The sequence below is a fragment of the Staurois parvus genome, unplaced genomic scaffold (genome assembly GCF_062004578.1).
Source record: "Staurois parvus isolate SC_StPar_1 unplaced genomic scaffold, SC_StPar_1.0 ptg002109l, whole genome shotgun sequence".
Classification (NCBI taxonomy): domain Eukaryota; kingdom Metazoa; phylum Chordata; class Amphibia; order Anura; family Ranidae; genus Staurois; species Staurois parvus.
This window is the reverse complement of record NW_028319905.1, coordinates 1-61,889: the sequence shown is the minus strand read 5'-3', so window position 1 is coordinate 61,889 and position 61,889 is coordinate 1. Positions and strand designations below refer to the sequence as shown.

At 56.6% G+C, this 61,889-nt stretch overlaps 1 protein-coding gene across 1 annotated transcript; it reads right to left on the bottom strand.

Moving 5' to 3' along the window:
- Positions 1-11,892: 11,892 nt before the first annotated feature.
- Positions 11,893-49,481, bottom strand: LOC149432790 (ephrin type-B receptor 2-like; the record flags this gene model as incomplete). Its single annotated transcript, XM_089664938.1, is given in 6 exon segments — positions 11,893-11,968; positions 11,970-12,038; positions 12,040-12,230; positions 13,338-13,493; positions 43,509-44,193; positions 49,421-49,481. Coding segments are annotated over 6 exon segments (1,234 nt in total), but the record flags the coding sequence as incomplete, so codon positions are not given.
- Between the last annotated feature and the right edge of the window lie 12,408 nt (positions 49,482-61,889).

Sequence of the window (61,889 nt, the reverse complement as noted above, 5' to 3'; positions counted from 1 at the left end):
GAGACCAGAACTAGAAGGAGGTTAGAGAGAAGAACTAGAAGGAGGTCAGAGACCAGAACTAGAAGGAGGTCAGAGACCAGAACTAGGAGGAGGAGGTCAGAGACCAGAACTAGGAGGAGGAGGTCAGAGACCAGAACTAGGAGGAGAAGGTCAGAGACCAGAACTAGGAGGAGAAGGTCAGAGACCAGAACTAGGAGGAGAAGGTCAGAGACCAGAACTAGGAGGAGGTCAGAGACCAGAACTAGGTGGAGGTCAGAGACCAGAACTAGGAGGAGAGAAGGGACTAGAACTAGAAGGAGAAGGTCAGAGATCAGAACTAGAAGGAGAAGGTCAGAGACCAGAACTAGAAGGAGAAGGTCAGAGACCAGAACTAGAAGGAGAAGGTCAGAGACCAGAACTAGAAGGAGGTCAGAGACCAGAACTAGGAGGAGAAGGTCAGAGACCAGAACTAGGAGGAGAAGGTCAGAGACCAGAACTAGAAGGAGAAGGTCAGAGACCAGAACTAGGAGGAGAAGGTCAGAGACCAGAACTAGGAGGAGAAGGTCAGAGACCAGAACTAGAAGGAGAAGGTCAGAGACCAGAACTAGAAGGAGAAGGTTAGAGACCAGAACTAGGAGAAGGGCAGAGACCAGAACTAGAAGGAGAAGACCAGAGACCAGAACTAGGAGAAGGGCAGAGACCAGAACTAGAAGGAGAAGACCAGAGACCAGAACTAGGAGAAGGGCAGAGACCAGAACTAGAAGGGCAGAGACCAGAACTAGAAGGGCAGAGACCAGAACTAGAAGGGCAGAGACCAGAACTAGAAGGGCAGAGACCCAGAACTAGAAGGAGAAGATCAGAGACCAGAACTAGAAGGAGAAGACCAGAGACCCAGAACTAGAAGGAGAAGGTCAGAGACCCAGAACTAGAAGGAGAAGGTCAGAGACCAGAACTAGAAGGAGAAGGTCAGAGACCAGAAAAGGAGAAGGTCAGAGACCAGAACTAGAAGGAGAAGGTCAGAGACCAGAACTAGAAGGAGAAGGTCAGAGACCAGAACTAGGAGGAGGAGGTCAGAGACCAGAACTAGAAGGAGAAGGTTAGAGACCAGAACTAGAAGGAGAAGGTCAGAGACCAGAACTAGAAGGAGAAGGTTAGAGACCAGAAATAGGAGGAGGGCAGAGACCAGAAATAGGAGGAGGGCAGAGACCAGAACTAGAAGGAGAAGGTTAGAGACCAGAAATAGGAGGAGGGCAGAGACCAGAAATAGGAGGAGGGCAGAGACCAGAAATAGGAGAAGACCAGAGACCAGAACTAGGAGAAGGGCAGAGACCAGAACTAGAAGGAGAAGACCAGAGACCAGAACTAGGAGAAGGGCAGAGACCAGAACTAGAAGGGCAGAGACCAGAACTAGAAGGGCAGAGACCAGAACTAGAAGGGCAGAGACCAGAACTAGAAGGGCAGAGACCAGAACTAGAAGGGCAGAGACCAGAACTAGAAGGGCAGAGACCCAGAACTAGAAGGAGAAGATCAGAGACCAGAACTAGAAGGAGAAGACCAGAGACCCAGAACTAGGAGAAGGGCAGAGACCAGAACTAGAAGGGCAGAGACCCAGAACTAGAAGGAGAAGACCAGAACTAGAAGGAGAAGGTCAGAGACCCAGAACTAGAAGGAGAAGACCAGAACTAGAAGGAGAAGGTCAGAGACCCAGAACTAGAAGGAGAAGGTCAGAGACCCAGAACTAGAAGGAGAAGGTCAGAGACCCAGAACTAGAAGGAGAAGGTCAGAGACCAGAACTAGAAGGAGAAGGTCAGAGACCAGAACTAGAAGGAGAAGGTCAGAGACCAGAACAAGAAGGAGAAGGTCAGAGACCAGAACTAGAAGGAGAAGGTCAGAGACCAGAACTAGAAGGAGAAGGTCAGAGACCAGAACTAGAAGGAGAAGGTTAGAGACCAGAACTAGAAGGAGAAGGTTAGAGACCACAACTAGAAGGAGAAGGGCAGAGACCAGAAATAGGAGGAGGGCAGAGACCAGAAATAGGAGGAGGGCAGAGACCAGAAATAGGAGAAGACCAGAGACCAGAACTAGGAGAAGGGCAGAGACCAGAACTAGAAGGAGAAGACCAGAGACCAGAACTAGGAGAAGGGCAGAGACCAGAACTAGAAGGGCAGAGACCAGAACTAGAAGGGCAGAGACCAGAACTAGAAGGGCAGAGACCAGAACTAGAAGGGCAGAGACCAGAACTAGAAGGGCAGAGACCAGAACTAGAAGGGCAGAGACCCAGAACTAGAAGGAGAAGATCAGAGACCAGAACTAGAAGGAGAAGACCAGAGACCCAGAACTAGGAGAAGGGCAGAGACCAGAACTAGAAGGGCAGAGACCCAGAACTAGAAGGAGAAGACCAGAACTAGAAGGAGAAGGTCAGAGACCCAGAACTAGAAGGAGAAGACCAGAACTAGAAGGAGAAGGTCAGAGACCCAGAACTAGAAGGAGAAGGTCAGAGACCCAGAACTAGAAGGAGAAGGTCAGAGACCCAGAACTAGAAGGAGAAGGTCAGAGACCAGAACTAGAAGGAGAAGGTCAGAGACCAGAACTAGAAGGAGAAGGTCAGAGACCAGAACAAGAAGGAGAAGGTCAGAGACCAGAACTAGAAGGAGAAGGTCAGAGACCAGAACTAGAAGGAGAAGGTCAGAGACCAGAACTAGAAGGAGAAGGTTAGAGACCAGAACTAGAAGGAGAAGGTTAGAGACCACAACTAGAAGGAGAAGGGCAGAGACCAGAAATAGGAGGAGGGCAGAGACCAGAAATAGGAGGAGGGCAGAGACCAGAACTAGGAGAAGACCAGAGAGCAGAACTAGGAGAAGACCAGAGACCAGAACTAGAAGGGCAGAGACCCAGAACTAGAAGGAGAAGACCAGAGACCCAGAACTAGAAGGAGAAGACCAGAGACCCAGAACTAGGTGAAGGGCAGAGACCAGAACTAGGAGAAGGGCAGAGACCAGAACTAGAAGGGCAGAGACCCAGAACTAGAAGGAGAAGGTCAGAGACCCAGAACTAGGAGAAGGTCAGAGACCAGAACTAGAAGGAGAAGACCAGGGACCAGAATTAGAAGGAGAAGGTCAGAGACCCAGAACTAGAAGGAGAAGACCAGAACTAGAAGGAGAAGGTCAGAGACCCAGAACTAGAAGGAGAAGGTCAGAGACCCAGAACTAGAAGGAGAAGGTCAGAGACCCAGAACAAGAACCCAGAGGAGAAAAAGTACACAACCAGAACCAGGTAGAGAACCAAGAGTAGGAGCAGAGGACATGGGACCAGGAGCAGAGGACATGGGACCAGGAGCAGGGAAGCGACAGCGCTGCCAGGGGGCGTTGCAGGGAAGGGAAAGAAAGTGACAGCGCTGTCAGGGGGCGGTGCAGGGAAGGACAGTGATAGCGTTGTCAGGGGGCGGTGCAGGGAAGGACAGTGACAGCGTTGTCAGGGGGCGGTGCAGGGAAGGACAGTGACAGCGCTGCTAGGGGGCGGTGCAGGTAAGGACAGTGACAGCGTTGTCAGGGGGCGGTGCAGGGAAGGAAAGTGACAGTGCTGTCGGGGGCGGTGCAGGGAAGGCAAGTGACAGCGCTGTCAGGGGATGATCCTGTAGAGTGGAGGGGGAGGGGCATCCTTGGCTTCATCATTGGTCAGGTGGAAATTTCTTGGTTGAATTTCTGTTTTTCATGGTAAATGTACAAATCAAGTGCAGTGCAGAGACGCTGATTCCCCGATCCGCTGATCTCCCGATACGCTGATTCCCCGATCCCCCGATCCCCCGATCCGCTGATCTCCCGATACGCTGATTCCCCGATCCGCTGATCTCCCGATACGCCAATTCCCCGATCCGCTGATCTCCCGATACGCTGATTCCCCGATCCGCTGATCTCCCGATACGCTGATTCCCCGATCTGCCATCACTGTCATCTGATGAGCACAGCCTGAAGAGCGACTCCAGAGAGAAGTGCAGCTCCCTTGGGGGGGGAGGGGCCCGGCTGTCTGTACATTACAGGACATTTACTTCGCCTCAACAGTCACCCGGCCCCCTCCCCTCCCCCTCCCTAATGTCCTTTATGTTCTCCCATTTCCCGGGACGGCGGACTGATGGCTATCCAGATACAACCATGGGGGGGGCGCCGGCACACACTCCATGTATATATATATACAGTGCTCCAGATACAACCATGGGGGGGCGCCGGCACACACTCCATGTATATATATATACAGTGCTCCAGATACAATCATGGGGGGGCGCCGGCACACACTCCATGTATATATATATATATATATAGTGCTCCAGATACAACCATGGGGGGGCGCCGGCACACACTCCATATATATATATATACAGTGCTCCAGATACAACCATGGGGGGGCGCCGGCACACACTCCATGTATATATATATACAGTGCTCCAGATACAACCATGGGGGGGCGCCGGCACACACTCCATGTATATATATATACAGTGCTCCAGATACAATCATGGGGGGGCGCCGGCACACACTCCATGTATATATATATACAGTGCTCCAGATACAACCATGGGGGGGCGCCGGCACACACTCCATGTATATATATATATATATACAGTGCTCCAGATACAACCATGGGGGGGGCGCCGGCACACACTCCATGTATATATATATACAGTGCTCCAGATACAACCATGGGGGGGCGCCGGCACACACTCCATGTATATATATATACAGTGCTCCAGATACAACCATGGGGGGGCGCCGGCACACACTCCATGTATATATATATATATATATACAGTGCTCCAGATACAACCATGGGGGGGCGCCGGCACACACTCCATGTATATATATATAGTGCTCCAGATACAACCATGGGGGGGCGCCGGCACACACTCCATGTATATATATATAGTGCTCCAGATACAACCATGGGGGGGGCGCCGGCACACACTCCATGTATATATATATATATATACAGTGCTCCAGATACAACCATGGGGGGGCGCCGGCACACACTCCATGTATATATATATAGTGCTCCAGATACAACCATGGGGGGGCGCCGGCACACACTCCATGTATATATATATAGTGCTCCAGATACAACCATGGGGGGGCGCCGGCACACACTCCATGTATATATATATAGTGCTCCAGATACAACCATGGGGGGGGGCGCCGGCACACACTCCATGTATATATATATATATATACAGTGCTCCAGATACAACCATGGGGGGGCGCCGGCACACACTCCATGTATATATATATATACAGTGCTCCAGATACAACCATGGGGGGGCGCCATGTATATGGAGACCTCTCAGGGCCTGGATGCTGGATGGAGAGCGATGCTCAGCTTGTCTCCTCAGATCCCCCCATAGGTGTTGGGTCCAGATCAGGAGACAGACTTGGCCCCGGAATCCCTTCCCCCGGTTCTTCTTCAGAAATACAACAGTGGCCTTAGATGTGTGTTTTGGATCGTTGTCATTCTGGACGATCGAGGACACGGAGCGATGGGAGCATCTTCTCTTCAATATAGAGCCGTACATCTGTGAATTCATGACACCATCAATGAAATGCAGCTCCCTGACACCAGCAGCACTCATGCAGCCCCACGGAAGGGCGCTGCCACCACCATGTTTCACAGTATGCACCGTGCATTTGTCTTTGTACTCCTCACCTTTGTGACACCATACAGTTATGAAGCCGTCAGTTCCAGAAACCTTTGTCTTGGTCCCATCACTCCAAAGTACAGAGACCCGGTAGTCGTCTTCTTTTTCAGGGGTCCTGTCAAATCCTAGGCGGGCTTTAGGAGAGGCTTCCTTCGAGGACAACACCCATGCATGCCATTCCTCTGCAGTGTGCGCCATACGGTGTCACGGGAAACAATCGCCCCGGTTTGGCTTTCTACTTCTTTAGCTAACTGCAGTGACCTTACATGGCGATCTTCTTCATCCCTTCTTATCAGAAGACGCTCCTGTCGAGGTGATAACTTCCGTGGACGGCCTGGACGTCTCTGTGAGATGGTTGCAGTTCCATCTTTGTATCACTTTTGCTCCAATATTCTCACTGATAAAGCTTTGCTGATCTCCTTGTAGCCTTCACCTTTCTAGTGTAAAGAAATGATTTCCATTCTCAGGCCTGGTGACATTTCTCTTCCATGTGGTGGCATTGCTGACAGCATGAAATGGGCGGGGTTTTCTTTGTTAGGTCACGCCCTTTTATAATCACCTGTCTGCTGGACACCTGTGTAATGAAGAATTAGACTCACCTGGAGATGAGTTCTTGTTATTTAGGATTTTGTCGTCTAAAATTAAGCTTTGCCCCTAAGAATTTCATTGGGGTGTGTTTATTTTTGCAACATGGTCTGGGATAGATTTGTTAGGAAAAATACTTTTCTGTGTGTGCAACTCAACAAATTTTGTCTGCAACCATTGGCCGGTATTTGTGGGAGGAGCTTGTGGTATCGTGTCCCATAGAAAACGTGGATTCTGAGAGGAAAGGATTTCTGACAGATCTGTTGGGGCGGACTCATGTATGCTGAGCAGTGTATATATACCCCCCCTACAGTGTGTGTATATACATATATACCCCCCCCTCTACAATGTATATATATACCCCCCGTCTACAATGTATATATATACCCCCCCTCTACAATGTATATATATATACCCCCCCTCTACAATGTATATATATACCCCCCCTCTACAATGTATATATATACCCCCCTCTACAATGTATATATATATATATACCCCCCCTCTACAATGTATATATATATACCCCCCCTCTACAATGTATATATATATACCCCCCCTCTACAATGTATATATATACCCCCCCCTCTACAATGTATATATATACCCCCCCTCTACAATGTATATATATACCCCCCGTCTACAATGTATATATATACCCCCCTCTACAATGTATATATATATACCCCCCCTCTACAATGTATATATATATACCCCCCCCTCTACAATGTATATATATATACCCCCCCTCTACAATGTATATATATACCCCCCCCTCTACAATGTATATATATACCCCCCCCTCTACAATGTATATATATATACCCCCCGTCTACAATGTATATATATATACCCCCCGTCTACAATGTATATATATACCCCCCTCTACAATGTATACATATATACCCCCCCCTCTACAATGTATATATATATATACCCCCCCCTCTACAATGTATATATATACCCCCCCTCTACAATGTATATATATACCCCCCCTCTACAATGTATATATATATACCCCCCCTCTACAATGTATATATATATACCCCCCCCTCTACAATGTATATATATACCCCCCCTCTACAATGTATATATATACCCCCCCTCTACAATGTATATATATACCCCCCCTCTACAATGTATATATATACCCCCCTCTACAATGTATATATATACCCCCCTCTACAATGTATATATATATACCCCCCCTCTACAATGTATCTATATACCCCCCCTCTACAATGTATATATATATACCCCCCGTCTACAATGTATATATATACCCCCCCGTCTACAATGTATATATATACCCCCCCTCTACAATGTATATATATATACCCCCCCTCTACAATGTATATATATATACCCCCCCCTCTACAATGTATATATATACCCCCCTCTACAATGTATATATATATACCCCCCCTACAATGTATATATATACCCCCCCTCTACAATGTATATATATACCCCCCCTCTACAATGTATATATATACCCCTCCTCTACAATGTATATATATATACCCCCCCTCTACAATGTATATATATACCCCCCTCTACAATGTATATATATACCCCCCTCTACAATGTATATATATACCCCCCCTCTACAATGTATATATATACCCCCCCTCTACAATGTATATATATACCCCCCCTCTACAATGTATATATATACCCCCCCTCTGCACTGTGTATATATACCCCCCCTCTACAATGTATATATATACCCCCCCTCTACAATGTATCCACACACACACTCCTCATGGGGGTAATTGAAGCTGCCACAATCATCATCGCAGCATGTCCAGCCCCCCCCCCCTCAATACGTAGTGGAGCCAACGGGTGGTGGAATCTCCTCGGCCCCCCCCCCCAGTGATTGTCATCAGGGTGACAGCTGACCTCCTTACCCGGCTCCGCCATGAATTATGGATGGAGCCAAACATCACGAAGTGCTGACAATGCACAATGCACCCCCACCCGTCTCCCTCATACACCGGGCGCACTTACCGGCCTGGTTGGTGGTGGGTGGCGGCGGGGGTGGGGGGTCATACACCGGGCGCACTTACCGGCCTGGTTGGTGGTGGGTGGTGGCGGGGGTGGGGGGTCATACACCGGGCGCACTTACCGGCCTGGTTGGTGGTGGGTGGCGGCGGGGGTGGGGGTCATACACCGGGCGCACTTACCGGCCTGGTTGGTGGTGGGTGGGTTGTTGGTGGTGGTGGTGGGTGGCGGCGGGGGTGGGGGGTCATACACCGGGCGCACTTACCGGCCTGGTTGGTGGTGGGTGGCGGCGGGGGTGGGGGGTCATACACCGGGCGCACTTACCGGCCTGGTTGGTGGTGGGTGGCGGTGGGGGGTGGCGGCGGGGGTGGGGGTCATACACCGGGCGCACTTACCGGCCTGGTTGGTGGTGGGTGGCGGCGGTGGGTGGGTGGCGGCGGGGGTGGGGGTCATACACCGGGCGCACTTACCGGCCTGGTTGGTGGTGGGTGGTCATACACCGGGCGCACTTACCGGCCTGGTTGGTGGTGGGGGTCATACACCGGGCGCACTTACCGGCCTGGTTGGTGGTGGGTGGCGGCGGTGGGTGGCGGCGGGGGTGGGGGTCATACACCGGGCGCACTTACCGGCCTGGTTGGTGGTGGGTGGCGGCGGGGGTGGGGGTCATACACCGGGCGCACTTACCGGCCTGGTTGGTGGTGGGTGGTGGCGGGGGTGGGGGGTCATACACCGGGCGCACTTACCGGCCTGGTTGGTGGTGGGTGGCGGCGGGGGTGGGGGTCATACACCGGGCGCACTTACCGGCCGGCGGTGGGTGGCGGCGGGGTGGGGTCATACACCGGGCGCACTTACCGGCCTGGATGGTGGTGGGTGGCGGCGGGGGTGGGGGGTCATACACCGGGCGCACTTACCGGCCTGGTTGGTGGTGGGTGGCGGCGGTGGGGTGGGTGGCGGCGGGGGTGGGGGGGTCATACACCTGGCGCACTTACCGGCCTGGTTAGTGGTGGGTGGTGGCGGCGGGGGTGGGGGTCATACACCGGGCGCACTTACCGGCCTGGTTGGTGGTGGCTGGCGGCGGGGGTGGGGGTCATACACCGGGCGCACTTACCGGCCTGGTTGGTGGTGGGTGGCGGCGGTGGGGGTGGGGGTCATACACCGGGCGCACTTACCGGCCTGGTTAGTGGTGGGTGGTGGCGGCGGGTGTGGGGTCATACACCGGGCGCACTTACCGGCCTGGTTGGTGGTGGCTGGCGGCGGGGGTGGGGGTCATACACCGGGCGCACTTACCGGCCTGGTTGGTGGTGGGTGGCGGCGGTGGGGATGGGGGTCATACACCGGGCGCACTTACCGGCCTGGTTGGTGGTGGGTGGCGGCAGTGGGGGTGGGGGTCATACACCGGGCGCACTTACCGGCCTGGTTGGTGGTGGGTGGTGGCGGGGGTGGGGTCATACACCGGGCACACTTACCGGCCTGGTTGGTGGTGGGTGGTGGCGGTGGTTGGGTGGCGGCGGGGGTGGGGGGTCATACACCGGGCGCACTTACCGGCCTGGTTGGTGGTGGGTGGCGGCGGGGGTGGGGGGTCATACACCGGGCGCACTTACCGGCCTGGTTGGTGGTGGGTGGCGGCGGGGGTGGGGGGTCATACACCGGGCGCACTTACCGGCCTGGTTGGTGGTGGGTGGCGGCGGTGGGTGGCGGTGGGGGTGGGGTCATACACCGGGCGCACTTACCGGCCTGGTTGGTGTGGGTGGCGGCGGTGGGTGGCGGCGGGGGTGGGGGGTCATACACCGGGCGCACTTACCGGCCTGGTTGGTGGTGGGTGGCGGCGGGGGTGGGGGGGTCATACACCGGGCGCACTTACCGGCCTGGTTGGTGGTGGGTGGCGGTGGGGGGTGGCGGCGGGGGTGGGGGTCATACACCGGGCGCACTTACCGGCCTGGTTGGTGGTGGGTGGCGGCGGTGGGTGGGTGGCGGCGGGGGTGGGGGTCATACACCGGGCGCACTTACCGGCCTGGTTGGTGGTGGGTGGCGGCGGTGGGTGGGTGGCGGCGGGGGTGGGGGTCATACACCGGCGCACTTACCGGCCTGGTTGGTGGTGGGTGGTCATACACCGGGCGCACTTACCGGCCTGGTTGGTGGTGGGTGGCGGTGGGGGTGGGGGTCATACACCGGGCGCACTTACCGGCCTGGTTGGTGGTGGGTGGCGGCGGGGGTGGGGGTCATACACCGGGCGCACTTACCGGCCTGGTTGGTGGTGGGTGGTGGCGGGGGTGGGGGGTCATACACCGGGCGCACTTACCGGCCTGGTTGGTGGTGGGTGGCGGCGGGGGTGGGGGTCATACACCGGGCGCACTTACCGCCTGGTTGGTGGTGGGTGGCGGCGGTGGGTGGCGGCGGGGGTGGGGTCATACACCGGGCGCACTTACCGGCCTGGATGGTGGTGGGTGGCGGCGGGGGTGGGGGGTCATACACCGGGCGCACTTACCGGCCTGGTTGGTGGTGGGTGGCGGCGGTGGGTGGGTGGCGGCGGGGGTGGGGGGTCATACACCTGGCGCACTTACCGGCCTGGTTAGTGGTGGGTGGTGGCGGCGGGGGTGGGGGTCATACACCGGGCGCACTTACCGGCCTGGTTGGTGGTGGCTGGCGGCGGGGGTGGGGTCATACACCGGGCGCACTTACCGGCCTGGTTGGTGGTGGGTGGCGGCGGTGGGGGTGGGGGTCATACACCGGGCGCACTTACCGGCCTGGTTGGTGGTGGGTGGCGGCAGTGGGGGTGGGGGTCATACACCGGGCGCACTTACCGGCCTGGTTGGTGGTGGGTGGTGGCGGGGGTGGGGGTCATACACCGGGCACACTTACCGGCCTGGTTGGTGGTGGGTGGTGGCGGTGGTTGGGTGGCGGCGGGGGTGGGGGGTCATACACCGGGCGCACTTACCGGCCTGGTTGGTTGGTGGGTGGCGGCGGGGGTGGGGGGTCATACACCGGGCGCACTTACCGGCCTGGTTGGTGGTGGGTGGCGGCGGGGGTGGGGGGTCATTACACCGGGCGCACTTACCGGCCTGGTTGGTGGTGGGTGGTGGCGGGGGTGGGGGTCATACACCGGGCGCACTTACCGGCCTGGTTGGTGGTGGGTGGTGGCGGGGGTGGGGGTCATACACCGGGCGCACTTACCGGCCTGGTTGGTGGTGGGTGGTGGCGGGGGTGGGGGTCATACACCGGGCACACTTACCGGCCTGGTTGGTGGTGGGTGGCGGCGGGGGTGGGGGGTCATACACCGGGCGCACTTACCGGCCTGGTTGGTGGGGTGGCGGCGGGGGTGGGGGTCATACACCGGGCGCACTTACCGGCCTGGTTGGTGGTGGGTGGCGGCGGGGGTGGGGGGTCATACACCGGGGCGCACTTACCGGCCTGGTTTGGTGGTGGGTGGCGGCGGTGGGTGGCGGTGGGGGTGGGGGTCATACACCGGGCGCACTTACCGGCCTGGTTGGTGGTGGGTGGCGGCGGGGGTGGGGGTCATACACCGGGCGCACTTACCGGCCTGGTTGGTGGTGGGTGGCGGCGGGGGTGGGGGTCATACACCGGGCGCACTTACCGGCCTGGTTGGTGGTGGGTGGCGGCGGGGGTCATACACCGGGCGCACTTACCGGCCTGGTTGGTGGTGATGTTGACGGAGGAGAACTGCGGGGAGTAGGGGCTCTGGTCGGTCACTCCATTCACGGCCCTGGATCTCGAAGGTGTACTGCGTGTGGGCGAGGAGGTCACTGATGTAGACTCGTGGCTCGGTGAGGCCCCAGCTGCCGAGGAGCAAACTGCACATTATCCCCGCAGCGGGTGCAGGCGCCACGCCCAGATCCACAGCTCTTACAGATGATGTTGTACACCAAATCTTCCCGACCACCAGAATCACGAGGAGGAGACCATTCCAGCATCAGAGACGTCTCATTCACACTGGAGATGACCGCCTGAGGAGACGACGGGGTGGCTGAGGAGAAGGAAAGAGAGAGAGGTCAGGAGTGAGGAGGAGGAAGAAGAGAGAGGTCAGGAGTGAGGAGGAAGAAGAGAGAGGTCAGGAGTGAGGAGGAAGAAGAGAGAGGTCAGGGAGTGAGGAGGAAGAAGAGAGAGGTCAGGAGTGAGGAGGAAGAAGAGAGGGTCAGGAGTGAGGAGGAGGAAGAGAGAGGTCAGGAGTGAGGAGGAGGAAGAGAGAGGTCAGGAGTGAGGAGGAGGAAGAGAGAGGTCAGGAGTGAGGAGGAGGAAGAGAGAGGTCAGGAGTGGAGGAGGAAGAGAGAGGTCAGGAGTGAGGAGGAGGAAGAGAGAGGTCAGGAGTGAGGAGGAGGAAAGAGAGAGGTCAGGAGTGAGGAGGAGGAAGAGAGAGGTCAGGAGTGAGGAGGAGGAAGAGAGAGGTCAGGAGTGAGGAGGAGGAAGAGAGAGAGGTCAGGAGTGAGGAGAAGAGAGAGAGAGGTCAGGAGTGAGGAGGAAGAAGAGAGAGGTCAGGAGTGAGGAGGAGGAAGAGAGAGGTCAGGAGTGAGGAGGAGGAAGAGAGAGGTCAGGAGTGAGGAGGAGGAAGAGAGAGGTCAGGAGTGAGGAGGAGGAAGAGAGAGGTCAGGAGTGAGGAGGAGGAAGAGAGAGGTCAGGAGTGAGGAGGAGGAAGAGAGATCCCCCCCTCATCCTCCACCCCCTCCCCATCTTGCTGCCCCCATCTTGTCCCCCCCCCCCGCTCATCATCCACCCCCTCCCCATCTTGCCGCCCCCCCCCCATCATCCACCCCCTCCCATCTTGCCGCCCCCCCCCCCATCATCCACCCCCTCCCCATCTTGCCGCCCCCCCCCCCCCCATCACCACCCCTCCCCATCTTGCTGCCCCCCCCCCCCATCTTGTCCCTCCCCCCATGGCTGGACGGAGTCGGATTTCAGGCCTCATTCACATCTGAGACATTTGTAAGCCATTAGCAGCATGTGGGGGGAGGGGTGCCCGGGCCGCCGGTCTCCTCCACCATCCCCCCAGAGTCTGTGCAGCCAGGAATGTCCTCCCCCCAGTTACACCACGTCGGGTACCTGCATCCCTGACATCTCAGGACACGGAGACACTTACTGGTACACGGCATCTCCAGGGGGTCGGAGTCGGCTCGGTAGTACCCCGATCGGCACACGCAGTTGGTGGCCCCCTCTGAGGTGGTGCGGCTGTTTATGGGGCAGTGCAGGCAGCTCTCATCTCCCTGATTCGGCTTGAACATCCCGGAGGAACAACCTGAACAGGAGGAGAGATCACGTGTCAGAGAGAGATCGACCACAGAGGATCTACAGGAGATCCACCTCCAGAATACTGGCCACAGATCACCGAGTCACACACAACGATTCCGCACAAAGATCCCGACAACCGATCCCAACGATCCCGACAACCAATCCCAACGATCCCGACAACCGATCCCAACGATCCGCACAAAGATCCCAACAACCAATCCCAACGATCCACACAAAGATCCCCACAACCGATCCCAACGATCCGCACAAAGATCCCGACAACCAATCCCAACGCTCCGCACAAAGATCCCCACAACCGATCCCAACGATCCGCACAAAGATCCCGACAACAATCCCAACGATCCGCACAAAGATCCCCAACAACCAATCCCAACGATCCACACAAAGATCCCGACAACCGATCCCAACGATCCGCACAAAGATCCCGACAACCAATCCCAACGATCCGCACAAAGATCCCGAAAATCGATCCCAACGATCCCGACAACCGATCCCAACGATCCGCACAAAGATCCCGACAACCGATCCCAACGATCCCGACAACCGATCCCAACGATCCCGACAACCGATCCCAACGATCCGCACAAAGATCCCTACAACCGATCCCAATGATCCGCACAACGATCCCAACAACCAATCCCAACGATCCGCACAAAGATCCCAACAACCAATCCCAACGATCCGCACAAAGATCCCGACAACCGATCCCAACGATCCGCACAAAGATCCCGACAACCAATCCCAACGATCCCGACAACCAATCCCAACGATCCCGACAACCAATCCCAACGATCCCGACAACCAATCCCAACGATCCGCACAACGATCCCGAAAATCGATCCCAACGATCCCGACAACCAATCCCAACGATCCGCACAAAGATCCCGACAACCAATCCCAACGATCCGCACAAAGATCCCGACAACCGATCCCAACGATCCGCACAAAGATCCCGACAACCGATCCCAACGATCCGCACAAAGATCCCGACAACCAATCCCAACGATCCGCACAAAGATCCCGACAACCGATCCCAACAATCCGCACAAAGATCCCGACAACCAATCCCAACGATCCACACAAAGATCCCGACAACCAATCCCAACGATCCCGACAACCAATCCCAACGATCCGCACAACGATCCCGACAACCGATCCCAACGATCCGCACAACGATCCCGAAAATCGATCCCAACGATCCGGACAACCAATCCAACGATCCGCACAAAGATCCCAACAACCAATTCCAACGATCCGCACAAAGATCCCGACAACCAATCCCAACGATCCGCACAAAGATCCCGACAACCGATCCCAACGATCCGCACAAAGATCCCGACAACCGATCCCAACAATCGCTCCCAACGATCCGCACAACGATCCCGACAACCGATCCCAACGATCCGCACAAAGATCCCGACAACCGATCCAAACGATCCGCACAAAGATCCCGACAACCAATTCCAACGATCCGCACAAAGATCCCGACAACCGATCCAAAGATCCGCACAAAGATCCCGACAACCAATCCCAACGATCCGCACAAAGATCCCAACAACCGATCCCAACGATCCGCACAAAGATCACGACAACCGATCCCAAAGATCCGCACAAAGATCCCGACAACCAATCCCAACGATCCGCACAACGATCCAACAACCGATCCCAACGATCCGCACAACAATCCCGACAACCAATCCCAACGATCCGCACAAAGATCCCGACAACCGATCCCAACGATCCACACAACCGATCCCAACAATCCACACAAAGATCCGACAACCAATCCCAACGATCCGCACAAAGATCCCGACAACCAATCCCAACGATCCGCACAAAGATCCCAACAACCAATCCCAACGATCCGCACAAAGATCCCGACAACCGATCCCAACGATCCGCACAAAGATCCCGACAACCAATCCCAACGATCCACACAAAGATCCCGACAACCGATCCCAACAATCGCTCCCAACGATCCGCACAACGATCCCGACAACCGATCCCAACGATCCGCACAAAGATCCCGACAACCGATCCCAACGATCCGCACAAAGATCCCGACAACCAATCCCAACGATCCGCACAAAGATCCCGACAACCAATCCCAACGATCCGCACAAAGATCCCGACAACCGATCCCAAAGATCCGCACAAAGATCCCGACAACCGATCCCAACGATCCGCACAAAGATCCCAACAACCGATCCCAACGATCCGCACAAAGATCACGACAACCGATCCCAACGATCCGCACAACGATCCCGGACAACCGATCCCAACGATCCGCACAACAATCCCGACAACCAATCCCAACGATCCGCACAAAGATCCCGACAACCGATCCCAACGATCCACCACAACCGATCCCAACAATCCACACAAAGATCCCGACAACCAATCCCAACAATCCACACAAAGATCCCGACAACCAATCCCAATGATCCACACAAAGATCCCGACAACCAATCCCAACGATCCGCACAAAGATCCCGACAACCAATCCCAACGATCCACACAACGATCCCGACAACCAATCCTAACGATCCGCACAAAGATCCCGACTCATCCACACAACCAATCCCAACGATCCACACAACGATCCCGACAACCAATCCTAACGATCCGCACAAAGATCCCAACAAGCCGCACAAAGATCCCGACTCATCCACACAACCAATCCCAACATCCACACAAAGATCCCGACTCATGCACACAAAGATCCCGACAACCAATCCCAACGATCCACACAAAGATCCCGACTCATCCACACAAAGATCCCGACAACCAATCCCAACGATCCACACAGTGATCCCGAAAACCAATCCTAACGATCCGCACAACGATCCCGACAATCCACACAAAGATCCCAACAACTGATCTCGACTCATCCGCACAACCGATCCCAACAATCCGCACAACCGATCCCAACAATCCACACAAAGATCCCGACTCATCCACACAACCAATCCCAACAATCGCACAAAGATCCCGACAACCAATCCCAACGATCCACACAACGATCCGACAACCAATCCCAACGATCCACACAACGATCCCAACAACCAATCTCAACGATCCGCACAAAGATCCCAACAACCGATCTCGACTCATCCACACAACCGATCCCAACGATCCGCACAACCGATCCCAACGATCCGCACAACCGATCCCAACGATCCGCACAACCGATCCCACGAAACTGATCCCGACAACCAATCCCAAGAACCGATCCACACAAAGATCCCAACGATCTGCACAACTGGCCAGACAACCAATTACACAGAATGTGTCCGCGAGGTTCCAAATCTCCAACAAAGGACAAATCTGTGGGAGGTCTGTGGACATCGGAATATGGACGGGACCGGCTGGGGGTCCGTGGACATCGGAATACGGACGGGACCGGCTGGGGGGTCCGTGGACATCGGAATACGGACGGGACCGGCTGGGGGGGTCCGTGGACATCGGAATACGGACGGGACCGGCTGGGGGGTCCGTGGACATCGGAATACGGACGGGACCGGCTGGGGGGTCCGTGGACATCGGAATACGGACGGGACCGGCTGGGGGGTCCGTGACATCGGAATATGGACGGGACCGGCTGGGGGGTCCGTGGACATCGGAATACGGATGGGACCGGCTGGGGGTCCGTGGACATCGGAATACGGACGGGACCGGCTGGGGGGTCCGTGGACATCGGAATACGGACGGACCGGCTGGGGGGTCCGTGGACATCGGAATATGGACGGGACCGGCTGGGGGGTTCGTGGACATCGGAATACAGATGGGACCAGCTGCAGGGTTCGTGGACATCGGAATACGGACGGACCGGCTGGGGGGTCCGTGGACATCGGAATACGGACGGGGACCGGCTGTGGGGTTCAGGATCTTGCAGGTTCCTGGGAGGTGCAGATCCTTCATTGGAAGACAAAGGTCATGACTGTCCATACAAGGACCTGCAGTGGTGGGAAGACAAGGACACGTCTGTTCCTTTAGAAGGATTTGTCGCCATTTCTGCACCCCGCGGGATTCTGGCACTTCATGCGACCGCACAGCGAGGACTCGTACTACAGAGCCCACATCTTAGGGCCCCGGGATGTCTGGGTACTGGGGGCCCCGTATCCACTACTGGAAGATTCCGGGTGCAGATATAGTGAAGGGTCAACCACACAAAGGCCTTTATCCAGAAGGACAAAATCCTGGAGTTCCCCCAGAAGAGAAGATGTGGGGAAATTATGGGGTAACACTTCCGGGGGGGGGACTGAAGGGTGCCGAGACCATGGGGGGGGGACTGAAGGGTGCCGAGACCATGGGGGGGGACTGAAGGGTGCCGAGGACCATGGGGGGGGGGACTGAAGGGTGCCGAGACCATGGGGGGGGGGGACTGAAGGGTGCCGAGACCATGGGGGGGGGACTGAAGGGTGCGAGACCATGGGGGGGGACTGAAGGGTGCCGAGGACATGGGGGGGGGGGACTGAAGGGTGCCGAGACCATGGGGGGGGGGGGGACTGAAGGGTGCCGAGACCATGGGGGGGGACTGAAGGGTGCCGAGGACATGGGGGGGGACTGAAGGGTGCCGAGACCATGGGGGGGGGGGACTGAAGGATGCCGAGACCATGGGGGGGACTGAAGGGTGCCGAGGACATGCGGGGGGTGGACTGAAGGGTGCCGAGGACATGGGGAGGGACTGAAGAGTGCCGAGGACATGGGGAGGGACTGAAGGGTGCCGAGGACATGGGGAGGGACTGAAGGGTGCCGAGGACATGGGGAGGACTGAAGGGTGCCGAGGACATGGGGAGGGACTGAAGGGTGCCGAGGACATGCGGGGGGGGGACTGAAGGGTGCTGAGGACATGCGGGGGGGGGGACCTGAAGGGTGCCGAGGACATGCGGGGGGGGGGACTGAAGGGTGCCGAGGGACATGCGGGGGGGGGGGGGACTGAAGGGTGCCGAGGACATGGGGAGGGACTGAAGGGTGCCGAGGACATGGGAGGGACTGAAGGGTGCCGAGGACATGGGGGGGACTGAAGGGTGCCGAGGACATGGAGGGGGGGGGACTGAAGGGTGCCGAGGACATGGGGGGGAAATGACATGCAAGAAGCCCAAAGAAATATGTGAGCCATCGCTGCTCGTGTATTCCTACCAACATCACCACCATCCATAGAGGAGACGTGATGAGGATGATAACGGTCCATAGATATGACCAGACGTGATGAGGATGATAACGGTCCATAGATATGACCAGACGTGATGAAGATGGTGACAGTCCATAGATATGACCAGACGTGATGAGGATGGTGACAGTCCATACATAAGAGGAGACATGATGAAGATGGTGACAGTCATAGAGGAGACGTGATGAGGATGGTGACAGTCCATAGATATGACCAGACGTGATGAGGATGGTGACAGTCCATAGATATGACCAGACGTGATGAAGATGGTGACAGTCCATAGATATGACCAGACATGATGAGGGATGATAACGGTCCATAGATATGACCAGACGTGATGAGGATGGTGACAGTCCATAGATATGACCAGACGTGATGAGGATGGTGACAGTCCCATAGATATGACCAGACGTGATGAGGATGGTGACAGTCCCATAGATATGACCAGACGTGATGAAGATGGTGACAGTCCCATAGATATGACCAGACGTGATGAGGATGATAACGGTCCATAGATATGACCAGACGTGATGAGGATGGTGACAGTCCATAGAATATGACCAGACGTGATGAGGATGGTGACAGTCCATAGATATGACCAGACGTGATGAGGATGGTGACAGGTCATAGATATGACCAGACGTGATGAGGATGGTGACAGTCCATAGATATGACCAGACGTGATGAGGATGGTGACAGTCCATAGATATGACCAGACGTGATGAGGATGGTGACAGTCCATAGATATGACCAGACGTGATGAGGATGGTGACAGTCCATAGAGGGACGTGATGAGGGGACGGTGGACAGTCCATAGAGGAGACGTGATGAGGACGGTGACAGTCCCATACATAAGAGGAGACATGATGAAGATGGTGACAGTCCATAGATATGACCAGACGTGATGAGGATGGTGACAGTCCATAGATATGACCAGACGTGATGAGGATGGTGACAGTCCATAATATGACCAGACGTGATGAGGATGGTGACAGTCCATAGATATGACCAGACGTGATGAGGATGGTGACAGTCCATAGATATGACCAGACGTGATGAGGATGGTGACAGTCCATAATATGACCAGACGTGATGAGGATGGTGACAGTCCATAGAGGAGACGTGATGAGGACGGTGACAGTCATAGAGGAGACGTGATGAGGATGGTGACAGTCATAGAGTGTGAGGATGGTGACAGTCCATAGATATGACCAGACGTGATGAGGATGGTGACAGTCCATAGATATGACCAGACGTGATGAGGATGGTGACAGTCATAGATATGACCAGACGTGATGAGGATGGTACAGTCCATAGATATGACCAGACGTGATGAGGATGGTACAGTTCCATAGATATGACCAGACGTGATGAGGATGATAACGGTCCATAGATATGACCAGACGTGATGAGGATGGTGACAGTCCATACATAAGAGAGACATGATGAAGATGGTGACAGTCCATAGATATGACCAGACGTGATGAGGATGGTGACAGTCCATAGATATGACCAGACGTGATGAGGATGGTGACAGTCCATAGATATGACCAGACGTGATGAGGATGGTGACAGTCCATAGATATGACCAGACGTGATGAGGATGGTGGACAGTCCATAGATATGACCAGACGTGATGAGGATGGTGACAGTCCATAGATATGACCAGACGTGATGAGGATGGTGAAAGTCCATAGATATGACCAGACGTGATGAGGATGGTGACAGTCCATAGATATGGACCAGACGTGATGAGGATGGTGACAGTCCATAGATATGACCAGACGTGATGAGGATGGTGACAGTCCATAGATATGACCAGACGTGATGAGGATGGTGACAGTCCATAGATATGACCAGACGTGATGAGGATGGTGACAGTCCATAGATATGACCAGACGTGATGAGGATGGTGACAGTCCATAGATATGACCAGACGTGATGAAGATGGTGACAGTCCATAGATATGACCAGACGTGATGAGGATGGTGACAGTCCATAGAGGAGACGTGATGAGGACGGTGACAGTCCATAGAGGAGACGTGATGAGGTGGTGACAGTCCATAGAGGAGACGTGATGAGGATGGTGACAGTCCATAGATATGACCAGACGTGATGAGGGGGATAGGGGGGCAGTGGGGGGATGAGGGGATAGGGGGGCCGTGGGGGGGGAGGGGATAGGGGGGGCCGTGGGGGTGGGTGAGGGGATAGGGGGGGCCGTGGGGGTGGGTGAGGGGATAGGGGGGGGCGTGGGGGGGGGGTGAGGGGATAGGGGGGGCCGTGGGGGTGGGTGAGGGGATAGGGGGGGCCGTGGGGGGGGTGAGGGGAGTGAGGGGGGGGGCCGTGGGGGGTGAGGGGATAGGGGGGGCCGTGGGGGGGGGGGGTGAGGGGATGGGGGGGGGCCGAGGGGATGGGGGGCGTCATCAGCTGGTGACACCGGCCCATTCCCAGGTGACACCGGCAGAGTTCAGGACCTGCCAATCGTATCTGGATGGAAGGAGGAGGGGCTCCAGCAACCACAAGGAATGATCGATCGGGATCACCTGGACAGTCTGCAAATCACAGCGAAGAGTTCACTCAGCCGGAATCTCGGCGTCAAGTTGGGGTCGGTGCGGATCACTCAGTGCTCATCGATACGGCACAGAGCGAACGTATACCCAGAGAGGAGGGGGTCCAGGGAGACGGCACAGAGCGAACGTATATACCCAGAGAGGAGGGGGAGACGGCACAGAGCGAACGTATATACCCAGAGAGGAGGGGGAGACGGCACAGAGCGAACGTATATACCCAGAGAGAGGGGGAGACGGCACAGAGCGAACGTATATACCCAGAGAGGAGGGGGGTCTGGGGAGACGGCACAGAGCGAACGTAAACCCAGAGAGGATGGGGGAGACGGCACAGAGCGAACGTATATACCCAAAGAGGAGGGGGGTTCCCGGGGAGACGGCACAGAGCGAACGTAAACCCAGAGAGGAGGGGGAGACGGCACAGAGCGAACGTAAACCCAGAGAGGAGGGGGAGACGGCACAGAGCGAACGTAAACCCAGAGAGGAGGGGGAGACGGCACAGAGCGAACGTATACCCAGAGAGGAGGGGGATCCGGGAGACGGCACAGAACGAACGTATATACCGAGAGGAGGGGATCCGGGAGACGCACAGACGAAACGTATACCCAGAGAGGAGGGGGATCCGGGGAGACGGCACAGAGCGAACGTAAACCCAGAGAGGAGGGGGAGACGGCACAGAGCGAACGTAAACCCAGAGAGGAGGGGGAGACGGCACAGAGCGAACGTATACCCAGAGGAGGGGGGTCTGGGGAGACGGCACAGAGCGAACGTATACCCAGAGAGGAGGGGGAGACGGCACAGAGCGAACGTATACCCAGAGAGGAGGGGGGTCTGGGGAGACGGCACAGAGCGAACGTATACCCAGAGAGGAGGGGGATCCGGGGAGCAGCTCACACTTAACAGGGAAACACAGCAGTAAGGCACTTAGCACTGAAAGGTCCCACCCAGGAGGACCAATCACCTGAGTCCACACTCCCCCAACCCAGGATCCCCTGGCTCCACGCTCCCCGGATCCCCGACTCCACGGATCCCCTGGCTCCACGCTCCCCGGATCCCTGACTCCACGTTCCCCGGATCCCCTGACTCCACGGATCCCCTGGCTCCACGCTCCCCGGATCCCCTGGCTCCACGCTCCCCGGATCCCCCGACTCCACGCTCCCCGGATCCCCTGACTCCACGGATCCCTGCCTCCACGCTCCCGGATCCCTGACTCCACGGATCCCCTGGCTCCACGCTCCCCGGATCCCCTGGCCTCCACGCTCCCCGGATCCCTGGCTCCGCGCTCCCCTGGCTCCACGCCTCCCCCGGATCCCCCGGCTCCACGGATCCCAGATCACCAGCCGCCGCCATGCATTTCTGAGGGGATCCCATGTACTGGCAGGATCACACTGTATTGCACCAACACCCAGCTGTCACCCCCTATAGGTTCTGAGTGATCACGTGACCTCCGGCGGTCAGTTTGGTGCTCCATAATCGTCTATTAATCGGTTCTTCTAGTTGGGGGGGATGAGGACGCTGCGATTTGATGGTTTCCCAGCATGCAGCGCTCTCATCTCTGGATGTCACCAGTTGGGGTTCAGCTCTTCGTAGTTCCTGCTGGGATTTGGCCTCATAATTGAGGATTGTGGATACCGGTGAGGCCACAGCCGACATGTTCCTGGCCCTGTGCAGGCCGCCATCTCGGGAGCAGGAAATTAAATTACTATCTCCGTAATTAGTACCTCGGCCAATCAGAGTGGAGATCACCCCAACAATCTCAACTTCCCGCTCTGCAGATGGGAGGAGGGCGAGGAGAGTTCACGGGAGGACAAGGATGACCCCTCACAGGTTCCTCATCCGCAACGCGGGAGAAGCCAAACTCCTCATCCAGGCGTCTGCAGAAGATCAGGAAGAGAATTTCCATCCTGACGTGTGGAGGAGCTGGAGGACATCTCAGGAGCATTAATCAAGCCATGGGTGAGATCCGGAGAGTCTCGGCACTTCTCCGGCAGAGTCTGCCTTCTCTCATACTGCCAAGATGGTGCGGAATCATCTCATACAATATCCGTCTGGTATGGAAAAAATGCTGATTTTATCCCCTCCATTCCTCCGGCCTGTCAGGATTGGATGAATCACGGGGCCCTGTACGGGGCCAAACTGACGTTACTGTACCAGCAATGGTTAACAAGCTGCGGCAGCTCGGCGTCCCCCCCACCCACAGGCACAAGACGAAGTCTGACAGCCAAAGCCAAGCTGTCAGAGGAGACCCCCAGATTCCAGGAGCAGATGGTACCACCCCGACCATGGAAAGACGCTCCAGCATTCATCTACAACAAATCTGTCCTACCAAGCACATGGTTGAGGACCAACACAGGCGCTTGCCGAGGAGCTTCCCGACCGCCGATCGGCTCACAACACACAATTCTCAATCCTTCCTCAGGGAGGAGACTGGAGACCATGGACACCTGATATTCCCGAGACCACAGACCATCTGACACCCCCGGACTGGAGACTGTGGACCCCCAATATTCCAGAGACCATCAGACAGCTCCGGCCTGGAGACTGTGGACCCCCAATATTCCAGAGACCATAGACCATCTGACACCCCCGGGACTGGAGACTGTGGACCCCCAATATTCCAGAGACCATAGACCATCTGACACCCCCGGACTGGAGACTGTGGACCCCCAATATTCCAGAGACCATCAGACAGCTCCGGCCTGGAGACTGTGGACACCTTATATTACCGAGACCATAGACCATCAGACAGCCCGGACTGGAGACTGTGGACCCCCAATATTCCAGAGACCATAGACCATCCTGACACCACCCCCGGACTGGAGACTGTGGACCCCCAATATTCCAGAGACCATAGACCATCTGACACCCCCGGACTGGAGACTGTGGACCCCCAATATTCCAGAGACCATAGACCATCTGACACCCCTGGACTGGAGACTGTGGACACCTTATAATTCCAGAGACCATAGACCATCAGACTCCCCCAGAGTAGAGACCCTAGACAACCGATATTCCAGAGACCACAGACCATCTGACACCCCCGGACTGGAGACTGTGGACCCCCAATATTCAGAGACCACAGACCATCTGACACCCCCGGACTGGAGACTGTGGACACCTTATATTCCAGAGACCATAGACCATCAGACAGCTCCGGACTGGAGACTGTGGACCCCCATATTCCCGAGACCATAGACCATCAGACACCCCCAGACTAGAGACCCTGGACACCCGATATTCCCAAGATCATAGACCATCTGACACCCCCAGACTGGAGGACCTAGACGCCCCAACATGTCTCTCTCTTCTCTGCACCATACATACAACATACATGACACGAGGCTGCTGGTAGCCATCATGTTTTAGCATCAACCCCTGAGCAGGCATTCCACCATTAATTCTGAGCGATCATTCGGATCTCATTCTACATTCACATGGCGGGCCCCTCGTCCTCCACACAACAGATGACCCCTCAGAGGATTCCTGTCTATTTGACAGATGGGATGGGGCCAACCGCCATTATTCCAGTGCGGGGGACCTGACACTGGAAGGCCTGTGGGTGCCCAGAGCCCCTTCTGATGGACTCTGCACATCGATCATTGATATTGATCGATTAGTCACATGACTGGGGGGTCAGTATGATCGTCACACACCCAGCGTATATCCTGTATACCGGGCTCATTCATGGACAATCAATGGCCACCAGTCATTCCCACCCTCCCGCTCAGATCCCCGGAACCGGCATTGGCCATAACAGAGGCGCACTGTCCTCCTCTATCTGCTCCATGTCAGCTCTGTGACATCACTCAGCCATGAAGACGTCACTTGCTGGTTCTGGGTCAGTGATGGCAGATCTCCAATCACAGCGCAGCATTGGCGTACAGCAGCCAATGGAAGGGGGGCTCTGCAGCATCACAATAACGCAGCTAATCGCCAAAATGGCCCCAACTAGGCGGCCGCTCGGCACTGGAAATGAGCTCCAGTTACTATGGCGACGCACAGATTGCACGCTGACTCGGCACTCCTGCTGGTTACAGTGAGGTGAGGCGAACAGACGGCCGCGGACTGCGCCAATTCTTTCCTGGTCGCCTCGGCCAGACAGAGCAGACGTGGCACATATGTGGCACTTTCCAGCCTCCAATGATTTCCCTCTGTCCCACAATACTCTGGGGGTTCCAGAGCCGGGAATGGAGCTGTGCACAGTTTGGGAGGGTGTCAGGCCCTGGACTCAGCAGGCTGTATTTAGGGCTCCACCTATAATCTGTGTCTGGAGGATGAGGATCACCTCCACACTCAGGTGATGGCTCTGGATGGTGGGGGGAGGGGGGATTATGAGGACAGGGCGGGTGTTGGTTTCATGGACATTCCAAATCCCCAACTCTGCAATCCCTGCGTGTTAACCCCTCGCTCGCCCCAACAATTCGGCAGCCAGGAAGTGGGGCCCTTAAAGTGCAATCACTGCGCGCTATTAACCCCGGAGCCATCAGCCGCGACAATTATCCTCCAATTTCCACGTTTTCTTTGGCGTTTTGCTTTTCCAAACACTTTAGGGCTCTAGAAGAACAGATGACAGACGGGAGGAATTCCTTCGTAATTGTAGCATCCGAGCCATCGTGGGCGCAGAGCCGGTGCAGAGCCCGAGCCATCGTGGGCGCAGAGCCAAGCCCTCGTGGGCGCAGAGCCGGTGCAGAGCCGAGCCATCGTGGGCGCAGAGCCGAGCCATCGTGGGCGCAGAGCCGAGCCATCGTGGACGCAGAGCCGGTGCAGAGCCGAGCCATCGTGGACGCAGAGCCGAGCCATCGTGGACGCAGAGCCGGCGCAGAGCCGAGCCATCGTGGGCGCAGAGCCGAGCCATCGTGGTTCGCAGAGCCGGTGCAGAGCCGAGCCATCGTGGACGCAGAGCCGGTGCAGAGCCGAGCCATCGTGGCGCAGAGCCAAGCCATCGTGGACGCAGAGCGGCGCAGAAGCCGAGCCATCGTGGGCGCAGAGCCGAGCCATCGTGGACGCAGAGCCGAGCCATCGTGGACGCAGAGCCGGCGCAGAGCTGAGCCATCGTGGGCGCAGAGCCGAGCCATCGTGGTTCGCAGAGCCGGTGCAGAGCCGAGCCATCGTGGACGCAGAGCCGGTGCAGAGCCGAGCCATCGTGGACGCAGAGCCAAGCCATCGTGGGCGCAGGGCCGGTGCAGAGCCGATCCATCGTGGACACAGAGCCGATCCATCGTGGACGCAGAGCCAGTGCAGAGCCGAGCCATCGTGGGCGCAGAGCCGAGCCATCGTGGGCGCAGAGCCGAGCCATCGTGGGCGCAGAAGCGTGCCATCGTGGGCGCAGAGCCGGCGCAGTGAAATGAGAGACGTTTCTGCCGGGACAATCTTCTGGTGAAGACATGGACACCGATTCAGCCAGCAGCAATCCCATAATCAGGCAGGCAAAGGGTCAAATATCCAACAGAGGCAGGAAATTTCCAGCGTGCTGGGCAGATATAGCTGGTGATTCTGCCGGTGTGGGGCGCTGAGTTCAGTAAATCACTCCGTTCCAGAAGGTCTTCTGGTTTGACACCAGGCGAAACAAATATGGCGGAGGTCTGTAGGAAGACGGCGAGGATATCCACCATCCACAGGGACAGCTTCCATCTCAGAGTGAAAACTGGACCATCCAGGCTCATGTTTATGGCGTGTCAGACTTTACCGCAAAGGAAACCCGGAAAAATATCCCATCTGGGATGGGATTGGCTGAGGAAGATCTCTCCTCCGGGATGGGATAGGTCAGGGGAAGATCCTCTCCTCCGGGATAGGATAGGCCAATGGAAGATCTCTCTTCCGTGATGGGATTGGCCAATGGAAGATCTCTCTTCCGTGATGGGATTGGCCGAAGGAAGATCTCTCTTCCATAATGGGACTGGCTGAGGGAAGATCTCTCCTCTTGGGATGGATTGGCTGAGGGAAGATCTCTCCAGCCAGAATGAGATTGGTCAAGGGAAGATCTCTCTTCCGTGATGGGATTGGCTGGGGGAAGATCTCTCTTCCGTGATGGGATTGGGCTGGGGGAAGATCTCTCTTCCGTGATGGGATTGGTTGAGGGAAGATCTCTCTTCCATGATGGGATTGGTTGAGGGAAGATCTCTCTTCCGTGATGGGATTGGTTGAGGGAAGATCTCTCTTCCGTGATGGGATTGGTTGAGGGAAGATCTCTCTTCCATGACAGGATTGGTTGAGGGAAGATCTCTCTTCCATGATGGGATTGGTTGAGGGAAGATCTCTCTTCCATGATGGGATTGGTCGAGGGAAGATCTCTCCTCCGGGATGGGATTGGCTGAGGGAAGATCTCTCCTCTGGAATGGGATTGGTCGAGGGAAGATCTCTCCTCTGGATGGGATTGGCTGAGGGAAGATCTCTCCTCCGGGATGGGATTAGTTGAGGGAAGATCTCTCCTCCGGGATGGGGATTGGTTGAGGGAAGATCTCTCTTTCAGGATGGGATTGGCTGAGGGAAGATCTCTCCTCCGGAATGGGATTGGCGACGAGGGAAGATCTCTACTCCGGGATGGGATTGGCCGAGGGAAGATCTCTACTCCGGGATAGGATTGGCCGAGGGAAGATCTCTACTCCGGGATAGGATTGGCCGAGGGAAGATCTCTACTCCGGGATGGGATTGGCCGAGGGAAGATCTCCTACTGCGGGATAGGATTGGCAGAGGGAAGATCTCTCCTCCGGGATGGGATTTGTTGAGGGAAGATCTCTCCTCCGGGATGGGATTAGTTGAGGGAAGATCTCTCCTCCGGGATGGGATTGGTGGAGGGAAGATCTCTCCTCCGGGATGGGATTGGTCGAGGGAAGATCTCTCCTCCGGGATGGGATTAGTTGAGGGAAGATCTCTCCTCCGGGATGAGATTAGTTAAGGAAGATCTCTCCTCCGGGATGGGATTGGTCGAGGGAAGATCTCTCCTCCGGGATGGGATTGGTCGAGGGAAGATCTCTCCTCCGGGATGGGATTAGTTGAGGGAAGATCTCTCTTTCAGGATGGGATTGGTCGAGGGAAGATCTCTCCTCCGGGATGGGATTAGTTGAGGGAAGATCTCTCCTCCGGGATGAGATTAGTTAAGGGAAGATCTCTCCTCCGGGATGGGATTGGTCGAGGGAAGATCTCTCCCTCCGGGATGGGATTGGTCGAGGGGAAGATCTCTCCTCCGGGATGGGATTGGGTGGAGGGAAGATCTCTCCTCCGGATGAGATTAGTTAAGGGAAGATTCTCTCCTCCGGGATGGGATTAGTTGAGGGAAGATCTCTCCTCCGGGATGGGATTGGTTGAGGGAAGATCTCTCTTTCAGGATGGGATTGGTCGAGGGAAGATCTCTCCTCCGGGATGGGGATTAGCTGAGGGAAGTTAACCCTTTCCCTTCCTCATACTAGTATGAGTGGGGGAGGGTCTGGTGCAATAAAGCAATTATTCCCCCCCCACCCACACACATTAACCCCATCCCTACCATGTCATCCTCCACTTTTACCCCCCACATTCCCCCTAACTTTACATTGTCTCTGCTGTATCACCCCATCCCCCCTATCCTCTCTCCACCCTATTGGGTATCAGCCATCTACCAGTTCTGGGTGGAGTGACCCGTCTGCCCCTCAGTACTGGTCTCTGTCATCGTTAGGTGACCTGGAATCTCCCCAGCCGGAGGCTCGCTGTGTCATGGCGGGTGGCTGGGCAAGTCGGGGCCGGCAGCCAACACACCTGGCACAGCGGCTGGCACAGAGCAGGACATTCCAGATACACAAGCGGTTTCCCGGGAAATGAGGGAGGGCTCCGGGGCACAACTCAAACACCTCCGATGTGCCGCCAATTCAATCCAGGACGGGGTCAGGGACACGCCAGGAGGTGCCGGGAGAACAGAGGAGCCACTGTCTGCCGCCAACAAGATGGAATCCCATCTCTCAGCCAAGATGGAGGCCGCCACGATCAAACACGTGCCGCCACTCAGCCTCATCCCCACAGGACACCCATGGAGGGTCTCCAGGTGACCCCAAATACCCCTACCCAAGATATATTCTACACAATCCTGGGTGCCGGGACGGGAGCGAGAGACCCCCATAGATATAATACACCGTACGAGACCCCCATAGATATAATACACCGTACGAGACCCCCATAGATGTAATACACCGTACGAGACCCCATAGATGTAATACACCGTACGAGACCCCCATAAGATGTAATACACCGTACGAGACCCCCATAGATGTAATACACCGTACGAGACCCCCATAGATGTAATACACCGTACGAGACCCCCATAGATGTAATACACCGTACGAGACCCCCATAGATGTAATTACACCGTACGAGACCCCCATAGATGTAATACACCGTACGAGACCCCCATAGATGTAATACACCGTACGAGACCCCCATAGATGTAATACACCGTACGAGACCCCCATAGATGTAATACACCGTACGAGACCCCCATAGATGTAATACACCGTACGAGACCCCCATAGATGGTTAATACACCGTACGAGACCCCCATAGATATAATACACCGTACGAGACCCCCATAGATATATCACACCGTACGAGACCCCCATAGATATATCACACCGTACGAGACCCCCATAGATATATCACACCGTACGAGACCCCCATAGATATAATACACCGTACGAGACCCCCATAGATATAATACACCGTACGAGACCCCCATAGATATAATACACCGTACGAGACCCCCATAGATATAATACACCGTACGAGACCCCATAGATATAATACACCGTACGAGACCCCCATAGATATAATACACCGTACGAGACCCCCATAGATATAATACACCGTACGAGACCCCCATAGATATAATACACCCGTATGAGACCCCCATAGATATAATACACCCGTACGAGACCCCCATAGATATAATACACCGTACGAGACCCATAGATATAATACACCCGTATGAGACCCCCATAGATATAATACACCGTACGAGACCCCCATAGATATAATACACCGTACGAGACCCCATAGATATAATACACCGTACGAGACCCCCATAGATATATCACAACGTACGAGACCCCCATAGATATAATACACCGTACGAGACCCCCATAGATATAATACACCGTACGAGACCCCCATAGATATAATACACCGTACGAGACCCCCATAGATATATCACACCGTACGAGACCCCCATAGATATAATACACTGTATGAGACCCCCATAGATATAATACACTGTATGAGACCCCCATAGATATATCACACCGTACGAGACCCCCATAGATATAATACACTGTATGAGGACCCCCATAGATATAATACACCGTACGAGACCCCATAGATATATCACACCGTACGAGACCCCCATAGATATAATACACCGTACGAGACCCCCATAGATATATCACACTGTACGAGACAGCCGTGTGATTGGCGGCACATACATCAGCGTGTTCCCCGTGAGAGCGGAGGAGGGGTGGGGGGGGAGAGACGTGGCGGGAAAGCCGGTGACAAAGCCGTGGCAGCTGTGTGTTTGCAAACATGGGAGCGGAGCTGTGAGGAGCGCTGAAAGCAGTAATTGTCTTTAATTAGCGGAGGTTGGAGGAATCTAAAGCTTTGACAAAAGACATCTCCTGCGTGCCAACAGCCGCCGCCGCCACCGCCGCCGCCACCGCCGCCGCCGCACTTCCTCACACATTCCAAGATTTACTGCACACAACCCAACGGAGAATCTCCCGCCAGATCCACGACCCTCATCTCCAATCCCATATGTGTGGAACCATGGCTGAGACACCGGACCCCTGTACACCATGACCGCCATCACCGGACCCCCTGTACACCATGACCGCCATCACCGGACCCCTGTACACCATGACCGCCATCCCCGGACCCCCTGTACACCATGACCGCCATCACCGGACCCCCTGTACACCATGACCGCCATCCCCGGACCCCCTGTACACCATGACCGCCATCACCGGACCCCCTGTACACCATGACCGCCATCCCCGGACCCCCTGTACACCATGACCGCCATCCCCGGACCCCCTGTACACCATGACCGCCATCCCCGGACCCCCTGTACACCATGACCGCCATCACCGGACCCCTATATACCATGACCGCCATCCCCGGACCCCCTGTACACCATGACCGCCATCACCGGACCCCTATATACCATGACCGCCATCCCCAGACCCCCTGTACACCATGACCGCCATCACCGGACCCCCTGTACACCATGACCGCCATCACCGGACCCCCTGTACACCATGACCGCCATCCCCGGACCCCCTGTACACCATGACCGCCATCACCGGACCCCCTGTACACCATGACCGCCATCACCGGACCCCTATATACCATGACCGCCATCCCCGGACCCCCTGTACACCATGACCGCCATCCCCGGACCCCTGTACACCATGACCGCCATCCCCGGACCCCCTGTACACCATGACCGCCATCCCCGGACCCTGTACACCATGACCGCCATCCCCGGACCCCCTGTACACCATGACCGCCATCACCGGACCCTATATACCATGACCGCCATCCCCGGACCCCCTGTACACCATGACCGCCATCCCCGACCCCCTGTACACCATGACCGCCATCCCCGGACCCCCTGTACACCATGACCGCCATCACCGGACCCCCTGTACACCATGACCGCCATCCCCGGACCCCCTGTACACCATGACCGCCATCACCGGACCCCTATATACCATGACCGCCATCCCCGGACCCCCTGTACACCATGACCGCCATCCCCGGACCCCTGTACACCATGACCGCCATCCCCGGACCCCTGTACACCATGACCGCCATCCCCGGACCCTGTACACCATGACCGCCATCCCCGGACCCCCCGTACACCATGACCGCCATCCCCGGACCCCCCGTACACCATGACCGCCATCACCGGACCCCCTGTACACCATGACCGCCATCACCGGACCCCCTGTACACCATGACCGCCATCCCTGGACCCTCTGTACACCATGACCGCCATCACCGGACCCCCTGTACACCATGACCGCCATCCCTGGACCCTCTGTACACCATGACCGCCATCACCGGACCCCCTGTACACCATGACCGCCATCACAGGATCTCCTGTACACCATGACCGCCATCACAGGATCTCCTGTACACCATGACCGCCATCACCGGACCCCCTGTACACCATGACCGCCATCCCTGGACCCTCTGTACACCATGACCGCCATCACAGGATCTCCTGTACACCATGACCGCCATCACTGGACCCCCGTACACCATGACCACCATCACCGGACCCCCGTACACCATGACCACCATCACCGGACCCCCTGTACACCATGACCACCATCACCGGACCCCCTGTACACCATGGCCGAATCCCCCCATACACCATGACCACCATTATCAGATCTTCCAAATACACCACGACCACCAATGACCATGACCACCATCACCGGATCCCCTGTAAACCATTGGCTGCCATCACTGGTTCCCCCCATACACCATGACCACCATCGCCAGATCATCCAGTACAACATGACCACCAATGACCATGGCCGCCATCATTGGATCTCCTGTACACCATGTATAATAATTATAGTCTGTGATTGGGGGGGCATTAGAGTGTAAGCTCTGCGTTCTATTTCTGTACTTTCCAATTGTTGGTAACCATAGCAAAGGAGGGGTGGTGGGTGGAAGAGGCGGTCTTCGTTGGAGGGTGGTGGGTGGAAGAGGCGGTCTTCACTGGAGGGGTGGTGGGTGGAAGAGGTGGTCTTCACTGGAGGGGTGGTGGGTGGAAGAGGCGGTCTTCACTGGAGGGGTGGTGGGTGGAAGAGGCGGTCTTCACTGGAGGGGTGGTGGGTGGAAGAGGCGGTCTTCACTGGAGGGGTGTTGGGTGGAAGAGGCGGTCTTCGTTGGAGGGGTGGTGGGTGGAAGAGGCGGTCTTCACTGGAGGGGTGGTGGGTGGAAGAGGCGGTCTTCACTGGAGGGGTGGTGGGTGGAAGAGGCGGTCTTCACTGGAGGGGTGTTGGGTGGAAGAGGCGGTCTTCACTGGAGGGGTGGTGGGTGAAGAGGCGGTCTTCACTGGAGGGGTGTTGGGTGGAAGAGGCGGTCTTCATTGGAGGGGTGGTGGGTGGAAGAGGCGGTCCTTTCGTTGGAGGGGTGGTGGGTGGAAGAGGCGGTCTTCGTTGGAGGGGTGGTGGGTGGAAGAGGCGGTCTTCGTTGGAGGGGTGGTGGGTGGAAGAGGCGGTCTTCACTGGAGGGGTGGTGGGTGGAAGAGGCAGTCTTCATTGGAGGGGTGGTGGGTGGAAGAGGTGGTCTTCATTGGGGACATTACTCCGATGTCCCTCCTACAATGGACGCGGAATTCTCTCCGGTGCCCCATGATTACCTATTGCCTGGGACCCCATGAGCTGTCAGTCCGCCCCTGCCGGTGCCCCATGCCGGTGACAATGATGGCGCACCAATCACAGAGTATCCGTGACTCCGCTCTCCATGTGTATATTCCGCCCCTCGCTGCGTCACACGCCATGAAGGAAAATGGCCGGCTGTGCCGGGTCATTACAGCCCATATAATGGCCTGCAGACCAGGAGGAAGGAGTGAGATCTCAGGAGCCATTATCACCGCTTAGCACCAGAGGAACGCACCACACATGGGGCACACAGGGACCCCTCACATGGAGGAAGAGATAGTCTGCAGGATTGGAGGCAGCCGTTGCGCCCCCTGTAGAACGGGCGTAGTTTCCCATAAGAAGCCCATTGTGTGCAGAACATACAAGCCGAGTGCTGAGCGTGTGGAGAGATTTACGAGTCATCCTCATATGTGCTGCACTCTTCATATGTCGTCCTCCTATGTGCTGCACTCTTCATATGTCGTCCTCATGTGCTGCACTCTTCATATGTCGTCCTCATGTGCTGCACTCTTCATATGTCGTCATGTGCTGCACTCTTCATATGTCGTCCTCATGTGCTGCACTCTTCATATGTCGTCCTCATGTGCTGCACTCTGATGGTGTCATGCGATGGTCGCCCTGTTGTCTTCCTGCATGGTGTTGGATGGTGTCATGCGATGGTCGCCCTGTTGTCTTCCTGGATGGTGTCATGCGATGGTCGCCCCGTTGTCTTCCTGCATGGTGTTGGATTGTGTCATGCGATGGTCGCCCATTGTCTTCCTGCATGGTGTTGGATTGTGTCATGCGATGGTCGGCCCATTGTCTTCCTGCATGGTGTTGGATGGTGTCATGCGATGGTCGCCCCGTTGTCTTCCTGCATGGTGTTGGATGGTGTCATGCGATGGTCGCCCTGTTGTCTTCCTGCATGGTGTTGGATGGTGTCATGCGATGGTCGCCCCGTTGTCTTCCTGCATGGTGTTGGATGGTGTCATGCGATGGTCGCCCCGTTGTCTTCCTGCGTGGTTTTGGATGGTGTCATGCGATGGTCGCCCCGTTGTCTTCCTGCATGGTCATACTAAGAGGTACAATCCTGAGAGGAGGAACTGAAGGCGATATTTCCATCCCAGTACCGTCATCTAATCATGTGTTTGTGACTCTCCGGGGTCACATGTTCTGGTGGTGGAGCACCAATCATATTGAAGACAGGTGGTGACCACCTGCAAGGTTCAACACACCGGGACCATGTCCACATTGGACGTATTTATATCACATATATGGTTGCCATAGTTGCAGCAATTTATTTATAATATTTGTATACAATTCACCCGATTGTCTTTACTCACTAAATACTGAATTATCCGCACCGCCTCAACACACCAAGAACACGGCTGAATTATCCGCACCGCCTCAACACACCAAGAACACGGCCTGAATTATCCGCACCGCCTCAACACACCAAGAACACGGCTGAATTATCCGCACCGCCTCAACACACCAAGAACACGGCTGAATTATCCGCACCGCCTCAACACACCAAGAACACGGCTGAATTATCAGCACCGCCTCAACACACCAAGAACACGGCTGAATTATCCGCACCGCCTCAACACACCAAGAACACGGCTGAATTATCCGCACCGCCTCAACACACCAAGAACACGGCTGAATTATCAGCACCGCCTCAACACACCAAGAACACGGCTGAATTATCAGCACCGCCTCAACACACCAAGAACACGGCTGAATTATCAGCACCGCCTCAACACACCAAGAACACGGCTGAATTATCAGCACCGCCTCAACACACCAAGAACACGGCTGAATTATCCGCACCGCCTCAACACACCAAGAACACGGCTGAATTATCAGCACCGCCTCAACACACCAAGAACACGGCTGAATTATCAGCACCGCCTCAACACACCAAGAACACGGCTGAATTATCCGCACCGCCTCAACACAAGACGGAGAGGAGGACTCCTCCCCACTTCCTGCACACAATAAAAGACCAAACATGGACAATCTGCTGCCACACGTGAGGGCCTCATACAATTCCTCGTCTGAAGAAACGGTTATTGCTGACAAGACTCTCCTGTTCTCATCCAATGAGGCACAAAATGGAAGAGAATATTCAACCAATGAGGAGGCAAAGGTGATCTATTTCCAGAAGAACCAGAAGTCCCAGCAGACCCAAAGTAACTGTTTCTGGCCCATACAAGCCCATCCCTTCTCAGTGCAGTGGAGGAGTTAAGCGGTGGAGCCATTGTCTAGGAGAACGTCTTCCACATCTGATAATACTTTGGATGTTGCACCTTGGACGGCATCCCAAGAGCGGAGCCTGTGGCCAGGATCGTGTTCCGTGCCGTGTTGTGTGTGAGATGATCGGAGGGCGTGATGGGAAGCAGTGGGGTTCCCAGGCGGCTTTCATTATTATACAGCATTAATACCTGGGCTGGAAGGACAACTGAGGTCCTCTAACCGCATCTTCATCATCCCGTACTCTAATGTCTTCCAGACCCAATCCGTCCATTACTCAACTGACGCCACTCAGGATCTCACAGATCACGTCTAGCAACCCATAAAGAGACCCTGGAGACCGTGAGAGGAGCAAGGTTTGACTCTCTGTGTCTGGAGAGCAATATAGAGAATGACCCTGATTGGTGGAACGGAAGGGGTTCAGGGACATCAGCCGCCACTCCAATCAATAAGCGGGCCAAACAGTGAATGACTCCTCTATAGCATGCGCAAAGGAGGACAAAGAGGAACAGAAGGATGTCCACTCTGGGCCCAATCATCTCCTTTGTGGAACAGTACAGCAAATGGCCCCGATTTGGGTGACGACAAGTTCAGGGGCCTCATCCTCCACCCTTAACTGAAACAATTCCACAGCCAGACGGTACTGGAAAGTCACAGGACTGTGCACTCTGGACCCCTGGGGGGGGGGGGGGGAAGTTGTGTGTGTGTGTGTGGGGGGGGGGGGTCTACTACACACCCAAATAACCACCAACTTCCAGCGTCTTCACAATGAACTCCGTCCAAAGCTGGGAACTAAGTGCCAGTTGGATCGGAAACTGGGCCCCAATCCTGGTCTACCGTCTTCTTGTCAATCCTGATTCACCTATGCATGGCCAGAGGAAAAGGCGAATTTCATAAAGTATTGCAGAGACGAAGACCTCCACGAAGAGGACCGGTCATCTCTGAGATTGACGTTGGTTGGATACTTAGGACATTTTCTATGGCGGTCGTCTTCGGAATCTTTTCACAGGGGATTGGTCGGACTCAGAAGAGAGTCTGGCCTGTGATGTACATTCTAGGTCATCCTTCACACATGGCGATTTGGTGAGAAGGACCAATAAAGGTGTGAAGGAAGGACATCTGTGTCCATGGACACCACAGACTGACTTTCAAAGGACAATCAGGAAAGAGGCCTCCAACACAAAACACTATTTTTGGACAAATATGTAAGAAAAACCCGTAAATTCAATAAAACCGATCACAATTCTGAGTTCCTTCTGAAGGGGATGAGGGATGGGAGAGCTCTGTCTGGACTACACAATCACCACGACATTAGAAATGGAGGGGCGACCTGACTACACCCTGGCAGGCCTGGCACCTTCTTCCTCTTACCCTCTCTAGGCTTTCTGTGCCCGTGTATGTTCCAGGAAAGACCCTGCAGCATGGAGATGATGGATTTGCCCTGGTGATGGGAGGAGATGGTGGATTTACCCTGGTGATGGGAGGAGATGATGGATTTGCCCTGGTGATGGGAGGAGATGATGGATTTGCCCTGGTGATGGGAGGAGATGGCGGTCCTGTCCTAGTTATGGGAGGAGATGGTGGATTTGCCCTGGTGATGGGAGGAGATGATGGATTTGCCCTGGTGATGGGAGGAGATGGTTGTCCTGTCCTAGTTATGGGAGGAGATGGTGGATTTGCCCTGGTGATGGGAGGAGATGGTGGATTTACCCTGGTGATGGGAGGAGATGGTGGATTTACCCTGGTGATGGGAGGAGATGGTTGTCCTGTCCTAGTTATGGGAGGAGATGGTGGATTTGCCCTGGTGATGGGGGGAGATGATGGATTTGCCCTGGTGATGGGGGGAGATGATGGATTTGCCCTGGTGATGGGAGGAGATGGTGGATTTGCCCTGGTGATGGGAGGAGATGGTGGATTTGCCCTGGTGATGGGAGGAGATGGTGGATTTGCCCTGGTGATGGGGGGAGATGGTGGATTTGCCCTGGTGATGGGGGGAGATGGTGGATTTGCCCTGGTGATGGGAGGAGATGGTGGATTTGCCCTGGTGATGGGGGGAGATGGTGGATTTGCCCTGGTGATGGGGGGAGATGGTGGATTTGCCCTGGTGATGGGGGGAGATGGTGGATTTGCCCTGGTGATGGGGGGAGATGGTGGATTTGCCCTGGTGATGGGGGGAGATGGTGGATTTTCCCTGGTGATGGGGGGAGATGGTGGAAGATGGTGGATTTTCCCTGGTGATGGGTGGAGATGGTTGTCCTGCCCTGGTGATGGGGGGAGATGGTTGTCCTGCCCTGGTGATGGGGGGAGATGGTTGTCCTGCCCTGGTGATGGGGGGAGATGGTTGTCCTGCCCTGGTGATGGGGGGAGATGGTTGTCCTGCCCTGGTGATGGGTGGAGATGGTTGTCCTGCCCTGGTGATGGGGGGAGATGGTTGTCCTGCCCTGGTGATGGGGGGAGATGGTGGTCCTGTCCTGGTGATGGGGGGAGATGGTGGTCCTGTCCTGGTGATGGGAGGAGATGGTGGTCCTGTCCTGGTGATGGGGGGAGATGGTGGTCCTGTCCTGGTGATGGGGGGAGATGGTGGTCCTGTCCTGGTGATGGGGGGAGATGGTTGTCCTGTCCTGGTGATGGGGGGAGATGGTGGTCCTGTCCTGGTGATGGGGGGAGATGGTGGTTTTCAGACATTGCCGATGACTACAGTATCAGTAGAACATCTGGTACTTTGTACACAGATGTAGGGAACCCCGGAGACTGTCCTGGACTTCTATTTCACTCTGATGTCATCTGGCCAAATTCATATCCCACCCATAATGCCTCTTACTGGCTCTGCCCAAAACTGTCACACCCTGCAGTGCAGGTCAGGGAACACAGGGCAGGGGCTCAGAATGCACATTTTCCGGGAGACGTTTAGCTGGGATGAGCTGCGGAGAGGAGTCTGTTTCTCGTCGTCCTGTCTGGAGTCCTCATGGCTCTCCGAGGACCCTCCATCATATGACGACTTCTGTTTTATTCAATGCCATGGAAGCTTTTAGTCTCCCGGCGTGATTCATACGGTTGTCCTACGAGACCTCCCTCTAATACTGTCCTCTGTGAGTGAGGTCACCCAATGGTGCTGGAGAGAGACGTAGATGATGGAAGACTTGGCTCAGCCACAAATCCCCACAACATTCCCACCGCCTGTGCTACAGGAGCCAACCCAATCCAGATCCCTGTGTACCGGACAGCAGGACCAGGACGTTGGAGCACACGCTGGGCCCCGGCACACCACGTTTCTTCATATTAGAAGAGTACAGACAGCAACACAGACTCTTCCACCGGGCAGCCAACTTACTGGAAAACAAAAAAGTACAAACAAGCAAAAAAACCGTCCCTGATGGTCACAGTCCAGAGCGCCCAATCACAGTGTGTTCCTCACCGGCCAGACCGGAGGATGGCAGAAAAATAATACGATAATCAACAAAGTATTGTGAATAATATTATACCCATCAGGTCCACCATAACGTTCCACCGGATCCACCATAGCGTTCCACCGGGTCCACCATAGCGTTCCACCGGGTCCACCATAGCGTTCCACCGGGTCCACCATAGCGTTCCACCGGGTCCACCATAGCGTTCCACCGGGTCCACCATAGCGTTCCACCGGGTCCACCATAGCGTTCCACCGGGTCCACCATAGCGTTCCACCGGGTCCACCATAGCGTTCCACCGGGTCCACCATAACGTTCCACCGGGTCCACCATAGCGTTCCACCGGGTCCACCATAGCGTTCCACCGGATCCACCATAGCGTTCCACCGGGTCCACCATAACGTTCCACCGGGTCCACCATAGCGTTCCACCGGGTCCACCATAGCGTTCCACCGGATCCACCATAACGTTCCACCGGGTCCACCATAGCGTTCCTCCGGGTCCACCATAGCGTTCCTCCGGGTCCACCATAGCGCTCCACCGGGTCCACCATAACGCTCCACCGGGTCCACCATAACGCTCCACCGGGTCCACCATAACGCTCCACCGGGTCCACCATAACGCTCCTCCGGATCCACCATAGCGTTCCACCGGGTCCACCATAGCGTTCCACCGGGTCCACCATAGCTTTCCACCGGGTCCACCACAGCGTTCCTCCGGGTCCACCATAACGTTCCACCGGGTCCACCATAGCGTTCCACCGGGTCCACCATAACGTTCCACCGGGTCCACCATAGGGTTCCACCGGGTCCACCATAGCGTTCCAACGGATCCACCATAGCGTTCCACCGGGTCCACCATAACATTCCGTTGGGTCCACCATAGTGTTCCAACGGGTCCACCATAACGTTCCACCGGGTCCACCATAGCGTTCCACCGGGTCCACTATAGCGTTCCACCGGGTCCACCATAACATTCCGTTGGGTCCACCATAGTGTTCCAACGGGTCCATCCACCATAATGTTCTATCAGGTCAACGTTCCATCAGGTCCACCATAACGTTCCATCAGGTTTGCTACGAAGGTCAGACTGGACCATTTGTGGGGCCCAATACCGCATGTTCTGCACATGAACCACTCCTGGTGAGGGTCAGACTGTCTGTGGGTCCTACCAGTCAGCCTGGTCCAGCATACAGACACCATGTATACAGCATATCAGATTGGGATGGATGGGTGACGGTCCCCTCTCATCGGTATGAATTGCAGATACAGAAGTATGGGGGGGGGGTCATACATTGTGTCCCCTGTAGGAGCTCCTGTTTCCATCACCGCTCTCCTCCAATCAGGACCCTGGGTTGTGTCCCCTGTAGGAGCTCCTGTTTCCATCACCGCTCTCCTCCAATCAGGACCCTAGGTTGTGTCCCCTGTAGGAGCTCCTGCTGCCATCACCGCTCTCCTCCAATCAGGACCCGGGTTGTGTCCCCTGCGGGAGCTCCTGCTTCCATCACCGCTCTCCTCCAATCAGGACCCTGGGTTGTGTCCCCTGCGGGAGCTCCTGCTTCCATCACCGCTCTCCTCCAATCAGGACCCTGGGTTGTGTCCCCTGCGGGAGCTCCTGCTTCCATCACCGCTCTCCTCCAATCAGGACCCTGGGTTGTGTCCCCTGCGGGAGCTCCTGCTTCCATCACCGCTCTCCTCCAATCAGGACCCTGGGTTGTGTCCCCTGCGGGAGCTCCTGCTTCCATCACCGCTCTCCTCCAATCAGGACCCTAGGTTGTGTCCCCTGCGGGAGCTCCTGCTTCCATCACCGCTCTCCTCCAATCAGGACCCTAGGTTGTGTCCCCTGTAGGAGCTCCTGCTTCCATCACCGCTCTCCTCCAATCAGGACCCTAGGTTGTGGCTCCTGCTTCCATCACCGCTCTCCTCCAATCAGGACCCTAGGTCGTGTCCCCTGCGGGAGCTCCTGCTTCCATCACCGCTCTCCTCCAATCAGGACCCTAGGTTGTGTCCCCTGCGGGAGCTCCTGCTTCCATCACCGCTCTCCTCCAATCAGGACCCTAGGTTGTGTCCCCTGTAGGAGCTCCTGCTTCCATCACCGCTCTCCTCCAATCAGGACCCTAGGTTGTGTCCCCTGCAGGAGCTCCTGCTTCCATCACCGCTCTCCTCCAATCAGGACCCTAGGTCGTGTCCCCTGCGGGAGCTCCTGCTTCCATCACCGCTCTCCTCCAATCAGGACCCTAGGTTGTGTCCCCTGCGGGAGCTCCTGCTTCCATCACCGCTCTCCTCCAATCAGGACCCTAGGTTGTGTCCCCTGTAGGAGCTCCTGCTTCCATCACCGCTCTCCTCCAATCAGGACCCTAGGTTGTGGCTCCTGCTTCCATCACCGCTCTCCTCCAATCAGGACCCTAGGTCGTGTCCCCTGCGGGAGCTCCTGCTTCCATCACCGCTCTCCTCCAATCAGGACCCTAGGTTGTGTCCCCTGCGGGAGCTCCTGCTTCCATCACCGCTCTCCTCCAATCAGGACCCTAGGTTGTGTCCCCTGTAGGAGCTCCTGCTTCCATCACCGCTCTCCTCCAATCAGGACCCTAGGTTGTGTCCCCTGCAGGAGCTCCTGCTTCCATCACCGCTCTCCTCCAATCAGGACCCTAGGTCGTGTCCCCTGCGGGAGCTCCTGCTTCCATCACCGCTCTCCTCCAATCAGGACCCTAGGTTGTGTCCCCTGCGGGAGCTCCTGCTTCCATCACCGCTCTCCTCCAATCAGGACCCTAGGTGTGTCCCCTGTAGGAGCTCCTGCTTCCATCACCGCTCTCCTCCAATCAGGACCCTAGGTTGTGTCCCCTGTAGGAGCTCCTGCTGCCTAGGCTGGTCTGTGGGTATCCCCGGCACTGTGTGGGGATCCCCGGGAGCTCCTTATTCCCACAGATCCGGGAAGGCGGCACGTTTGACCGTGGAGGGATCAGGGGAGGGATCAGGGGAGGGATCAGGGGAGGGACCAGGGGAGGGACCAGCGGAGGGACCAGCGGAGGGACCAGCGGAGGGACCAGGGGAGGGACCAGGGGAGGGATGGGGAGTATCAGAGCCGTGCAGTCTGTCCTAGAAGACGAGGGCAGCCCACATGGACCCGGGTGCAGAGTACACAGGGGATCCCTTACCTGAATATTGGGGGGTGGGGGGACATTGCAGGTGTCGGGGGGACAGCGGTGGTCCATTTCGAACTGATAGAGGGTCGGAAGTGCAGCCCCCCGAACCTTCCAGAGGCCGGAAAATCAGCAGATTTAGCACCTCAATGCCTTCAAATGTTGGTCCTGAGGCATGTTCTGCAGCATATTGAAGATGGAGTACAATAACCCCCAGCGTTGGTGTCAGTGGCAGGAATAACAACCCCCAGCGTTGGTGTCAGTGGCAGGAATAACAACCCCCAGCGTTGGTGTCAGTGGCAGGAATAACAACCCCCAGCGTTGGTGTCAGTGGCAGGAATAACAACCCCCAGCGTTGGTGTCAGTGGCAGGAATAACAACCCCCAGCGTTGGTGTCAGTGGCAGGAATAACAACCCCCAGCGTTGGTGTCAGTGAAATTTAACTCTGGGCACCAAGGGTGTAGAGGGACAGGGCGGTACGTAGAGGTGTATTGGTACATTGCCGTGTAGAGGGAGGGGGTACATTGCCGTGTAGGGGGAGGGGGTACATTGCCGTGTAGGGGGAGGGGTACATTGCCGTGTAGGGGGAGGGGTCACATTGCCGTGTAGGGGAGGGTCACATTGCCGTGTAATGGGAGGGGTACATTGCCGTGTAATGGGAGGGGTCACATTGCCGTGTAGGGGGAGGGGTCACATTACCGTGTAGGGGTACATTGCCGTGTAGGGGGAGGGGTCACATTGCCGTGTAGGGGGAGGGGTCACATTGCCGTGTAGGGGGAGGGGTCACATTGCAGTGTAGGGGGAGGGGTACATTGCCGTGTAGGGGGAGGGGTACATTGCCGTGTAATGGGAGGGGTACATTGCCGTGTAATGGGAGGGGTACATTGCCGTGTAATGGGAGGGTCACATTGCCGTGTAGGGGGAGGGGTCACATTACCGTGTAGGGGTCACATTACCGTGTAGGGGGAGGGGTACATTGCCATTGATGGTTGAGGTAGAACACATACCCGGAAAGGAGAGGTAAACACACGAAGCATTGAAGGCCATTTTGGGAGAAGTGAAGGTCTTACCTCGGCACACCGTCCCGTTCTCCACCGACTCGTACCCCGCCTTACACATACACCGCCCAATGGGCACCAGCCACTCCCCGTCTCCATTGCAGTAGAGTTTTATTGGCACATCCACCTCCTCGGCATTCGGTATACAAATCCCTCGAGCCGCCACCAAGGAGGTGCTCTCCGCCCCAGATAAGGTCTCCTGGAATACGGCCCCGTTCTGGATCACCCGCGGGCACTTCCTGTAAAAGACCCTCACGGCGATGAGCGACATGCAGCCGCCATAATCCTGAAACGCCAGGTAGAAGCCATTTTTAGAGACCGGTCCAAAGCTGCGCACCTCGGTGTTGATCTTCATGACGCGGCCACCCAGATCCACCTGCGAGAAGCTCTCATCGGCGGCAATGGTGTCCACCTTGGACCAGGGGTTCTCCATCCAGCTGGGAAACGTCTTTGTGACCGAGTCAAAGTCAGATTCGTAATAATAGAGATTGAAGGTTTCCTTACAGGAGCCGGGCACGCTGGGGATGCTGCTACAGTCCCGTACCGAGAACTTCATCTCCACGTGGATCCGGTGCGCTCCTCTCCGCCGGATGTACTTGGTCCTCAGCCAGTTGTTCTGACTCGATTCAAAGACATTGCACACCTGGTACGTCCGGATGGTGTTCATGTTCTCATCGTACCCGCTGACCTCTTCCCACTGCACCAAGGAAGGAAAACACAGCATGACTACACGGGGACACCCTGAAATATCATCACACCCCTCCCCCTCCATCTCTTCCTGCTTAATCCAGCCAACCGTCCCAGCTCACTCCAACCAACTGACCAACTGTCCAACTCTCCCAGGTCATCAAACCAACATCAAACTCTTCCAGGTCAGCCCAACCAACATCCAGCTCTCCCAGGTCAACCCAACCCACTCTCCCTGGTCAGCCCAACCAACATCCAGCTCTCTCAGGTCAATGCAACCCGCTCTCCCAGGTCAGCCCAACCAACATCCAGCTCTCCCAGGTCAGTCCAACCAACATCCAGCTCTCCCAGGTCAGCCCAACCAACATCCAGCTCTCCCAGGTCAGTCCAACCAACATCCAGCTCTCCCAGGTCAGCCCAACCAACCATCCCACTCTTCCAGGTCAGCCCAACCAACATCCAGCTCTCCCAGGTCAGCCCAACCCACTCTCCCAGGTCAGCCCAACCCACTCTTCCAGGTCAGCCCAACCAACATCCAGCTCTCCCAGGTCAACCCAACCCACCCTCCCAGGTCAGCCCAACCAACATCCAGCTCTCCCAGGTCAGCCCAACCCACTCTCCCAGGTCAGCCCAACCCACTCTTCCAGGTCAGCCCAACCAACATCCAGCTCTCCCAGGTCAACCCAACCCACCCTCCCAGGTCAGCCCAACCAACATCCAGCTCTCCCAGGTCAGTCCAACCAACATCCAGCTCTCCCAGGTCAGCCCAACCAACCATCCCACTCTTCCAGGTCAGCCCAACCAACATCCAGCTCTCCCAGGTCAGCCCAACCAACATCCAGCTCTCCCAGGTCAGCCCAACCAACCATCCCACTCTTCCAGGTCAGCCCAACCAACATCCAGCTCTCTCAGGTCAATGCAACCCGCTCTCCCAGGTCAGCCCAACCAACATCCAGCTCTCCCAGGTCAGTCCAACCAACATCCAGCTCTCCCAGGTCAGCCCAACCAACCATCCCACTCTTCCAGGTCAGCCCAACCAACATCCAGCTCTCCCAGGTCAGCCCAACCAACATCCAGCTCTCCCAGGTCAGCCCAACCAACATCCAGCTCTCCCAGGTCAGCCCAACCAACCATCCCACTCCTCCAGGTCATCCAACCAACATCCAGCTCTCCCAGGTCAACCCAACCCACTCTCCCAGGTCAGCCCAACCCACTCTTCCAGGTCAGCCCAACCAACATCCAGCTCTCCCAGGTCAACCCAACCCACCCTCCCAGGTCAGCCCAACCAACATCCAGCTCTCCCAGGTCAGCCCAACCAACCATCCCACTCTTCCAGGTCATTCAACCAACATCCAGCTCTCCCAGGTCAGCCCAATCAACCATCCCACTCTCCCAGGTCATCCAACCAACATCCAGCTCTCCCAAGTCAATCCAACCAACCATCCCACTCTTGCAGGTCAGTCCAACCAACTGCCCTGCTCTCCCAAGGCAGTCTGACCAACCGTCTCGCTCTTCCAGGTCAGCCCAACCAATCATCCCTGCTCTCCCAGGTCAGTCCAACCAACTGCCCTGCTCTACCAGGTCAGTCCAGCCAACCGTCTCGCTCTTCCAGCTCAGCCCAACCAACCAACTCTCCAAGGTCAGTCCACTGAATATCCAACTCTCCCAGGTCAACCCAACCAACCATCTCCTAGGTCAATCCCTGTATGAGAGGACATCCTGAGTGCCTGGCCTACATGAGAGGACAACCTGAGTGCCTGGCCTACATGAGAGGACAACCTGAGTGCCTGGCCTACATGAGAGGACAACCTGAGTGCCTGGCCTACATGAGAGGACAACCTGAGTGCCTGGCCTACATGAGAGGACAACCTGAGTGCCTGGCCTACATGAGAGGACAACCTGAGTGCCTGGCCTACATGAGAGGACAACCTGAGTGCCTGGCCTACATGAGAGGACAACCTGAGTGCCTGGCCTATATGGGAGGACAACCTGAGTGCCTGGCCTATGAGAGGACAACCTGAGTGCCTGGCCTATGAGAGGACAACCTGAGTGCCTGACCTATGAGAGGACAACCTGAGTGCCTGGCCTATATGGGAGGACAACCTGAGTGCCTGGCCTATATGGGAGGACAACCTGAGTGCCTGGCCTATATGGGAGGACAACCTGAGTGCCTGGCCTATATGGGAGGACAACCTGAGTGCCTGGCCTATGAGAGGACAACCTGAGTGCCTGGCCTATGAGAGGACAACCTGAGTGCCTGGCCTATGAGAGGACAACCTGAGTGCCTGACCTATGAGAGGACAACCTGAGTGCCTGGCCTATGAGAGGACAACCTGAGTGCCTGGCCTATGAGAGGACAACCTGAGTGCCTGGCCTATGAGAGGACAACCTGAGTGCCTGGCCTATGAGAGGACAACCTGAGTGCCTGGCCTATATGGGAGGACAACCTGAGTGCCTGACCTATGAGAGGACGACCTGAGTGCCTGACCTATATGGGAGGACAACCTGAGTGCCTGGCCTATGAGAGGACAACCTGAGTGCCTGGCCTATGAGAGGACAACCTGAGTGCCTGGCCTGTACGAGAGGACATCCTGAAACCCTGGTCTGTATGGAAGACATCCTGAGTGCCTGCCCTGTATGGAGGACATACTGAGTGCCTGACCTGTATGGAGGACATCCAGTGACTCAGGCGGGGGAGGGGCAAGATGGTGTGCACATGGCGGGGGAGGGGCGAGGAGGAGGTGTGCACATGGCGGGGGAGGGACGAGGAGGAGGTGTGCACATGGCGGGGGAGGGGCGAGGAGGAGGTGTGCACATGGCGGGGGAGGGGCGAAGAGGAGGTGTGCACATGGCGGGGGTCTCCTCATACATCCTGACAATAATGGGACAGCAAGGCTTCTCCCAGGCCGGGGCCACAACTACCAATCATCTGACAGATCCGGGGCCCTCAGACAATGGCAGGCAAGGGCCTGGCCCCCAATCACAGGGCAGTAGTCAGGTGACGGCGTAACGCGCTCCTGATGGAGATGGACGTATTGTGCGCCGCTATCTCTCAGATGAAGCCTCTCCCCTCCCCCCACCAATTGGGGGGCTTCACACTGCCAGCCCCGTCTCCATGGAAACCGTCCTTCTGTGCTAACTGCCTGCGATGACGACGGCCGTTCCTCATTGTCAGCCGGTGACACCAAAACGCATTGCAGCCGCTAATCCCTGAAATGTGCGCCCAACGCCCCCCCCCGCAGCCTAATTAGGACTCCCCCTCCCCCCGCCACCCCCCCCCCCCATTAACATGCCCCGTCCTCGCAGCGGCCGAAGCCGGCATTGAGGCCTCATTAGTAGATGGGGGGACATGGAGACACAGAACAACATGGCTGACACCGGGAGGGGGGGGGGAGCCCACCAGGGGGGAGGATTGCCCCCATAACCTCCACCATTCACCGCCAATCACTCCTTACAACCGCCCTCCATTGATCAAAGGCGGGAGAGCCGGGCCTGAGCCGCCCGCCCGATGGAGAGTCGATGCGGGGTGGGGGCCGCGGGGGGAGGGGTGTTTTGTCTGACAGATTTTAATCTCTCTTTTCTTGATGGAATCCTTTCTTATGCCAACTAAGTTTCAGCGATTGTGTCAAAAAGAGGCCTTGGCCGGTGTCCAGCCGCCCCACGGGGGGCTGAGGGGGGACCGGGCTTGTCAGCCTCGCCGTGTGAAATTCAAAGAAACGTCTTCATTTCTCCGGACTTTTCATTTCACAGGAGAAAATCACCCATTCTGGAGTGTGTCTGGGGGGGGTCCCACCACAATGGCCGCCAACCGATAGGGAACCTGAGGACTGGGCCAGCATGAACACCTGACCCCCACGTGGTAGACATCACACCCACGAACGGTGGACGCTGGACACCCAACCCCACGTGGTGGACATCAGACCCTCAAATGGTGGACACTGGACACCTGACCACACGTGGTGGACATCAGACCCTCGAATGGTGGACACTGGAGACTCGACCCCCGAGTGGTAGACACTGGACACACGACCCCCGAGTGGTAGACACTGGACACACGACCCCCGAGTGGTAGACACTGGACACACGACCCCCGAGTGGTAGACACTGGACACACGACCCCCGAGTGGTAGACACTGGACACACGACCCCCGAGTGGTAGACACTGGACACACGACCCCCGAGTGGTAGACACTGGACACACGACCCCCGAGTGGTAGACACTGGACACACGACCCCCGAGTGGTAGACACTGGACACACGACCCCCGAGTGGTAGACACTGGACACACGACCCCCGAGTGGTAGACACTGGACACACGACCCCCGAGTGGTAGACACTGGACACACGACCCCCGAGTGGTAGACACTGGACACACGACCCCCGAGTGGTAAGACACTGGACACACGACCCCCGAGTGGTAGACACTGGACACACGACCCCCGAGTGGTAGACACCCGACCCCCCGAGTGGTAGACACTGGACACACGACCCCCGAGTGGTGGACACTGGACACACGACCCCCGAGTGGTGGACACTGGACACACGACCCCCGAGTGGTGGACACTGGACACACGACCCCCGAGTGGTGGACACTGGACACACGACCCCCGAGTGGTGGACACTGGACACACGACCCCCGAGTGGTGGACACTGGACACACGACCCCCGAGTGGTGGACACTGGACACACGACCCCCGAGTGGTAGACACCCGACCCCCCGAGTGGTAGACACTGGACACACGACCCCCTAGTGGTGGACACTGGACACACGACCCCCGAGTGGTGGACACTGGACACACGACCCCCGAGTGGTGGACACTGGACACATGACCCCCGAGTGGTGGACACTGGACACACGACCCCCGAGTGGTAGACACTGGACACACGACCCCCGAGTGGTAGACACCCGACCCCCCGAGTGGTAGACACTGGACCCCCGACCCCCCGAGTGGTGGACACCCGAGTGGTAGACACTGGACACGCAACCCCCGAGTGGTAGACACTGGACACCCGACCCCCGAGTGGTAGACACCTGACCCCCCGCATGGTGGACACCTCAGGTTCTGGCTCATCAGTTCACCGGTTCCTCATAGACGTTCAATCGTTCACCTAACTTGGGGAGATTGTTATCGGTCACCTGTGCGCTCCATCACTCAGGGTTCATTAGCCCGCACCAAAACGGCCAACCGCACCACATATGAGTGATCCCGCATCACCCGCCAGTACAGCGCACTCACCCCGGAAGACGGATGGACAGTCCAGCCCAGCTCTGCTGTTGCCGTCGTAGAATCCATTAAAGTTTCTGAAAAAGAAAAAAAAACAAGAGAGTCATCAGTCCATAGTGATGTCATCAGACCACAGACACCCCACGTGACCCCGGTGAACTACCAATCCCAGCTTGGCCAGCACAGACTGCCTCCTCTCTGCATTAACAGAATCCTTTACACGAGAGACTTATGAAGACTTCATAAGAACCAATAAAATTCGTCCTACTGGCGCACCGCATCTGTCCAAGTCTATCCTACCCAACCACTGACCTACCAACACACCACATCCGAGTCTGTCCTATCCAACCACTGACCCACCAACACACCACATCCGAGTCTGTCCTACCCAACCACTGACCCACCAACACACCACATCCAAGTCTGTCCTACCCAACCACTGACCCACCAACACACCACATCCAAGTCTATCCTACCCAACCGCTGACCCACCAACACACCACATCTGAGTCTGTCCTACCCAACCGCTGACCCACCACACACCACATCCAAGTCTATCCTACCCAACCACTGACCTACCAACACACCACATCCAAGTCTATCCTACCCAACCGCTGACCCACCAACACACCACATCCAAGTCTATCCTACCCAACCGCTGACCCACCAACACACCACATCCAAGTCTATCCTACCCAACCGCTGACCTACCAACACACCACATCTGAGTCTGTCCTACCCAACCGCTGACCCACCAACACACCACATCCGAGTCTGTCCTACCCAACCACTGACCTACCAACACACCACATCCAAGTCTATCCTACCCAACCACTGACCCTCCAACACACCACATCTGAGTCTATCCTACCCAACCGCTGACCCACCAACACACCACATCCAAGTCTATCCTACCCAACCGCTGACCCACCAACACACCACATCCGAGTCTATCCTACCCAACCGCTGACCCACCAACACACCACATCCGAGTCTATCCTACCCAACCGCTGACCTACCAACACACCACATCCAAGTCTATCCTACCCAACCGCTGACCCACCAACACACCACATCCAAGTCTATCCTACCCGACCACTGACCCACCAACACACCACATCCAAGTCTATCCTACCCAACCGCTGACCCACCACACACCTCATCCAAGTCTATCCTACCCAACCGCTGACCCACCAACACACCACATCCAAGTCTATCCTACCCAACCGCTGACCTACCAACACACCACATCCGAGTCTGTCCTACCCAACCGCTGACCCACCAACACACCACATCCGAGTCTGTCCTACCCAACCGCTGACCCACCAACACACCACATCCGAGTCTGTCCTACCCAACCGCTGACCCACCAACACACCACATCCGAGTCTATCCTACCCAACCGCTGACCCACCACACATCACATCCAAGTCTATCCTACCCAACCACTGACCTACCAACACACCACATCCGAGTCTATCCTACCCAACCGCTGACCCACCAACACACCACATCCGAGTCTATCCTACCCAACCACTGACCCACCAATACACCACATCCGAGTCTGTCCTACCCAACCACTGACCTACCAACACACCACATCCAAGTCTATCCTACCCAACCGCTGACCCACCAACACACCACATCCAAGTCTATCCTACCCAACCGCTGACCCACCAACACACCACATCCAAGTCTATCCTACCCAACCACTGACCTACCAACACACCACATCCAAGTCTATCCTACCCAACCACTGACCTACCAACACACCACATCCAAGTCTATCCTACCCAACCGCTGACCCACCAACACACCACATCCAAGTCTATCCTACCCAACCGCTGACCCACCAACACACCACATCCAAGTCTATCCTACCCAACCGCTGACCCACCAACACACCACATCCAAGTCTATCCTACCCAACCACTGACCCACCAACACACCACATCCGAGTCTATCCTACCCAACCGCTGACCCACCAACACACCACATCTGAGTCTATCCTACCCAACCGCTGACCCACCACACACCACATCCAAGTCTATCCTACCCAACCACTGACCTACCAACACACCACATCTGAGTCTATCCTACCCAACCGCTGACCGACCAACACACCAAATCCAAGTCTATCCTACCCAACCGCTGACCCACCAACACACCACATCTGAGTCTGTCCTACCCAACTGCTGACCCACCAACACACCACATCTGAGTCTGTCCTACCCAACTGCTGACCCACCAACACACCACATCTGAGTCTGTCCTACCCAACCGCTGACCCACCAACACACCACATCCGAGTCTATCCTACCCAACCGCTGACCCACCAACACACTACATCCGAGTCTATCCTACCCAACCACTGACCCACCAACACACCACATCCGAGTCTATCCTACCCAACCACTGACCCACCAACACACCACATCCGAGTCTGTCCTAACCAACCACTGACCTACCAACACACCACATCCGAGTCTATCCTACCCAACCGCTGACCCACCACACACCACATCCAAGTCTATCCTACCCAACCGCTGACCCACCAACACACCACATCTGAGTCTGTCCTACCCAACCGCTGACCCACCAACACACCACATCTGAGTCTGTCCTACCCAACCGCTGACCCACCAACACACCACATCTGAGTCTGTCCTACCCAACCGCTGACCCACCAACACACCACATCCGAGTCTATCCTACCCAACCGCTGACCCACCACACACCACATCCAAGTCTATCCTACCCAACCGCTGACCTACCAACACACCACATCCGAGTCTATCCTACCCAACCGCTCACCCACCACACACCACATCCAAGTCTATCCTACCCAACCGCTGACCCACCAACACACCACATCCAAGTCTATCCTACCCAACCGCTGACCCACCAACACACCACATCTGAGTCTATCCTACCCAACCGCTGACCTACCAACACACCACATCTGAGTCTATCCTACCCAACCGCTGACCTACCAACACACCACATCCAAGTCTATCCTACCCAACCACTGACCCTCCAACACACCACATCTGAGTCTATCCTACCCAACCACTGACCTACCAACACACCACATCTGAGTCTGTCCTACCCAACCACTGACCTACCAACACACCACATCTGAGTCTATCCTACCCAACCACTGACCTACCAACACACCACATCTGAGTCTGTCCTACCCAACCACTGACCTACCAACACACCACATCTGAGTCTATCCTACCCAACCGCTGACCCACCAACACACCACATCTGAGTCTGTCCTACCCAACCGCTGACCCACCAACACACCACATCCAAGTCTATCCTACCCAACCGCTGACCCACCAACACACCACATCTGAGTCTGTCCTACCCAACCGCTGACCCACCAACACACCACATCCGAGTCTATCCTACCCAACCGCTGACCCTCCAACACACCACATCTGTCCAAGTCTATCCTACCCAACCACTGACCTACCAACACACCACATCTGAGTCTGTCCTACCCAACTGCTGACCCACCAACACACCACATCCAAGTCTATCCTACCCAACCGCTGACCCACCAACACACCACATCCAAGTCTATCCTACCCAACCACTGACCCACCAACACACCACATCTGAGTCTGTCCTACCCAACCACTGACCCTCCAACACACCACATCTGAGTCTATCCTACCCAACCGCTGACCGACCAACACACCAAATCCAAGTCTATCCTACCCAACCGCTGACCCACCAACACACCACATCCAAGTCTATCCTACCCAACCGCTGACCCACCAACACACCACATCTGAGTCTATCCTACCCAACCACTGACCCACCAATACACCACATCCGAGTCTGTCCTACCCAACCGCTGACCCACCAACACACCACATCTGAGTCTGTCCTACCCAACCGCTGACCCACCAACACACCACATCCGAGTCTATCCTACCCAACCGCTGACCCTCCAACACACCACATCTGTCCAAGTCTATCCTACCCAACCACTGACCCACCAACACACCACATCTGAGTCTATCCTACCCAACCACTAACCCACCACATCTGAGTCTATCCTACCCAACCGCTGACCCACCAACACACCACATCCAAGTCTATCCTACCCAACCACTGACCCACCAACACACCACATCCGAGTCTATCCTACCCAACCGCTGACCCACCAACACACCACATCCGAGTCTGTCCTACCCAACCACTGACCCACCAACACACCACATCCGAGTCTATCCTACCCAACCGCTGACCCACCAACACACCACATCCGAGTCTATCCTACCCAACCGCTGACCAACCAACACACCACATCCGAGTCTATCCTACCCAACCGCTGACCCACCAACACACCACATCCGAGTCTATCCTACCCAACCGCTGACCAACCAACACACCACATCTGAGTCTGTCCTACCCAACTGCTGACCCACCAACACACCACATCCGAGTCTATCCTACCCAACCGCTGACCCACCAACACACCACATCCGAGTCTATCCTACCCAACCGCTGACCCACCAACACACCACATCCGAGTCTATCCTACCCAACCGCTGACCAACCAACACACCACATCTGAGTCTGTCCTACCCAACTGCTGACCCACCAACACACCACATCCGAGTCTATCCTACCCAACCGCTGACCCACCAACACACCACATCCGAGTCTATCCTACCCAACCGCTGACCCACCAACACACCACATCTGAGTCTGTCCTACCCAACCGCTGACCCACCAACACACCACATCCGAGTCTATCCTACCCAACCACTGACCCACCAACACACCACATCCGAGTCTATCCTACCCAACCGCTGACCCACCACACACCACATCCAAGTCTATCCTACCCAACCGCTGACCCACCAACACACCACATCTGAGTCTGTCCTACCCAACCGCTGACCCACCAACACACCACATCCGAGTCTATCCTACCCAACCGCTGACCCTCCAACATGGAGCATGAAAGATGTCATTACTGCGATTTCAGGAAGGTCCAAGTATCAGGGTGTGTATGGGCACCTCACTACAAAGAGTACGGAACGTTCTAATGAGCAATGCAGTGGGCACAGCAACGGCCAGCCCGATATCCACTGGGGGGGTAATGAGGGGTATTAGAGGCTGCACCAACACACGAGGAAGCAGGTCGTCTCTGGAAGATGAGACAATCCACAGATGGCGCCTTCAGTCCCGTAATTCCATCATTAGAGCTCAGCAGAGAGCGGCCTGACATACAAGTCCCGTCTGATCCTCGTTACCCCACATGGGGTAAGAAAGATGTAAGTGATGGACACAGGCGGGGGATGTGTCCCCCCCGGATTTCTCATTCATCTTATATAAGGCCAGCATGGTCTTCACACTCTGGATCAGAGAAAATTCCCAGCACACCGAGCGCCACCACAGACTGAGCCAATCAGTGATAACACGGACAATCAAAACCGTCTCCATACAACCAGCATGACCTGACTTACCCGTACACAGACCACCCCTGGGGGGGGACAAGGGGCCCCACCACTTATCACCTACAAGCAGTCCCAGAACATTTACCACCATCTACCCTCCACTCAGTCCCATCTAATTCCACATTTCCCTCCTGTGACTGCAAGAAGGGGGAAGCCGATTGGCTGTTGGGTTCCTGAGCCTTGCACTGACAGGTAGGTATCGGATGTGGACCTGCTGAGGTATGTGAACCCCAAATCCCCCATTCTGTGTATCTGGCTTCACGCCTTCCTGTATACAGCTCTCCTAAAGTGGAACTAAACCCTCCTCTTCCTTTACAGCCAAGGAAGCCGCCATCTTGGCCTCTGTTTGACCTGCAGTTGTCAGCTATGACATCAGCCATTGGAGGACTTGACAGTTCGGCTGAGAGCACAAGCAGCTGTGTGTTATCAATCCCAGCATGCCTTGTGACGGGAGGCAGTAAAATAGTTCCGTTTTAATCGAATTATTTTGAGATTTGCGCAGCAGCGGACGCACATCGTACCAACGGCGAGAATTGGGGATGTGGGTGGGGCTGGGGAGGTGTTTTTCTGGCGGATCGCGGAGCTCGTTATCCCGGAGACCTTCAGAAGATTTACAGAAAATGTTCCATAATGATGACAGATAATCAATACGTATCAATAATGAATGGCGATATAATCCCCTCGCAGCGCCATGATGGCCCCATGGGATTCCCGGGGGGGCGGAGGGCCAGCTGATCCCAGGAGCTGACAATCTGTACAGATATGGAACGTTGGAGGTTCTATTGGTCGTTGTCACAGAGCAGAGAACAATCCAGGGACACAGATAAATTATTCATCAGAAGATGCTACATCAGCTCCTCCTCATTAATATTCATGAGTCTGGGGGAGGGGGGAGTGACCGATGGTCATTCCAGTAGCACAACGACCGGGGGGGGGCATCTAGGGGGTTCAGGGGGTGCTCCCTCCTCATAGTGGGAGGGGGGCATCTAGGGGGTTCAGGGGGTGCTCCCTCATAGTGGGAGGGGGGCATCTAGGGGTTCAGGGGGTGCTCCCTCATAGTGGGAGGGGGGCATCTAGGGGGTTCAGGGGGTGCTCCCTCATAGTGGAAGGGGGGCATCTAGGGGGTTCAGGGGGTGCTCCCTCATAGTGGGAGGGGGGCATCTAGGGGTTCAGGGGGTGCTCCCTCATAGTGGGAGGGGGGCATCTAGGGGGTTCAGGGGGTGCTCCCTCATAGTGGGAGGGGGGCATGTAGGGGTTCAGGGGGTGCTCCTTCATAGTGGGAGGGGGCATCTAGGGGTTCAGGGGGTGCTCCCTCCTCATAGTGATGTCCATTGTGATGGTTCCGGTACGGAGAAAACACAAATCAGTATCTAGAGCCCTCCGCCAACTGTGACGTTCTGACCCCAAGACGTCATCTGCGTCCATGGTGAAGCCAGCAATCTGTATGGACGGGGAAATCCTGACTACCTGGAGTGCGGGCCTGGCAATGCCGAATCTGCTGGGAATGCGAGCCGAATCCTGACCGACATTTATATTTCTTTTATTGATAATGGAAACCAGAACAAATATGGGGGGCTGGTAACAAATGTGCTGACCTCAAGGGGTGCCGCTATGACATCTGGCCACCAAGACCTCCACTAACCAGATCTGATCACCATGACCCCCACTAACCAGATCTGATCACCAAGACCCCCACTAACCAGATCTGATCACCAAGACCTCCACTAACCAGATCTGATCACCATGACCTCCCACTAACCAGATCTGATCACCATGACCCCCACTAACCAGATCTGATCACCATGACCTCCACTAACCAGATCTGATCACCATGACCCCCACTAACCAGATCTGACCACCAAGACCTCCACTAACCAGATCTGATCACCATGACCCCCACTAACCAGATCTGATCACAAAGACCTCCACTAACCAGATCTGATCACCATGACCCCCACTAACCAGATCTGATCACCAAGACCTCCACTAACCAGATCTGATCACCATGACCCCCACTAACCAGATCTGATCACCAAGACCTCCACTAACCAGATCTGATCACCATGACCCCCACTAACCAGATCTGACCACCAAGACCTCCACTAACCAGATCTGACCACCAAGACCTCAACTAACCAGATCTGACCACCAAGACCTCCACTAACCAGATCTTATCACCAAGACCTCCACTAACCAGATCTGATCACCAAGACCTCCACTAACCAGATCTGATCACCAAGACCTTCACTAACCAGATCTGATCACCATGACCCCCACTAACCAGATCTGATCACCAAGACCCCCACTAACCAGATCTGATCACCAAGACCCCCACTAACCAGATCTGATCACCATGACCCCCACTAACCAGATCTGATCACCAAGACCCCCACTAACCAGATCTGATCACCAAGACCCCCACTAACCAGATCTGATCACCATGACCCCCACTAACCAGATCTGATCACCAAGACCTCCACTAACCAGATCTGATCACCAAGACCTTCACTAACCAGATCTGATCACCATGACCCCCACTAACCAGATCTGATCACCATGACCCCCACTAACCAGATCTGATCACCAAGACCCCCACTAACCAGATCTGATCACCAAGACCCCCACTAACCAGATCCGATCACCAAGACCTCCGCTAACCAGATCCGATCACCATGACCCCCACTAACCAGATCTGACCACCATGACCTCCACTAACCAGATCTGATCACCATGACCCCCACTAACCAGATCTGATCACCATGCATGACCCCCACTAACCAGATCTGATCACCATGACCCCCAATAACCAGATCTGATCACCATGACCCCCACTAACCAGATCTGATCACCATGACCCCCACTAACCAGATCTGACCCTTCACACCACCATGACCCCCACTAACCAGATCTGACTGTCATGACCCCCACCAACCAGATCTGACCTCCAACCAACCACATCTGATCGCTATGTTCTCAACCAACCACATCTGATCACCATGACCTCCACCGGCCAGACCTGACCCTTCACACAGCCGACCACGATGACCCCCACCAACCAAATCTGACCGCCATGACCTTTACCAACTGCATCTGTCCAGCATGACCCCCACCAACCAGACCTGACCGCCATGACCCCCACCAACCCCATCTGACCGCCATGACCCCCACCAACCCCATCTGACCGCCATGACCCCCACCAACCCCATCTGACCGCCATGACCCCCACCAACCAGACCTGACCGCCATGACCCCCACCAACCCCATCTGACCGCCATGACCCCCACCAACCCCATCTGACCGCCATGACCCCCACCAACCAGACCTGACCGCCATGACCCCCACCAACCCCATCTGACCGCCATGACCCCCACCAACCCCATCTGACCGCCATGACCCCCACCAACCCCATCTGACCGCCATGACCCCCACCAACCAGACCTGACCGCCATGACCCCCACCAACCCCATCTGACCGCCATGACCCCCACCAACCCCATATGACCGCCATGACCCCCACCAACCAGACCTGACCGCCATGACCCCCACCAACCCCATCTGACCGCCATGACCCCCACCAACCCCATCTGACCGCCATGACCCCCACCAACCCCATCTGACCGCCATGACCCCCACCAACCAGACCTGACCGCCATGACCCTCACCAACCCCATCTGACCGCCATGACCCCCACCAACCCCATTTGACCGCCATGACCCTCACCAACCACATCTGACCGCCATGACCCCCACCAACCACATCTGACCGCCATGACCCCCACCAACCAGACCTGACTGCCATGACCCCACCAACCACATCTGACCGCCATGACCCCCACCAACCCCATCTGACCGCCAATGACCCCCACCAACCCCATCTGACCGCCATGACCCCCACCAACCCCATCTGACCGCCATGACCTCCACCAACCACATCTGACCGCCATGACCCCCACCAACCACATCTGACCGCCATGACCCCCACCAACCACATCTGACCGCCATGACCCCCACCAACCACATCTGACCGCCATGACCCTCACCAACCACATCTGACCGCCATGACCCCCACCAACCACATCTGACCGCCAATGACCCCCACCAACCCCATCTGACCGCCATGACCCCCACCAACCCCATCTGACCGCCATGACCCCCACCAACCCCATCTGACCGCCATGACCCCCACCAACCACATCTGACCGCCATGACCCCCACCAACCACATCTGACCGCCATGACCCCCACCAACCACATCTGACCGCCATGACCCCCACCAACCACATCTGACCGCCATGACCCCCACCAACCACATCTGACCGCCATGACCCTCACCAACCACATCTGACCGCCATGACCCCCACCAACCCCATCTGACCGCCATGACCCCCACCAACCCCATCTGACCGCCATGACCCCCACCACCCAGATTCTGACTCTTCTTACAGCCGACTGCCATGAACACCTTCCCACCAGACGAGACCCCCACCCCCTGAGCTGATGTAGAACCAATGAGGTCAGCAGTAGGATCACTAGCGCCCGCCCACATACAACCAAGCGTCCTCTCAGAGTCAGTGCGGAATACTCGGGTTGTTCCTCCTGGGAGCGGACACACCTGAGTCTGGTGTACGGAGGAGGAAGAATTGTCAGCCATTGTATGGGGGGAGGGGGGAGCGCTGCTGTACAATCACCCAGTGGGGGGGCGGCACTGCGAATATTATCACCGCGGGTGACGACTGCTCTCCTCCAATCACTGCTGTGTAATGATCCAGACTGAACGGGGGAGGGGACTGTGTGCCATAATCATCTACACAAATCAATCAATACATTGATCAACGTAATGAGTGAGGGGGAGGGGGAGCCACAAGATGCACAGTCCCTCCTCTTCCACCTCCAGCACTGAGCCGGACGGACCCCGAGGGCCACCCCGCACGATGTGCCGCGCCGACCCCCAAGGGGCCACCCCGTGCCGATCCCCCGAGGGCCACCCCGCACGATGTGCCGCGCCGACCCCCAAGGGGCCACCCCGTGCCGATCCCCCGAGGGCCACCCCGCACGATGTGCCGCGCCGACCCCCGAGGGGCCACCCCGTGCCGATCCCCCGAGGGCCACCCCGCACGATGTGCCGCGCCGACCCCCAAGGGGCCACCCCGTGCCGATCCCCCGAGGGCCACCCCGCACGATGTGCCGCGCCGACCCCCAAGGGGCCACCCCGTGCCGATCCCCCGAGGGCCACCCCGCACGATGTGCCGCGCCGACCCCCAAGGGGCCACCCCCGTGCCGATCCCCCGAGGGCCACCCCGCACGATGTGCCGCGCCGACCCCCGAGGGGCCACCCCGTGCCGATCCCCCGAGGGCCACCCCGCACGACGTGCCGCGCCGACCCCCGAGGGGCCACCCCGTGCCGATCCCCCGAGGGCCACCCCGTGCCGATCCCCCGAAGGGCCACCCCGTGCCGATCCCCCGAAGGGCCACCCCGCACGACGTGCCGCGCCGACCCCCGAGGGGCCACCCCGTGCCGATCCCCCGAGGGCCACCCCGTGCCGATCCCCCGAAGGGCCACCCCGTGCCGATCCCCCGAAGGGCCACCCCGCACGACGTGCCGCGCCGACCCCCGAGGGGCCACCCCGTGCCGATCCCCCGAGGGCCACCCCGCACGATGTGCCGCGCCGACCCCCGAGGGGCCACCCCGTGCCGATCCCCCGAGGGCCACCCCGTGCCGATCCCCCGAGGGCCACCCCGTGCCGATCCCCCGAGGGCCTCCTGCTGGGTGTGTGACGGACCGATCCTGAGAGCAGCATGCATAGTTTCCACTATACTGACATGTATGGAGATGTGTAGAGCACAGGGCGGTCACGTATGGAGTACGGTATACCAGAAGGCGGTACACGGGGGTTCATCTCAGCAGGCGGTCACGTATGGAGTACAGGGCGGTCACGTATGGAGCACAGGGCGGTCACGTATGGAGCACAGGGCGGTCACGTATGGAGCACAGGGCGGTCACGTATGGAGCACAGGGCGGTCACGTATGGAGCACAGGGCGGTCACGTATGGAGCACAGGGCGGTCACGTATGGAGCACAGGGCGGTCACGTATGGAGCACAGGGCGGTCACGTATGGAGCACAGGGTGGTCACGTATGGAGCACAGGGCGGTCACGTATGGAGCACAGGGTGGTCACGTATGGAGTACGGTATACCAGAAGGCGGTACACGGGGGTTCATCTCAGCAGACGGTCACGTATGGAGCACAGGGTGGTCACGTATGGAGCACAGGGCGGTCACGTATGGAGCACAGGGCGGTCACGTATGGAGCACAGGGCGGTCACGTATGGAGCACAGGGCGGTCACGTATGGAGCACAGGGCGGTCACGTATGGAGCACAGGGTGGTCACGTATGGAGCACAGGGCGGTCACGTATGGAGCACAGGGTGGTCACGTATGGAGTACGGTATACCAGAAGGCGGTACACGGGGGTTCATCTCAGCAGGCGGTCACGTATGGAGTACAGGGTGGTCACGTATGGAGCACAGGGCGGTCACGTATGGAGCACAGGGTGGTCACGTATGGAGTACGGTATACCAGAAGGCGGTACACGGGGGTTCATCTCAGCAGACGGTCACGTATGGAGCACAGGGTGGTCACGTATGGAGCACAGGGCGGTCACGTATGAAGCACAGGGCGGTCACGTATGGAGCACAGGGCGGTCACGTATGGAGCACAGGGTGGTCACGTATGGAGCACAGGGCGGTCACGTATGGAGCACAGGGTGGTCACGTATGGAGTACGGTATACCAGAAGGCGGTACACGGGGGTTCATCTCAGCAGACGGTCACGTATGGAGTACAGGGTGGTCACGTATGGAGCACAGGGCGGTCACGTATGGAGCACAGGGCGGTCACGTATGGAGCACAGGGCGGTCACGTATGGAGTACGGTATACCAGAAGGCGGTACACGGGGGTTCATCTCAGCAGGCGGTCACGTATGGAGTACAGGGTGGTCACG